Genomic DNA, 72,089 nt, shown 5'->3' with positions numbered 1-72,089 from the left:
CGTCTCCTAGGATGCACAGTCTAGCACGTGTTAAAATAAAGTCAACATAACGGTATGGTTGTCCTATTTTTCTTGCACTTTTAATATCACTAATATTACACATTTATTCATTAAACCAACCACTGTGGTAAATATTAACCAGTGGTCAGGGGCGGACTGGGGAGAAAAAGTGGCCCCGGGAGTTCCTGACAGACTGGCTCACTATATATATTAAGCCGTTCAGGAAATAATTATATACATAGAATGACTGCTAAGTCTGAATATATGGAATGAAACCTGAAAATATGGAATGAAGTCTGAATATATGGAATGAAACCTGAGAATATGGAACGAAAGTCTGAATATATTGAACAAAAGTCTGAATATAAGGAATGAAAGTCTGAATATATGGAATGAAACCTGAGAATATGGAATGAAAGTCTGAATATATGGAATTAAACCTGTATCATTCCATATATTCAGACTTTCATTCCATATATTCAGACTTTCGTTCCATATATTCAGACTTTGGTTCCATATTCTTAGGTTTATATCCCCCCCCCCCCTCCCCCGTCCACACACAAAAAAAACCAAATCTCACTCCAAGTGATTTTGAAAAGTTGGCAACCCTGAGTTTGTTTGTGAAAATTTACTCATGTTCAAAGGGCTTCCATATGGGAAGATACAGCTCTCAGAGTCCTCCTCAAACCGAATCAGTGTGCAGATCCACGCAGCGCGGACGGTTACTGTGCAATACAAATGGACCTACAGAACAGACATTCATACAGTGACATACATTCAGTAGTATTGTAATAGTGCATATATATCTATGCAATTTTTTTTTCATTCCCAGTCACTTTTCCCGTCGCAGTCACCTGAATACTAACACCTGCACCTAATGAGTTCAGGGCTGTATTTATTCCCACAGGTCACGCTGTCCAGTGCTGCGCATTCAGCCTGTACCCTCGCATCTCGTAGTGGGACACCTAGCCCTGTCTGCTGACTATCATTGCCCATTGGCTTCTCGTTGCCTTTTTCTTCTTTTGTTTTGTATATTGAGCCATTTCTGCCTTGTGGCCTGAGTATTTCTGTTAGTTTATTATCATGAATAATAAAACCGGTCATTCTCAGCCTATGCCTCCGGCTGCTTCTGTCCCGACATCCCAGATGTCACAGTTTGATCATCGTTAGCAGCTATGAAAGTATGAAATTATTGTTGTATCTTGTATTTAAAATAATGACATTTTCCCATTAATTTCACAGTAGGGCACTGTTAATTTTACAGTACATTTCTGGCAACTGTGCTGCAAGTCCTTCATTCTTTTTACAGTGATTTTTTTTTTGTGTAGTTAAAACCTAAGGCCTTTGTGTAATATAATGTAATATAACGAACATTTAAAGATTCACCCTTCTTATCAATTCATCCTGGGAATTGATTTTTCACGTTGTGTGATTATAAACCTGTCACGTTGAGGACCCCGGCCCCTCCCTTTTGGGCATGTGTAAACGTTGTCCACGTGCTCTGTCTGCGTTTTCGGAACTCTGTGGTGATAGCTTTGTTGTGTGAATAATGTGTCTCACCTGTGAATTGTCTCGTAATCACATGGGGCTAATGTGGTCTGTCTATTTAATGTGCGCTCGCGCAGTGTCCTGTGCTCGTCGTTGTCTATGTCTGCACGTTGTGCTGATTGTGTGAGTGTTTATCGTGCGCTATTGCGCAATACCCGTCTTTATTAAAGTTACGTTTGCTCTGCAACCCGAGGATTCTGTGTCTCGTCCTTGGCTGCGCCCGAACGTCACAAAACCAAAGAAAGTGTAGGCACCAGATGCCTATTTTATGCCTAGTTCGGAGTTTGCCCCATATTATGTGTATTTAATATTCATGTTTCATATTATAATGTAATATTGATAAGATTTTATACTCATTTAAATTTATGCTTAATATATTTAATACTTTTTTGGTTAAAATATACGCAAAGGTTAAATGTGGATTTAAAGTAATTTAGGAAGTGACGTAGTTAACCTTTAATGACACTAAGTGGGCCAGGGCAGTGGACATTGTGGTTAGAGGGACACGGAAGAAGGAAGGTCGGAGCCTCACGGTTTTCTGACCGTACCATGGACCGTACCGTGGACCGTACCGTGGACGTATTCACGCTGTGGAACATTGTGGAAGTTTCGTTTGTATTCGTTTTTATTACTTTTTTGCATCAATAAAAAATACAAATGTGACTTTGGTTGAATATATCGCTTTTTGGATCCTGAAACACGCGTCAGCCACAAAGCTCAGACCTACGAACAACTTTAGTTAATTCTCTACAGAAAGCGTTGTTATTTGCATAATAAGAATATGAGAATATGAGAAACCTCGCTCTGTATAGTAAGACAGGAGGATAACTCTCTCACATGTTAGACATGTGAACAGGTCCCATGTTGCAGCGGTGTTGAGATTGTGTTTTTTTTTTTACCGTTCAATGTCATTGACTACTTCACAGTCAGCCATACCTGAAATGTTCTTTTACTGATATACTGTATATTACCAAAATCAGGAGGATTGCGGCATACAAACAATTTCATGTGTTACTGTCATAGGCTGGTGGAGATAGTCATGATCACAAAACATAAAAATAATTGTTGATCTACACAACACTCTAATTCAGGGGTCGGCAACCTTTAAGACATGGAGTGCCAACTTTAACATTTCTAGTCAATGAGTGTGTGTCACAGTGAGTCGGCCCGGACGCCACCAGAGGGCACACCGAGCGACCCGCACCCGCACACGCACTGTCTCACAGCACACACCCTCACATAGCAGGACACTCCCACGCTCCCAATCACCTGTGTTCTGACACCTGTTTCGTGTTAGGCTTTCCCCTTTATATTCCCACAGGTCGCTCCTTCCAGCGCTGCTCATTCACCTGCCACAGCACCTCGCTACGTGGGAGAGTTCTGCTAGAACTTCTAAAGAGCTTTACTTCAGTGTTCGCCTTTCTGTTGCTATCGTTTTTGCCTTTGAGCCTGAGTCTTTTCGTTGTATTATTCTATGGATAATAAACCTGAGCATCCTTCACCTCTGCCTCCTGCTGCCTCTGTCCCAGCGTCACAGAATGAGCAGCCGTCGGCAGCAGGAACAGAAGCACCGTCACCCTTGGAAATTCAGGCGACGCAAGGTGAGACCGCCAACACCAGATGGAACGACGCGGCTCTTGTCAATGTGTTTGTAGCGAGTTTGCGCCCGGAGCTACGGGCAGAGCTGGCGTGTCGCCAGGAGGGGGCAAGCTTCACGCAGGTCATACGTCTCGTGGTCACGTATGATCGTCTGCTGCAGGAGAGGACACTCAGAGCTCTGCCTGGGGCTGCTGTCAACACCACCCCGACCCCGGCCAATCCCAAGGAGAACCAGAAACCCGAGCCCATGCAGATAGGAAAGACGACCACGGCCAAGAAGACCGCTCGCCCGAGCGGTGGCAGAGCTCGGGTGAGTAACTCCTCGACTGGCAATTTACTCACCATACAAGCCTGGGCGTCTTACAGGGATTGTTCTATGGGGGTTTTTGCCCTAGTGGACTCGGGAGCGTCGGGGAACATGATGGAGCAGAGCCTGGCGGAGCGACTGAAGGTTCCCTTGAAGAGGCTGGAATGACCAAGGCATGTGCAGGCGCTGGACGGACGACCTGTGGGAGGGGGTGTGATCCACTACCGCACATACTACCTCTGTCTCACCATCCATGGCCATACAGAATTCATATCGTTTTACATATTGTCACACTTACGTCACCCAGTCACATTAGGTCTTCCATGGCTCCGGTTGCACAACCCTCACATTAGATGGGCCACGGGTCGCATTCTCCGTTGGTCTACTCCTTCCAAACGACTCCGTAAGGGTCGCAGAAAGCCATGTAAGATGCTCACCACCAGCATAGAAAGCCCTAACATAGCTCCTCCCCAAGCGATCCCAAGCCAGTACCGAGACCTCGCGGAGGTGTTCAGCGCGACAAAAGCTGCGCAGTTGCCGCCACACCGCCCGTGGGATGTCACCATCACCCGGAGAGAAGGTACCACTCCCCCTAAGTGTCGTATCTACCCCCTGTCACAGGAAGAGGAGCGGGTGATGAACCAGTACGTTAGAGAGGCTTTGGCACAGGGTTATATCACTTCAGTACATCTACTGGTCATTACCAGTACCGGGTCTTACCTTACGGTTTGGCGTAGGCACCGTCGTTTTTCCAGGCATACATCAACGAGGTCTTGCGGGAGTATTTGAATAGATGTGTCGTTGCTTACATTGACGACATCCTCATCTATTCTCCGTCCCCGGACCAACACGTCAGGGATGTGCGGGCAGTCCTGAACACTCTCCTGCGCAGTAGATTATACTGCAAGCTGGAGAAGTGCGAGTTTAGAGGTGAACTTCCTCGGCTACATCATAAGGTCAGGCTCCGTGCATATGCAACCGGGAAAGGTGGAGGCGGTGAAAGGATGGAATCGTCCTCACACACGGCGCGAGCTCCAAAGATTTTTGGGCTTTGCGAATTTTTATAGGCGTTTCATCCGCTCATATAGCCAGATAGCCAAACCTCTCACGGACTTACTGCGTAAAGGAGCGAAGAGGTTGACCTGGATCGCGGAGGCTGAAAATGCATTCAAGAAAATCAAGCAGGCTTTTGCTTCCGCACCTGTGCTGCACCAGCCCGACCCTAGGCGACCGTTCATAGTGGAGGTGGACGCCTCCGATGTAGGGGTTGGGGCAGTGCTATCCCAGCGCCTAAAGAAGCACTGTTCGCTCAAACCCATCGCCTTCTTCTCTAGGAAACTCAATGCGGCTGAACAAAACTACGGAGTCGGCGATCGCGAACTGTTAGCCATGAAACTGGCTTTTGAGGAATGGAGACATTGGCTAGAGGGGGCTACACATCCGTTCACGGTGATTACAGAGCACAAAAACCTCGAATACATTAAGTCAACAAAATGTATGAATGCACGTCAGGCGCGATGGTGGCTGTTCTTTTCCAGGTTTTGTTTTCAGGTTACATACCGTCCCGGAGAGAAGAACACGCGCGCCGACGCTCTCTCTCGCTCCTTCCCCGAAAGCAGAGAATCCACGGTGAGAGAGCCCGTCCTCCCAGCGGAGTGCTTCTTAGGCGCGCTAGACTGGGAGATCGATCAAGCGATCGCGGATGCCAACCCACACCCTCGGTGCCCTCCTCACCGCAGGTATGTTCCTCCTGCTCTGAAAACCCCTCTCATCAGTTGGGCGCATACTTCACTCGGTACAGGTCACCCCGGAACAACAAGGACGTCACAGGTGCTGGGAGCCCGTTACTGGTGGCCGGGACTACACCGAGACGTCATGCGGCACGTGGCCTCCTGTCCGGATTGCGCGAGGAGCAAGGTGCCCCGTGTTCCACCCGCGGGTAAGCTACTGCCCTTGCCCATACCTGTTCAGCCCTGGACTCACATAGCCATTGATTTCGTCACAGACCTACCTGTCTCCGACGGAAACACCACCATCCTTTCCGTGGTGGACAGGTTCTCCAAAATGGTGCGCTTCATACCTCTAGCTGGGTTACCTACGGCGTGGGAGACGGCGGAGATCCTGTTCAAGGAGGTATTCCGTCAGTTCGGGTTACCAGAGGACATTGTTTCTGACCTCAATTCACGTCGAGGGTGTGGAAGGAGTTCTTGTCAAAACTAAACGTGACGGTCAGCCTCACTTCAGGGTACCATCCCCAGGCCAACAGGCAGGTGGAGCGCACTAACCAGGAGCTGGGACGGTTTTTACGCGCTTACTGTAGTGAGTACCCAGACACGTGGAACACCTTACTCACCTGGGCGGAGTATGCACAGAACTCCTTGGTTCAGTCAAGCACGGGCAAGACACCTTTTGAGTGTGTGTTAGGCAGACAACCTCCCCTCTATCCCTGGAACGCCGCCTCCTCTGACCAACCCGTAGTCGAGGAGTGGTGCCAGCGAAGCGAGAGGGTATGGGTGGATACTCATCGCAAGCTGGAGGCCACGGTACGGAGGTTCAAGGCTAAAGCTGACCGCCGACGGAGTAAGGCGCCCGCGTACAGAGATGGCGACAAGGTGTGGGTGGCTACGGGACACGGCCGCTTGGGACCTAAAGGGAAGCTGACGGACCACTACACAGGTCCGTACACCGTCTCTAGACAGGTTAACCCGGTCACCTACCAAATACACCTGCCTGAGGACCGCAGGGTCTCCAGGACGTTCCATGTGTCGGAATTGAAGCCGTTCCGGGAGGGCCGGTTGAGTACAGAGGCCACGCCGCGTCCTCCTTCGCCGCTGCAGCTGCCGGACGGTTCGGCTTATGGGGTGAGTCGTCTGCTGAGCTCCAGGCGCAGGGGCGGAGTGTTGCAGTATCTGGTCGACTGGGAGGGCTATGGACCAGAGGAGAGGTCATGGGTCCCTGCCTCCCAGGTGCTGGACCCTGCCTTGCTCGCCTCCTTTCATCGGGAGCACCCTGGTCTTCCTGCCCCGCGTGGCCCGGGACGCCTGAGGAAAGCTCGGCTGGCAGGGTCCTTGGGGAGGGGTTCTGTCACGGTGAGTCGGCCCGGACGTCACCAGAGGGCACCCCGAGCGACCCGCACATGCACCAACACGCCCACTGTCTCACAGCACACACCCTCACATAGCAGGACACTCCCACACTCCCAATCACCTGTGTTCTGACACCTGTTTCGTGTTAGGCTTTCCCCTTTATATTCCCACAGGTCGCTCCTTCCAGCGCTGCTCATTCACCTGCCACAGCGCCTCGCTACGTGGGAGAGTTCTGCTAGAACTTCTAAAGAGCTTTGTTCACCTTTCTGTTGCTATCGTTTTTGCCTTTGAGCCTGAGTCTTTTCGTTGTATTATTCTATGGATAATAAACCTGAGCATCCTTCACCTCTGCCTCCTGCTGCCTCTGTCCCAGCGTCACAGTGTGCCACTATCACAAATTGGAGCGGGGGGGTGCTGTCTGTGTCGATCGCTGATGGGGGGTTGGGGGGGTGCGAACTACTAATAAACCAGATTTATTTCAGCGAACTCAGAGCGGTCGTTTTATGCATGTTCCTAGTGCTTGATTCGTCGCTATTTAAATATTTGTTTTTAACCGTAAAAACTGTCTATAAATTTTTTTGCTGATGCTGGTCCAGCGTGCCGCATGCCCGTGATTATGCCTCGGCGTGCCATATGTTGCCAAACCCTGCTCTAATACATAATCTGAGCTTCAAAATGAGCAAAACTGTCACAGGAAAATCGTATTAAACAAGTGATTAGAAATGATATGATATGAATGAAAACAGCTTGAAACCTCTGAGGACAACTTAGCAATTTGTTCATCATAAGTCAAAAGTCAAAACAAGCAAAGTATTCCACAGGGAATGATGTCACCACAGATTAATAATAAAAACGTCTGTACTTCACACATATGCTGGTATGCTGTCGCTTCTGCAGTAAGGTACAGTAACAAGTCATTTTGTTTCCTCTCCAAGATGTCCGATATCCTTTGATTAATATTTATGTTGATTAAGTGTTAATGGAATTGTAATGCAATGATTTTATTCACATTTACATTGAAAATGGGATTTGTTTAAAATCCTGCAACAAAAACTAATGAAGGGGGAAAACATGACAATGAAATGCAAGTCATTATTTTATAGGTGTTATGAGGCCTAATGACTGCCAACATGACTTGCACTCAGTCCATGTAATCTATGAATTCACTTGTTATTGTTATAGAACTGCTGTAATAATTGCATTAACATTAACAATTCTATCCAATCCATTATTTTACAGGTGTTATGATAACAGATGACTGCTAACATGACTTCCATTCAGCCTGTGTCCTCAGCGAATGAAACATTTTTTCACCCAACATTTTACATTAGAGGACTTTACAACATTCCACATGCAACACACTACTATGTGTTTCTAAGCTTTGTGTACGCTGTGACTATTTTAGGAAATTCTTTTATAATGGGAATCATCTACCTGGAACGCAGCTTACACACTGCAAAGTATGTAGCTGTCTTCAACTTGGCCTTCTCTGATCTGTGTGGAAGCTCTGCTCTCATTCCAAAGCTTCTGGACATGTTTCTGTTTGACCATCAGTACATATCATATGGACAATGTCTGGCAAATATGTTTTTTGTTTTATTCTTTATGACTCTGCAATCTCTTACTTTGGTTGCAATGGCCTATGACAGAATGGTTGCTATATGTCTCCCTCTGAGGTATCATGCTATTGTAACCAAAACAACTATGAGTGTGATCATAGGTATTATGTGGTTTGTATCTATAACTATCAATGCTCTCCTTGTATCTCTGTTTACCAGACTGTCCTTCTGTCAATCTACTACAGTTAACAGCCTTTTCTGTGATGTTGGCCCTCTCATTATTTTAGCCTGTAATGACAATTCTATAAATTTCATAATGGCCTATGTCTGTACAGCTGCTCTGCTTTACATTCCATTGAAACTGATAACCCTCTCATATATTTGCATTGGTTTTGCATTGCGGAAGATTGCACATGTTCAGCAAACTAAAGCCATGAAAACTTGCACCTCCCATGTCATATTAGTGGCTTTGTTTTATGTACCAATTTTAAGTGTTTATACTGCAGCTTTGACAACATCTGTAGATGCAAATATCTGGATAATCAATACAGGCCTGACACAGACTATTCCATCCATGTTAAACCCAATCATATACACTCTAAAGACAGAGGAGGTAATGCAGGCTATTAAAGTACTCTACAAACGATTCAATGTGAAGCCCACAAAAAGAAATAAGCTGTGAGGACTTGAAACAACACAAATATGGTACAATAAACTGAAAGCAATATGTGTGGGACAAAATTGTTCCAGCAGTACAAGCTGAAAAAATATTGAATTATCATAACTTTTTAATGTAATGCTCAGGAAAATTACATGTTTTTTCCATGATCTAATTGTGTGCACTGCAATTTCTTTTTAGCAAGTGTGACACGGGGATAGAGGCAGCAGGAGGCAGAGGCTGTAAACTAAAAGCCTTATTGTCCATGGTGAACGAGCTACCAAATTCTCAGGCCAATTGGCAACAACGAAGAGAAGGGTGGCCTGCAGCACAGTCCAGTGAGGCAGTCCAGTACTCAGGTGACGTTGCAAGGACCAGGCTACTCGTGGTGCACGGCGAAGGCTCTTCAATGTGCAGCACTGGACTGCAAGACCTGTGGGCTTAAGTCCCGGGTGAATTAGTGGTGGCCAGGTGTCAATAGTTGGGTAATTGTGACCGGGGGAGTGGGTTGGTATGAGAAGGTGTCCTGCGGACTGAGGTGGGCATGTGTGAGGGAGTGTCAGTGTGCACGCGCACCTTCTGGTGGCTTCCAGGCCCACTCATCGTGACATCAATCAAGAGGCCATTAGCTGGAAAAAACATCACAATGTAATAAATTGTTTTGTAAAATTATGATTCGGTAAAATAAATGTGAAATTACAATTGGCATTTATGTTACATCAGAAACATTATACTACTGTAGTGGTTAATGTGTTTCAGATATTTATTTTAAAAGCTTGATGTCAGGAGATCCAGAGGAAGTCAATACAAGGGCCTTTGTGTACTATACCACAGTGTCCCATGGAATGCCACACTACAGTGAAACAACACTGGACTGAAAAGCTTTTTGAAATATTGTAAAGCATCTTCAATATTTTGGTAGCACTGCTTTATTTCTGATAGAGATTTTATGCATTTATACATTTAAATATATTATATACACATCTGTGATATACCTTGGAATAAAAATCTATTGTTGTTTTTATATGTTGTCATTCTTTTCTTTTTAATTATGTAGGGTGGTTACCCTATATATGGTCATAATTACACTAATTTGCTAATTTGCATAAAGATGGCTGTAGTTAACACTTACTTTAGGAAAAAGGAAGAGCACAGGGTAACATATAAGAGTGGGGAAGATGCACACAGATCGACTATATCCTCTGTAGGAGACAAAACCTGAAAGAGGTTAGTGATTGCAAGGTGTTACCAGGGGAGAGTGTAGCTAAACAACATAGGATGGTGATATGTAGGATGGTTTTGGAGGTGAGAGCGAACTACTAATAGACCTGATTTATTTCAGCGAACTCAGAGCGGTCGTTTTCTGCATGGTCCTAGCGCTTGATTCATCGCTATTTAAATACTTATTTTTAACCGTAAAATGCGCTTTAATGTTTGCCTGGTCAACTGCTTCATATGGGAACTTAAAATACCTAGCTGACATGCAGATGATCCCATCCAAAACAGCTGGCATGGCACGGCTCAAAGATGACTGAGAAATCCCCGACCGTTCTCTTTGAAACGAGCCAGTTGCCAGGAAGCCGAGCATTGTCGCTGGCAATGCGCAACTCCTCGTCGTTTCTCTCTCCAAAACTGGACCCAACTCAACACAAGAGGACAGTTCTTGGAAATCTAAAACTGCTTATAAGCCACTCATCATCATGGGCTAAAAAATCATAATGGTCACTAGGGCTGCACGATTAATCGTATTTTTATCGTTATCGTGAAGTTTCACGATAAACACATCGAAAGAGCCACGATAACTCCTTGAATAACAGCAAACTCAAATTGCGTTATCCTCGTCCAGCAATAGAGGGAGCTATTCGCGCTGCAGACTATGATCACGTGACGTAAGTAGGCAAGAGGCAGAGTGAGGCAGAGCTGCCAGGTTCGCGGTTTTCACGCCAAATTGGGCTTATTTGAAAATCCTGCCGCGGGTAAAAATTCTGGGGCCGCGGGGTGCGGTTTTTTGGGCTACTTTTGAGTTGGGCTACTGCGGAAGTTACAAGTCAACACTAAGAATCGATCGCGATATAATACTCAATTTGTCTCCAGTTCACACTCGCAACACCCCCCCCCCCCCCCCCCCCCCCCGCCGACAACTTACACTCGCAGATTTTGTGCGGAAAACTTTTGTAGGACCTGGCAACCCTGGAGTGGGGTGAACACGCTCATCAGACACGCGATTTGGTTTAAGCCTGGTTTACACTTGATGCGGCGTGAGGGTCCGGGAGGCGAAAAAAACGTAATCGCGGTGGCTTCGCCCGTGTGCAATTGCCTCGCGCGCTGTCGATTCACGAGGTCGTGCACCTCTCGAATTTTGTAAGTTCGCGCGCGCCGCGTCTCGGCGCAATGAGAACAGTCATGTTTGCAGGGTTCATAAGGTGGAATTCAAGCACTTGTACGTCACTTTCAAGGTCCATTTCAATAATTCCCAGCACGTTATTGAATTAAATATTTATACATATACTCTAAATGATTCGAAATAATTCGCTTTTTTATCACATTATTTAATGTTATTATTTATTTAAAGTTCGCGCGCGCCGCGTCTCGGCGCAATGAGAACAGTCATGTTTGCAGGGTTCATACACCTATACAAGGTGGAATTCAAGCACTTGTATGTCACTTTCAAGGTCCATTTCAATAATTCCCAGCACGTCATTGAATTAAATATTTATACATATACTCTAAATGATTCGAAATAATTCGCTTTTTTATCACATTATTTAATGTTATTATTTATTTAAAGTTCGCGCGCGCCGCGTCTCGGCGCAATGAGAACAGTCATGTTTGCAGGGTTCATACACCTATACAAGGTGGAATTCAAGCACTTGTGCGTCACTTTCAAGGTCCATTTCAATAATTCCCAGCACGTTATTGAATTAAATATTTATACATATACTCTAAATGATTCGAAATAATTCGCTTTTTTATCACATTATTTAATGGATATTTATTTTCAAAACGCCCAATCTTAACGTCTTCATGTTCTCTCATGTTTCGTCCTGGAATTACAAGAGGCTCGTATTTGTTAACGTAATACAAGAGAATTGTTCAGTCAGACAGATATTTGTTGTGAAACGAAGTAGTTACAATTTCAAGCCTTTTCAAATACTTTAGCCTAAATTCCAGCACTTTTCAAACCTGAAACACAAAGCAACATTAAAATTGGTCAGGTAAAAGTTCATTCCCCTGTATTTGAGGGGTGTTTTTTTATACTACTAGGCCTACATATCGTTTCGGACAACACTGCAAAGAATGTGACACGGCAAGATTAAATGCTTCCGCCGTTCGCGGAGGTTAACGAGGTGTGCGGAGTCGCTCACTCGTGAAAGTATAAACCTAGATTGAATCTATTGTTGAATAAACCTGCAAAATATTTGGAATTATTCTGGATTCATTACACAGTAAAAAACAAAACAAATTAACGTGCTGCTCTTCAGAGAGACACTACATTTCTGTATTTTAATCTTAATTTATCGTGGTTCACATCGATATCGGGATATCCAACAACGTTATCGCACATCGCAATTCTAGTCCATATCGTGCACCCCTAATGGTCACAGAAAACGCGCTCTCTGCGAATTCGGCCATTAGCAATATCTTCCAGTAATGCCAACACTGCCATCTCCCAAGAACTCCAGCGCAACATTTATTGCATGTTTATATAATCTAGGCTAAGTGGAAACACGTTGAATGATTATTTCTGTAAGGCAGTGAAATTGTCTGATTAATTTACTGTTTAATTTTCTCATTAATTTACTTTATTTTACCCAATATATATTGGGTAAAAATATATGTAACTTCAATGCATCACCTATAAGTGTTTTGACGAAAACACATTAGAAACATGCGTACGCCTGAGGTGAAGGTGTCGTGGGTGTACGCACTTTCTCACGTTCAAATCACATTTCGTACATCTGACCATTTGTGTGAAACATAGCGTATGCAATGTTTTTGTGTGTACGCACCTTTCGTACATGAGGCCCCAGGGGAATGAAAGTGAGCAGGAATAAAAAAGAGTACATGTGTGTGAATGAGAGGGCAGACGGTGGACAGGTCCAGTTACAAGGAGTTGATTTGATGAAGGTTGACGAGTTTACCTACTTAGGGTCGAGGGTACAGAGTAATGGAGTAAGTAAACTACATGTAAAAATGTTATCTAAATGTTTGAGTAGCTGTAACGATTATGCTGGGCAGAGGTGAGACAATCGCCTCTTTGAATATTTGTTAAAAATCCGAACAGAACACTAAACAACGAATCACAATGAGAACGTGCAATGGTCAACAGTAACAATGAAAACTAACAAAACATACACAAGCCAAGCAACTACACAACACGTATTAAGAACTAAACAGAGTGAATGAAACAACCGGGAACTAGAAACTGAGAATGTCGTGGAGTGTTTAAACAAGAGCAGATAATGAGAAAACCACAAACGAACTATAAACGTGTGAGCAAGACAACCTGGGCGAAACGAGAGAGAGAACACAACCGATAGAAACAAGACACAACCAGCGATAACCCACATACAGACCATGAACAGAGAACAAATGACGAACTAGCAAACTGAAACGACAACAGAGCTAGGAATACAACTGATAGAAACAAGACACAACCAGCGATAACCCACATACAGACCATGAACAGAGAACAGGGAATAAACAACGAACTAACAACCAGAATCTATAACAGAGCTAGGAGGAGAGGGATTCACGTAAGGGAGAAACCATGGGAACGGGGAAGCTAGGCGGGACCAGGGAGGAGGGAGGGGCTGGACGTGACAGTAGCTGTCGTTAATGTAGTGGCTGTATGGTAATATTATTTATTTTGAAGCTTACATGATTTTTACATTATTGTGACAAAAAGGGAGGTTTTAAAACTTTTTTTTAAAGGTTTTTATAGCTTTTATAGCTTATAAATTAGCTAGGTTATCTAGCTTTAATTATGCTGTAAACCGGGGCTATTCAATTCACACTTACCATGACTTACAAGATGCCTCACAGGCTCGTATGTGACCCATCCCTCACTTGGTTCAAGTCGTTTTTTAATTGCAGCATGTACTTTGCGCTGCAATACCCTGATCGACCTGCAGATGGTGCAAGCCCATTTAGCAGGAATTTTATCAATAAACATTAAACAATTACATACCCAGAGGTGTATATTCCAGGATCATAAAGTAAAAGTCCTCACCAGGATTTTGCTCAAGCTTGCTAGATTTTCTAATTAGTGCAATCCAGTTAAAATGAGTGGAATCAACATAATCCAGGAAGCCTGAGCAAAATCCTGGTGGGAACTTTTACTTTCTGAAACTGGAATATACACCTCTGTAAATAACGTTACATATATATACAATAAACAATGAAATGCTTTACAAGATGAAGTCAAACCATTTTGACATTTTTCATTTACATTTCATTGTAGGTTTTTGGCAGTCTTATCAAGCAGAAAAATGTGCTTGTTTGCAAATATCTGTTGACCTGTCAGGAAAGATTGTGTTTGTGTCACGGTGGGTCGGCCTGGACGCCACCAGAGGGTGCGCACATGCACCCCTTCTTTCACACGCATGCCCACAACCACACAGAGCACACCCTCTCATTCCCGGTCACTCCTCCCGTCTCAGTCACCTGAATACTAACACCTGCACCCAGGGTTGCAACTACATACTTTCTGAGATGTATGCAAACATACTATCGGCGCCCCCCGCACTCCACCCCCACCCAACTTGGCAAATAATTTTCTGGCATCGATTTGGCGCCCCCTCTAGTGCAGCGCCCCTATGCGTCGCATACGCTGCATACCCCCTTTTTGCGCCACTGGCTGCACCTAATCAGTTCAGGACTGTATTTATTCCCATAGGTCACGCTGTCCAGTGCTGCACATTTGGTCTGTCTCACCAAATCTACCCCCTCTCACAGGAGGAAGAAAAGGTTATGAACCAGTACGTCAGGGAGGCCTTAGCGCAGGACTACATCACGCCACCCACCTCGCCTGCCTCAGCCAGTGTTTTCTAAAGAAAAGGACGGTGGTCTGAGGCTGTGCGTAGATTATCGAGGGCTCAATTCCCTCTTGGTGGGCTACTCCTACCCGCTTCCTCTAGTGCCGTCGACACTGGAGCAGTTGCAGGCAGTGAGGGTGTTCACCAAGCTCGATCTGTGCAGCGCTTACAACCTCATCTGCATCTGGGAGGAGGATGAGTGGAAAACAGTGTTTAGTACGTCCACGGGACACTATCAGTACCAGGTCTTGCCTTAAGGCTTGGCTTTTTCCAGGTGTACATCAACGAGGTTCTACGGGAGTATTTGAATAAATGCATTGTTGCATATATCGACGACATCCTTGTTTATGGACCAACATGTGCATGACATGTGTGCTGTCCTGGGCAGTCCCCTGCACAATAGGCTCTATTGCAAGCTCGAGAAGTGCGAGTTTCACCTCACCGAGGTAAACTTCCTAGGTTACATCATAAGGCCAGGTTCCTTTTCCTGGGTTTCTGTGATGGCCCACTAAGGCCCACACGTGTAATTGCATATGGGTTGGGTGTGTGGGTTGGTAGTGTTGGGGAGTTTATGGGGTTTTAAATGTTTAAATGTAGCTCAATGAGCTTATAGGTATAAAGACACAACATAGACATATTAGACACAACATAGAAATGAAACCATACACTTGTAAGATATAGGTAGCTCTTTTGTAGCTCTCTGTATAATGTGTAACACTGTTCATACCTTGTGCCAATGGTTTAGCAATTTTAAAAACATGCACTTTTCTATGCTAGGAGGGCACACCAGCAAGAAGAGTCAGACCATAGGTAGGGACAGTGGTAACATTTTATTGAGCTTACTCAGATCTGTTTTCCTGCCTTCTATGTTTGTTCCCCAGGAGCCATGTCTGCAGCGTGGGTCAGTGGGGGTGCCTAAGAAGGAGTGCGGGTTTACTGAGCATGTCTTATAGACCCGCTTGGAATTCTGGGAAATGTGGGCTAGACTATCTGGAACCTTTCTAGGGGGTAAACCAGATGTATTCAGCGAGTTGTGTGAAATATATGTAACTTTCTTGTCTTTATGCTTAATAGGGAAGTAGTATGTTGGGTGTTTGGAATGGAATGTGAGATCAGAAATGGCTTTATTGAGCTATAAGTGTTGTTAGTCTTTGTTAAGGTGGAATGTATCTGGTGAATTGTATATGGTCTCACCCATGCTGTTAAAAGTGGCCATGTTGCCATGTGTCAGTGGGTCTGTTTGTTTCTTGTCTGGCCAGAATGTATGTGTCTCCATAAGGAGTAATAAACATTTAAATTGACTCTCCTTGCTGTGCTCATTTGCCTCCGGTCACACCCTGACAATTTGGTGGCAGCGGTGGGATGTGTCCAGGCTGGAGGCACAGTAGGTTGGGGGGTTGAGGCAGCATGGCCAAAAAAGCCACGTGCAGAGCAACCAGTGGAGTCCAGGATGCTTCAAGAGACTGAGGCACCCTTCGGGGATGGAGTTGTTGAACAGCGGCTGCAGGATGAGGAGGAGACAGGCGATCTCAGACAAATGATCCGCAAGTTTCTGGTTGAACAGCAAGTGAGGGATGTTCGTATGGAGCAAAAGGCAGCTCGACAAGAGACCAGGTGGAAATCCCTACAACATCAGTTTCAGTTGTTGCAGGGAGAGGTGAGCCAACGTGCGTCTATGGAGGATGTATGACTGAGGACCGGTGACGAACCTGAGTATTCACGTAGAACGTCACTAAGCTCTCGTCAGGAAGCTCACGGTCACCCTCTCAAGGAGCCGAAATTGCAGCAGCTGGCAGAGACAGACGACATAGAACATTATCTGACCACCTCTGAGCGTATAGCCACAGCATGCAGGTGGCCCCAGGATGAATGGGCTATAAGGTTGGTGCCCTTGTTGACAGGGAAGGCCCGTAGTGCCTATGTTTCCATGGATGTGGATGAGTTGGGTGAGTATGCCTTGGTAAAGGAGGCCATACTGAAGAAATACTCAATCAATGCAGAGACCTATCGTCAGAGGTTTCGCTTAGTAGAAGTGATGGCCGAAGAAACACCAAAAGAAGTGTATGTCCGATTGAGGGATTTGTATCAAAAGTGGGTGAAGCCCACAACAAAGTTTGTCCAGCAAATTGTGAAGACCATTATCTTGGAGCAATTCCTGAGAATGCTGTGCCCTGAGTTGCAAGTGTGGGTCAGAGAGCATGATCCAACCACTGCAGAAGAAGCAGCCAGGCTTGCAGATGTATTCGTTGCGACTAGGCATAACAATCAGCCCTGGAGTTACACCCAATGGAAAAAGGACAAAGACAGGCCACCACCCCGTCGTCCAGCCGTGTCCGTTGAAGGGGGTAAGCCCATTGAAGTTGGATAAAAGTGAGCCCGTCAATCTCCGGGGTACAGAGACTATTGTCTGTTATGGCTGTGGACAAGTAGGTCACAAAAAGCCTGCGTGCCCAAACGTGGTAAAGAAATCAAATAACATGTGCTATGTGCCCAGTATAGCTGGTCCTGAGTCCCTTCCAGTCTCATTACCCTGTGACGTCACTACAAACGTTGTATTAAATGGCCAACCTGTAAATGCTCTGATAGACAATGGATGTGCACAAACCCTTGTAAAAGCCAGCCTAGTCCCTGTAAGTTCCTTTGAGTATGAAGACCCAGTAGTAATTAAATGTGTTAATGGGGAAGAATGCCAATACCCAACTGCTAAAGTATATCTTGAGGTTCAAAGGTATACATACCTCATGAGGGTAGGGCTTGCATCGGATTTGCCGTACTCTGTCATTGTTGGACATGATTTTCCTGTGTTGTTGGACGTGCTGTCCTCCGTGAGCGCCTGTAATGTGGCGCTAACGCGGGCACAAGCTAAGTTGCAACAAACCCAAGACACTTCATTAGAAATGCTCCTGTTTTACAATGCCGAGTTGCCAAGTACTCCAGCACTGAAAAGAAAACCTAAAGCAGAGAAAAGACAGGCTAAGTTTCAAGGAACCAAAGTTCAGTGTTTGCCTCGGGAGGAGCCAGTTGATGTCATGAGTGTTGAGCAGTGAAAATTACATGGGGACATGCCACAGTTGCAACAAGAGGATGCTGAAATTTCTGGGTTACTTACAAAATTGTCCAAGTCAACTCTAGAGAACCAGGCTCAGTTGGAACATAAAGGGAGCTGTTTCAGTTTGCAGAATGGCATCCTGTACCGAGAAAATGGGAGAACCTTGCAAATGGTGCTTCCTCACTATGTGCGCCTTAAAGTGATGACTCTAGCACATTCCATACCGTGGGCGGGCCACCTTGGAAGACGTAAGACATATACCCGGATAAGCAAACATTTCTTTTGGTCTGGAATGTCAAAAGACATTGCGGAATTCTGTAGAACCTGTCCGGAATGTCAGAGCACTTCTGTTAGGGGTCCCCCTAAAGTCCCTCTGATACCATTGCCTGTTGTGGATGTTCCCTTTGAGCGTTTGGGCATGGATATTGTGGGTCCCCTGGAAAGAAGTCGAGGAGGTAATAAGTATATGTTGGTCATCTGTGACTATGCAACTCATTATCCAGAGGTTTTTGCCTTGAGAAACATTAAGGCTAAATCTGTAGCATTCTGTCTTGTACAGTTTTTCTCCAGAGTAGGATTCCCAAAAGAAATTCTAACTGACAGAGGCTCTAATTTCATGTCCACATTACTAAAACAAGTTTATACTTTGCTTGGCATTAAAGGCCTGAGACCAACCCCCTACCATCCTGAAACAGATGGCTTAGTTGAGCGGTTTAATCAAAGCTTAGTGCAGATGCTACGTAAATTCGTGAATGATAGTGGATCTGATTGGGACCAGTGGCTCCCTTATCTTTTATTTGCCTACAGAGAAGTTCCCCAGGCATTCACTGGGTTTTCACCATTCCAACTTATGTATGCTCATGAAGTGTGGGGACCGCTGTCATTGATGAAGAAAACCTGGGAAACGTGTCCAAAACCAGAGGAGGTTAGTACTATTGCCTATATACTGAGTATGAGAGAGAAGCTGGAATGAATGACAAAGTTGGCTGCTAACCATCGGCAAGAAGCCCAGCGTAAGCAAAAAGTCTGGTATGATAAAAAGGCACAACAACGTTCTTTTGTTCCGGGACAGCAGGTGCTGGTGATGCTTCCGACGGAAGAGAATAAGCTCTTGGGTAAGTGGCAAGGGCCATTCACAGTCACTAAAAGACTAGGACCCACCACCTATGAAATTGCCACACCTGGACAGGCACGCTCGCATAGGGTTTTGCATATCAATCTTCTGAAAGAATGGTTCCCAAGGAAGAAGCATGAAACTGTACATCTGTTCATACGAGCAGTAGATGATGAGGAAGAGGTGGAGGAGCAGTACCTACCTGCTCTACAGCATCCATCAGTTATTGACCTTAGCCATTTAACTTCTGAGCACCAAAAACAGATCCAAAGACTCTGTGACCCTACTGTTTTCAGGAATCACCCCGGATATACTTCCCTGGTACAACATGAAATCGTGCTGAAGGAGGACGCACGACCCAAATGATTGAGTTACCGGATTCCTGAACGGTTAGTGTCTGCATTTATGGAGGAAGTAGAACTGATGAAGGCCATGGGCATTGTGGAACCATCAAAAAGTGAGTGATGTAACCCTGTAGTTCTTGTGCCCAAGAAAGATGGTAGTCTGCGGTTTTGTATTGACTTCCGCTATCTTAATTCTGTTTCCAAGTTTGACTCGTATCCAATGCCCCGGATTGAGGAGTTGCTTGAGCGATTGGGAAAAGCGAGGTTTATCAGTACTTTTGATTTGTGTAAGGGTTATTGGCAGGTTCCCCTTGCAGCTGAATCTCGGGAGTTAACTGCTTTCCGTACCCCTACTAGTCTCATGCAGTTCCGGGTTTTACCCTTTGGACTACACGGATCACCCCCTACGTTCCAAAGACTGATGGATACTGTTCTGCAAGGATTGGGTAGCTTTGCAGCGGCTTACCTCGACGACATAGTGATCTTTAGTGATTCTTGGCAGGAACATCTTCAACATCTACAAGCAGTAATCCAACATATAAAAGATGCTGGCCTAACCATAAATCCTGCAAAGTGTTCCCTGGCAAAGCGTGAAACAGAGTATTTAGGCTATGTGTTGGGAAATGGTCTAATTAAGCCTCAAGTCCAGAAGATCCAAGCCATTCAGTCTTGCACTCTTCCCATGACTAAAAAGGAAGTGAGGTCATTTTTGGGCCTTGCTGGGTGGTACAGGCGTTTCATTCCTGATTTTGCCACTCGGGCTGCATTGTTGACAGATTTGACCAAGAAAACTTGTCCCAATCAGGTCTCCTGGACAGAACCAGCCAAGGGTGCTTTTTATGACCTACGAGATGCTCTAACCCATGAACCTGTTTTGTATAGTCCTGATTTTAACCAGTCTTTTGTTTTGCAGACTGATGCCTCAGATGTGGGTTTGGGAGCAGTCTTATTACAGGAACATCTGGGTGAACCACACCCGATTGTATATCTAAGTCGAAAGCTGTATCCCAGAGAAACCCGGTATTCCATTGTGGAAAAAGAGTGTTTAGCACTAAAATGGGCTTTGGATTCTCTCAGATATTATTTGCTTGGAAGAGACTTTGTTGTAGAAACGGATCATAGAGCCCTTAAATGGATGGACCAAATGAAGGACACAAATGCTCGTTTGACTCGTTGGTACTTGGCTATGCAGCCATTTCACTTTGTTATCAGACATCGACCGGGCAAGGATAATGTGATTGCTGACTTCCTGTCAAGGTTACCTTGCCAGCGTTCTGAGGTGGGGGAACCTGTGATGGCCCACTAAGGCCCACACGTGTAACTGCATATGGGTTGGGTGTGTGGGTTGGTAGTGTTGGGGAGTTTATGGGGTTTTAAATGTTTAACACTAGCAAGACTGAAATTTCAGGATCTCCAGGACATCACCCCTCCTTCTTGCCAGCAATTAGCCATCCTTTTATTATGCAAATGCGGAGCACTGAGGAAGCAGGTCAAACACTAATATGGCTAAAAGTACGAGGAGTTTCGCAGGCAAACCGCGCAGACCCCCGCTCTCCTTTCCACAGAAAACCAGCTCATCTGTATATCACAGCTTCAAGAAGCAATTCAAAAGTTACAACCCGTGAAACTATCTTTTTTTTATAGCGCGAAGGTAATTATTCCTATGATGAATAGGAATTAATCTTTAGGTTTGAATCTCGCTAAACATTCTAACTGAAATAAATCTTCGCGATAAAGAATAAACGTTGTATTTGTAGTAGGCGTACGTGCTGTGCGATTTTCACAAGGCAAACCAGACTAGCCAACTTTATATGTTTCATACGCATTGTATGCTTACTTCATCGCACTAAAGAATAAACTACAATAATGTGCTCGTTGTAGGCATACGTGTTGTGCGATTTCACAAGGCAAACCAGACACTGACTAGCTCATTTTATGTGTTTCAAACACATTTCATGCTTACTTCTTCGCACTAAAGAATAAACGTTGTATTTGTAGTAGGCATACATGTTGTGTGATTTTCACAAGGCAAACCAGACAATGACTAGCCCATTTTATATGTGTTTCATACGTATTTTACGCTTCCTTTGAAGCGCCGACCCCGCGCTGAACATTCTAACTGAAATAAAACTTCGCGCTAAAGAATAAATGTTGTACTTGTAGTAGGCGTATGTGCTAGAAGTTATTTGTTTTATACTATCCAAGTGTTATCTAAAATTAAGTAAAAATCGAAATCAATCAGTACAAATTATATATATTCTATCCGTATCTAGATATTTAGACAGAATCAAACATTGTATGCATGTTATTTCTGCAATTCGTCCGTTACGAAACAGCACTAATTTACAGGTAGAGAATATATATAATTTGCACTGCTACATAGACAGGAAATGCCACAAAATAATCTCTGAAATATCATAAAAATTATATATATTCTATCTGTATATAGATATTTAGAGAAAGTCAAATATAGGCATTGTAGCCTACATGTTATTTATGTTGTTCTGCTTTTATGAAACCGCACTACTTATATAAAAATTCTAGCCATATAAATTTTGTTTTTCCACCTAATTCCAGATAATTACAGAACAATTAAATTAAATTTTAACCCAGAGACTGACTGATTATCCATTCATCTATACATCTATTCATCCATCAGATATAAAGAAATGGAAATGCGCAAGTATCGGTTAGTGATTAGCGGGTATCGATACGCATGTCATTAGCGCCTTTGCATCAGCCGCCGTGAAGGTCCACAATTTACACTTGTTGAAGATGGGTGGGGTGTGGTCTTCTCCAAGCTGGGATAAAAACAGACACACAAACACAGGTGAGTCATTTCATATATTTTTCTTGAAAAAGAAAGAAAAAAAAAAGAAGAAAACCATAGCCCTCCACGAAAGAAGCGTTCTGTTGCTAAGGATGTCAGTAAGCCTGCAACGAACATAAACGCAAAAGATGGAACCGCTTGTGAAAAGACTGATGTTGTACGAAGTCTTGGACACGGCAGCACCACTTTTACGTTCAGTGAGACCGCAGGACCTACAGAGCATGCCAAGGTAATGTAAAAAACTCTTTTCGTAGATGTATACAAGAAAAGTACAGAGGTTAATTTTGCCAGCTATATTTCCTCTTTTGTATAGATGAAACTGTAGTGCATGTTGTAGTGTAGTGCATAGGAAAAAACATTGAATTGAATTTGGCCAACTATATTTTCTCTTTGTTATATTTTATAAATATATTTATATTATATTTCCTCTTTTTTTACATATAAGTAATGTTATCACAGATGTACATAGGAAAAAGCATTGAACTGAATTTGGCCAGCTATATTTCCTCTTTGTTATATTTTATAAATATATTTATATTATATTTCCTCTTCTTTTTTTACATATAAGTAATGTTATCACGGATGGCCAACTATATTTCCTCTTTTGTAGATGTAAAGATGAAAAAAAAAAATTATTTTATATTTCCTATTTTTTTACATACAAGTGATATGATTTTTATTTTACTTCTACAGCGCAGAATCACAAGCAGGTTGCAGAGCTTTCTGTGTTTGATCGACATAGAGATGCTGAGGACAATCACACACTGCACGGTCCATGAAGCCCACAGAGCGGATCAGAGCTGGAACCTGTCTGTCAGCGAGTTGATGGCTTTCATCGCAGTGCTTTTTCTGCGGGCAATACTCTGCCCGGTTGGAGCGGTGGCCGATTGTTGGTCTAAGAAATACGCTGTGCCTGCAATCAAGGACACGATGTCGCGTGCCCGCTACAAAGAAATCATGCGGTACTTGCGCTTCGGTGACAAGGACACCCGTGCGGAACGTGTAAAGAGCGACAGATTTGCTGCAATCTCGGACATCTGGCAATGTTTTGTACGTAACTGCACTCTGTGTTACACGCCAGGACAACACATCACCGTTGATGAGCAGCTCTTTCCAACCAAGGTCCGCTGTCCTTTCCTGCAATACATCGCTACAAAACCTGACAAGTTTGGCATAAAGTTTTGGATTGCTGCTGATTTGAAGACCAAGTATATGTGTAATGCTCTTCCATATTTGGGAAAGTCGTCCCAAGGGAGAAAGACTGTCAGAGAATGTCGTCATGAAACTCATGGAACCATATCTGGACAAGGGCAGAACCATCACCACTGAGAACTACTTCACATCCCTGTCTCTGGCCAACAGACTGCTTGCATGCAACACAGGTCTGCTTGGGACAATCAACAAGATCAGAAGAGAAATTCCTCCTCCAGCAAAAAACACCAAGGGACGTGAGGAATTCTCCACACATGTGTACACATCAGGAAGTGCCATACTGACAGCGTATGCTCCAAAAAAAAACAAGGCAGTCTGCATTCTCAGCACAATGCACAAACAAGTCACGATCTCCGAAGGCCGCAAAAGGAAACCAAACACGATCACGGACTACAACAGCATGAAGGTATGCGTATATGATGATAAATAATGTCACATTATTGAATTTTTATGTCATATATGTCAGACAAAATGATTATAATGTTTATAATGTAACATAACCTTTTTATGTTTCTTCTTTGCAGTGCGGTGTGGATATCATGGACCAGAAGGTGCGTGGGTATACGGTCCGCGCAGGAACACGTAGGTGGCCTGTTGCAGTGTTCTACAACATGCTGGACTTGGCAGTGATGAATGTTTTGTATACGACATGCACGAGGTCCACGGAAAGCAGAAGAGACTTTTTACATGCTCTTGCTGAGGAACTTCGGCGTCGATTCTTACAGGAAAAGACAATGGCGAAAAAGCAACGACCTCCACCTGCTCCTGGAAAGACGACGCAGTGCCAGGTACAGATACACTGCAACAGGAATCACAGCTCGGAGCGGTGTGCTGTGTGCGCCAAGTACACCTGTCGAAAATGTAGAAAGGATGGGCCATGGATATGTAGCAACTGTTAGCTTGCAGGATGCTCAAAGCGCACTTGGCTGTATTTCAAATGAGATTTCTATTTTTCTAATAAAAATAATGTTGTTCTGCATCACACATTTGTTTTACCCTGTCATTGCTAAGGCAAGAATATCTTTATTGTTGTTATTACTGGGTGGTGTGTGTGTGTGTGTGTGTGTGTGTGTGTGTGTGTGTATAAAACTTTTACAACAACGGTTCTATTACCGGCATTATTTCTGTAAATCGCGTATATACTCAAACTCTAACACAATGTACAAGTATGTTACATTACAAAAAATATAGGTACACAGATCGACTGGTATCTTACAAGTTTGTAGTGGATTCAAAATGTATATTTGTTTACTCTGCAGCACGATTCTGTGAATTTGCCATCGCACTACACGTACCGCCAACGCATTGTTTATTCTTTAGTGTAAGCATAAAAAACGTATGAAACACATACAAAATCACATAACACGTATGCTTACTACAAATGGATTGTTTAATCTTCTTGAAGCTGTGATATGCAGATGAACTGGCCAGGCTGAATTTCCTTGGAAATGGAGCGGTGGTCGGCGCTTGAAACTCATAAAATAGGCTAGTCAGTGTCTGGTTTGCCTTGTGAAAATCAACACGTATGCCTACTACATGCACATTATTGTAGTTTATTCTTTAGTGCGATGGAGTAAGCATAAAATGCGAATGAAACATAAAACTGGCTAGTCTGTGTCTGGTTTGCCTTGAGAAAATCGCACAGCACGTACGCCTAATACAAAAACAATGCGAGGATTTATTTCACTTAGAATGTTTAGCGCGATTCAAACCAAAGAATTCATTCCTATTCAGCATATGAATAATTATCTTCGCGCTATAAAGAAAGATAGATTGTAACTTTTGAATTGCTTCTTGGAGCTGTGATATACAGATGCACTGGCCGGGCTGAATTTCCTTGGAAAGGAGAGCGGGGGTCGGCGCTTCAAACACGCACCATGTCTTTAGCAAGACAAAGGGCACTAATCTCTTCACAGCAGGGAAGTGGGCTACTCGGCGGCTGATTTTCCTCACGACTTTTTTCGTAGCGTTGGCCTTCCCAGTGGTAAATGTAGCTCAATGAGCCTATAGCAGGCGTACTCAACTAAATTTGTCCGCGGTCCAATTTTGGCAGATACCTGTGCCCTGAGGTCCGGTGCGGCGGGGGTGTCGAACGTAAGTTGTTGAGCGGGGGGGAGCGGGCGGTGCGCGAACGGTGGAGGCGTTTATACTTTCGCGAGCGTCACTGCAGTGTTCTGAAACGATAGGCGTTTTGTCCGAAACGATATGTGGTAGAAACACCCCTCAAAACAGGGGAATGAACATTTACCTGACCAATTTTAATGTTGCTATATGTTTCAGGTTTGAAAAGTGCTGGAATTTAGGTTAAAGTACTTTAAAATGCTTGAAATTGTAACTACTTGGTTTCACAACAAATAGCTGTCTGACTGAATATTCTCTTGTATTAGGTTAACAAATACGAGCCTCTTGTAATTCCAGGACGAAACATGAGAGAACGTGAAGACGTGAAGATTGGGCGTTTTTTAAATAAACAACCATTAAATATTATGATAAAAAGCGAATTATTTCGAGTATATGTATAAATATTTATCTTAATTATGTTTAACATGCTGGGAAATATTGAAATGGACCTTGAAAGTGACGTACAAGAGCTTTAATTCCACCTTATAAAGGTGTATGAACCCTGAAAACGTGACTTTGTTCATTGCGCTGAAGCGCGGCGCAAAGTTACAAAATTCGAGAGATGCACGACCTCTCGAACCGACAGCGCGCGAGACACTCGCGCACACGCGGAGCGGAGCCACAGCGATTACGTCATTTTCGCCGGGCGGACCCTCGCGCCGCTCGCGAAGCGTCAACCAGGCAGGCTTGTTGTTGAGCGGGGTGGCGAACGTAAGTTGTTGAGCGGGGGTGGCAAACGTAACACTCGTGACGGAGTGTTTTTTCAATAGCCCTGAAATAAATGCTACGGTTTTGTTTTGGTCCGTATCCAGTTAATCAGGAATGAGATTGGGTCCGGACAGGACTGCGTTCGGGTCCGGATCCGGACCGCGGTCCGCCAGTTGAGTACCCCTGGCCTATAGGTATAAAGACACAACATAGACACAAGTGAAATGAAACCATACACTTGTAAGATATAGGTAGCTCTTTTGTAGCTCTCTGTATAATGTGTAACACTGTTCATACCTTGTGCCAATGGTTTAGCAATTTTAAAAACATGCACTTTTCTATGCTAGGAGGGCACACCAGCAAGAAGAGTGAGACCATAGGTAGGGACAGTGGTAACATTTTATTGAGCTTACTCAGATCTGTTTTCCTGCCTTCTATGTTTGTTCCCCAGGAGCAATGTCTGCAGCGTGGGTCAGTGGGGGTGCCTAAGAAGGACTGCGGGTTTACTGAGCATGTCTTATAGACCCGCTTGGAATTCTGGGAAATGTGGGCTAGACTATCTGGAACCTTTCTAGGGGGTAAACCAGATGTATTCAGCGAGTTGTGTGAAATATATGTAACTTTCTTGTCTTTATGCTTAATAGGGAAGTAGTATGTTGGGTGTTTGGAATGGAATGTGAGATCGGAAATGGCTTTATTGAGCTATAAGTGTTTAGTCTTGGTTAAGGTGGAATGTATCTGGTGAATTGTATATGGTCTCACCCATGCTGTTAAAAGTGGCCATGTTGCCATGTGTCAGTGGGTTTGTTTGTTTCTTGTCTGGCCAGAATGTATGTGTCTCCGTAAGGAGTAATAAACATTTAAATTGACTCTCCTTGCTGTGCTCCTTTGCCTCCTGTCACACCCTGACAGTTTCATTCAGTCTTAAAGCCATATTGCAAGGCCTCCTACTGATTTACTGCATTGGGGGGCGGTGTGGAACACCGCGGTAGAGAAGGCTTTCGGGGAGCTAAAGCGAGCGTTTGCTTCTGGTCCTGTTTTACACCAGCCCGATTCAAGCAAGCCCTTCATTGTGGAGGTGGATGCATTGGATGTGGGGGTGGGCGCTGTGCTGTCACAGCGCTATAAAAAGCACAGCTCTTCGAAGCCGATCGCCGCCTTCTCCTCAAAACTCAGCTCCGCTGAAAGAAACTATGGGGTAGGTGACCGTGAGTTTCTGGCCATGAAGTTGGCATTTGAGGAGTGCAGGCACTGGCTTGAGGGAGCCAAACACCCATTTAGCGTCATCACGGATCACAAAAACATAGAGTACCTGAAAACAACTAAGAGAATGAACGCGTGTCAGGCCCACTGGTCTTTATTCTTCTCAAGGTTTAGTTTTCAGGTTACATACCACCCCGGTGAAAAGAACACACGAGCTGATGCCCTCTCTCGGTCCTTCCCCGAGAGTAGGGATTCCACGGAGGAAGAACCGATACTCCCGGCGGACTTTTTCCTCAGTGCTGTGGAATGGGAGATCGACAGGCGATCTCTGCGGCCAATCCGCATCCCAGATTTCCTCCTCACCGCAGGTATGTTCCCCCGGCACAGCGCACTCCTCATCAGTTGAGCACAGACATCTCTCGGCACAGAACATCCTGGGTCCACGAGAACATCACAAGTGCTGGGAGCCCGCTACTGGTGGCCAGGCATGCACTGAGACATCATGTGCCACGTCGCCTCAGGCGCAGAGTGTGAGCAGAGCAAAGTACCGTGCACCGCTCCGGCCAGTAAGCTCCTGCCTCTTCCAATCCCCAAGCAGCCCTGGACGCACATAGCTGTGGACTTTGTCACCGACCAACCTGTGTCTGAAGGAAACACCACCATCCTGACTGCTTCCAAGGTTGACAACAGCGTGGGAGACTGCTGAGGCGTTGTTTCTGCGAGGTGTTTCGCCAGTTCGGGCTGCCCGAGGACATCTTATCCGATCGAGGGCCGCAGTTCACCTCTTGGGTATGGAGGGAGTTCCTCACTAAGCTGAACATAACTGTCAGTCTATCATCTGGTTACCATCCGCAGGCTAACGGGCAGGTGGAGCGCGCAAACCAGGAGCTTGGGCGATTCCTGCGCGCTTATTGTAGCAAATATCTGGACACCTGGAGTTCGCTACTCACCTGGGCGGAGTACACGCAGAACTCCCTGGTCCACACCAGTACTAGACTAACACCGTTTGAGTGCCTTGTATCCTTGGAACCCAGCTGCATCAGACCAACCAGTGGTGGAGGACTGATATAAAAGGAGTGAACGCGTATGGGTGGAAACTCACCGAAAACTGCAGGTGGCGGTGAGACGTTTCAAGGCCAAAACGGACCGGCAGAGGAGTGAAGCCCCTGTCTACAGAGTCAGGGACAAAATATAGGTTACAACCAGCAATGGACACACAGACGGGCATAAAGTTACGAGCAGCGACGGACGACTTGGTCCAAGGGGTGTCCTGGCAGGCTGCTACGCGAGACCATACATTATCGCTAGGCGCATTAACCCTGTTACATATCAGATATTCCTGCCACAGGACAAAAGAGTGTCTAGAGCCTTCCACGTCTCCACCCCGAATCCCATCCAGGAGGGACTGCCTTCGCCGTTGCAGCTGTCAGACAGGCCTGCTTATCACGTGCGGAGATTGCTGAACTCCAGATGCAGGGGCAGAGCGCTACAATATCTGGTTGACTGGGAGGCTTATGGTCCTGAAGAACGATCATGGGTCCCGGCTTCCCAGGTGCTGGACCCCTCCATGCTCGACCCTTCCATCGTGAGCATCCCAGTCTTCCTGCTTCCCGTCGTCCGGGAATGTCTGGCTGGAGGGATCCTTGGGGGGGGGTTTGTCATGGTGGGTCGGCCTGGACGCCACCAGAGGGCGTGCACACGCACCCCTTCTCTCAAAAGCACGCCCACAACCACACAGAGCACACCCTCTCATTCCTGGTCACTCCTCCTGTCTCAGTCACCTGAATACTAACACCTGCATCTAATCAGTTCAGGGCTGTATTTATTCCCACAGGTCACGCTGTCCAGTGCTGCACATTCAGCCTGTACCCTCGCCTCTCGTCATGGGACACCTAGTCCTGTCTGCTGACTATCATTGACCATTGGCTTCTCATTGCTTTTTTCTTCTTTTGTTTTGTATATTGAGTCATTTCTGCCTTGTGGCCTGAGTATTTCTGGATAATAAAACCGGTCATTCTCAGCCCATGCCTCCGGCTGCTTCTGTCCCAACATCCCAGACGTCACAGTTTCTTAATCGTTAGCAGCTATGAAAGTATGAAATTATAGTTTTATCTTGTATTTAAAATAATGACATTTCCCCATTAATTTTACAGTAGGGCACTGTTAAGTCCTTTATTATTTTTACAGTGATTTTTTTACAGTGTAGTTAGAACCTAAGGCTTTAGGTTTTATAACAAGTGTAATATAACGAACATTTAAAGATTCACCCTTATCAATTTATCCTGGGAATTTCATTTTTCACGTTGTGTAATTATAAACCAAAGAAAGCGTTATGTTATTTGCATAATAATGAGATACCTCGCTCTGTATAGTAAGACAGAGGGATAACTCTCTCACATGTTAGACATGTGAACAGAGATTCCATGTTGCAGTGGTGTTGAGATTGTGTTGTTTTTTTACCATGCAATGTCATTGGCTACTCCACAGTCAGCCATGCCTGAAATGTTCTTTTACTGATATTACCAAAATCAGGAGGATTGCGGCATACAAACAATTTCATGTGTTAGTCATAGGCTGGTTGAGATAGTCATGATCACAAAAAATATCAATAATTGTTGATCTACACAACACTCTAATACATAATCAGAGCTTCAAAATGAGCAAAACTGTCACAGGGAAATCGTATTAAACAAGTGATTCGAGATATGAATGAAAACAGCTTGAAATCTCTGAGGACAACTTAGCAATTTGTTCATCATAAGTCAAAAGTCAAAACAAGCAAAGTATACCACAGGGAATGATGTCACCACAGATTAATGATAAATACATCTGTACTTCACACATATGTTGGTATGCTGTCTCTTCTGCAGTAAGGTACAGTATCAAGTCACTTTGTTTCCTCTCCAAGATGTCTGATATCCTTTGATTAATATTTATGTTGATTTAGTGTTACTAGAATTGTAATGCAATGATTTTATTCACATTTACATTGACAAAGGGATGTGTTTAAAATCCTGCAACAAATACTAATTAAGTGGGAAAACATGACAATTAAATGCAAGTCATTATTTTATAGGTGTTATGAGGCCTGATGACTGCCAACATGAGTTGCACTCAGTCCATGTAATCTATGTATTCATTTGTTATTGTTATTGAACTATTGTAATAATTGCATTAACATTAACAATTCCATCCAATCCATTGTTTTACAGGTGTTATGATGACAGATGACTGCTAACATGACTTCCATTCAGCCTGTATCCTCAGCGAATGAAACATTTTTTCACCCAACATTTTACATTAGAGGACTTTACAACATTCCACATGCAACGCACTACTATGTGTTTCTAAGCTTTGTGTACGCTGTGACTATTTTAGGAAATTCTTTTATAATGGGAATCATCTACCTGGAACGCAGCTTACACACTGCAAAGTATGTAGCTGTCTTCAACTTGGCCTTCTCTGATCTGTGTGGAAGCTCTGCTCTCATTCCAAAGCTTCTGGACATGTTTCTGTTTGACCATCAGTACATATCATATGGAGAATGTCTGGCAAATATGTTTTTTGTTTATTATTTTATGACTCTGCAGTCTCTTACTTTGGTTGCAATGGCCTATGACAGAATGGTTGCTATATGTCTCCCTCTGAGGTATCAGGCTATTATAACCAAAACAACTATGAGTGTGATCATAGGTATTTTGTGGTTTGTATCTGTAACTATCAATGCTCTCCTTGTATCTCTGTTTACCAGACTGTCCTTCTGTCGATCTACTACAGTTAACAGCATTTTCTGTGATGTTGGCCCTCTCATTATTTTAGCCTGTAATGACAAATCTATAAATTTCATAATGGCCTATGTCTGTACAGCTGCTCTGCTTTACATTCCATTGATACTGATAACCCTCTCATATATTTCCATTGGTTTTGCATTGCAGAAGATTGCACATGTTCAGCAAACCAAAGCCATGAAAACTTGCACCTCCCATGTCATATTAGTGGCTTTGTTTTATGTACCAATTTTAAGTGTTTATACTGCAACTTTTACCACATCTGTAGATGCAAATATCTGGATAATCAATACAGGCCTGGCACAGACTATTCCATCTATGTTAAACCCAATCATATACACTCTAAAGACAGAGGAGGTAATGCAGGCTATTAAAGTACTCTACAAACGATTCAATGTGAAGCCCACAAAAAGAAATAAGCTGTGAGGACTTGAAACAACACAAATATGGTACAATAAACTAAAAGCAATATGTGTGGGACAAAATTGTTCCAGCAGTACAGACTGTAAAATCATTGATTTATTATCACTTTGTAATGTAATGCTCAGGAAAATTACTTGTTTTTTTCCATTATCTAATTGTGTGCTGCAATTTCATTTTAGCAATTGTGATGGCGGGGATAGAGGCAGCAGGAGGCAGAGGCTGTAGACTAAGCATTATTGTCCATGAAGAACGAGCTACCAAATTCTCAGGCCAAATGGCAATAATGAATAGAAACGTGGCACGCAGCACAGTCCAGTGAGGCAGTCCAGTACTCAGGCAACGTTGCAAGGCCTCATGTACGAACAGTGCATACGCACAAAAACATTACGTACGCTATGTTTCACGCAAACGGTCAGATGTACGAAATGTGATTTGAACGTGAGAAAGTGCTTACACCCACGACACCTTCACCTCAGGCATACGCATGTTTCTAATGTGTTTTCATCAATTAGCGACACTTAGATGTGATGCACTGAAATTACAACTATTAAGATATCCTTCACGCACAAATTGTAGTAAGCCCTTATTGGGTAAAATAAAGCAAATTAATCAGAAAATTAAACAGTAGATTAATCAGACAATTTCACTGCCTTACTGAAATAATGATTCAATGTGTTTCCACTTAGCCTAGATTATATATAAACATGCATTAAATGTTGCGCTGGAATTCTTGGGAGATGGCAGCATTGGCATTACTGGAAGATACTGCTAATGGTCGAATTCGCTAAAAGCGCGTTTTCCGTGACCATTGTGATTTTTGGCCCATGATGATGAGTGGCTTATAAGCCGTTTCAGATTTCCAAGAACCGTCCTTTTGTGCTGATTTGGGTCCAGTTTTGGAGAAACGCTCGGCTTCCTGGCAACTGGCTCGTTTCAAAGAGAACTAGCAGACCAGTCTGGGATATCCCAGTCATCTTTGAGCCGGGCCATGCCAGCTGTTTTGGATGGGATCATCTGCATGTCAGCTAGGTATATAAAGTTCCCATATGAAGTGGTTGACCAGGCAAACAAGCACAATTTGCAGCGATAGCCGGTTTCCCTAATATAATCGGAGCGATCGACTGCACACACATTTCCATAAAGGCACCACCTGAAGAGAAATTTGCTTATGTGAATAGAAAGCACTTTAATTTCATAAACGTGTAAATAATCTGTGATGCAAAAATGTGCCTTACTAATGTAGTGGCACGTTGGCCTGAATCAACCCAATGATTCGTACATCCTTACAAACTGCATGGTTGGGATAAGATCACAAGCTAGCAGAGTACGTGGCTTCTTGGTAAGGAACAAATTTTAAGCATTTAAATAAAAGCATTTGACATTTCCAGCTTAGAATAATTAATTTAAAACATGGGTAATTGTTAAATTACTTAGGAAACAGCGGCTACACGCTCAAGACGTGGCTGATGACCCTTTGTAATCCATGGACTGACCGGGAGTGGAGACACAATTCTCTCCATTCTTGCACCCGGTCAGTCGTGGAGAGGGCGATTGGGCAGCTGAAAAGTCAGTGGCGCTGGCTGGACAGGACTGGGGGATGCTCGTGTATCGGCCAGAGAAGGTGTCTCGTATTGTGAGGGCATGTTGGGTCCTGCACAATGTTGCGCACAGGTATGCCGTGCCATTATTAGAGGTGGTGGAGCAACCAGTGGACCCAGAGCCAGGACAAATTAATGCGCAGCCTAACCCAGGTGCCATACAAGCAAGAAAACAAATCATAGCTAAAATATAAAAAGGTAAGAGACAGCGCTCACATTTTAACCAATTCTTTTATTGAGTCCCTGATGCTAGTGAGCGCATCACAGATATTTTTAGGTGCATTATATTATTCTGCCAGTGTGCATTGTTCTGACCCCACAACCTCACTGATTCCAGGATTACACCTTCTTTTCGGCAGTACACCACTCACATTCTCGTTTAGACAACTTCTTAGTTAGCAATTCTATTATGACAGATGTCACAGACACCCATATTTATCCTATCACTATCAGTGATCATGCACCGGTCTCTCTCTCTTTGACACAGAAAAGATCCACACCAGCAACTAGGAACTGGAGATTAAATACATCAATACTTAAAGAACAAGATTTCATTAATATAACGATCTACCAGGAACCTCACCGTGTGTTCTTTGGGAAGCAGGGAAGGCAGTAATGCGGGGGAAATTAATATCCTACTGCAGACATAAGAAAAAGACAGGTATTTGTTTAGGTTTGATAACTGGCACTTACACTTAACTCTGTGAGTAGGAGCAAATCTAAGAATGTTTCAGCACTTAATTTCCAAAATTCCACTCTAAGAAGTTTGATAAATACGGGCCCAGGTTATCAAAACTCTCAAGTATAAGAATCACTCTTACTCTCCCAAAAAGTTAAGACTGCTCCAGAGGACTCGTAAGTTGTTAAGAGTTGCCACTAGGGGGCTGAGATGGCACTGAGAGACGCGTGCGAACCTTCATTTTAGGTACACATTTCATATGTAAATTTCATATGTGTATATGTGCATAAATATGCACAATAATTAGGCATTAAGATAAGCATGGGTTAAAATTTTTTTGTTCTTCTTTTCATTTTTTTCGTGCAAGAGTGTAATATTCTTGCTGCAATTTTAATACTTTAATTTTAAGCTTTGACGTCTGGCTTGTCATTTATTGTATGTCATTTGGGAGTGAGTCCTCTGCCAGACGTCCTTCAGACGCCCACTTTTCCTCCGGTCATTCATGACTGGTGGTGTTTGGAAGCGCTGTCAGAGAGGGAGGGGCAGATGGAGAATCTGCGCTCAAGCCAGCAGGGTCGGGAGCACAAGCAACTTCTTTATTACTGACAGATGCAATAATTTTGAAGTCAGTGTTTGTGTGCAAACCTAAATAAATGATAAAAAACCTTGTCTTTGAGATATGTTTTAGAATTTCATTAATGCAGGATCCTAACCCCCCTCCACTCCACAGATCACCGCACTATCCTTGCACCTTTGCATCCAAGGGCTGAACCTTGCCATGGCTGACTGGTCTTCCCAGGTAGACCACCTCACCTTTTCCGCATTCACATTTTTCCAAGTTCAAAACAAGGGAAGCATCTTGTAACTTTCTGAACACAGCTTCTAAAGTCTGCAGGTGTTGTTCCCATGTATGGGTATAGACAACCACATCATCTAAGTAGGCCTCATAATTAGGTACATCACCTAACACAACTGTCATAAGCCTCTGAAATGTTGAAGGGGCATTTTTAAGACCAAAAGGCATTACTTTATATTGGAGGAATCTATCTGGGGTTGCGAAAGCAGAAATCTTGGAGGCACGAGTAGTGATTGGCACTTGCCAATATCCCGTGTGTTCCTGTGTTCCTTGCCTGTTTATCCCGCCCTGCTCGTTGTCTCTGTGATTCCCTGTTAATTGTCTGCCACGCCCCTGTCGTCATTGTCATCACCTGGTCCTAGTTTAGTTCAGTGTATATATAGTCCTTGTATTGCCCATGTCTGTATCGGTTGTTTTGTTTCAATACCTCGGTTAGTTCCTCGTACCTTTGAGATTTCCGTTGCGTGTTCTAGTTGTGAGTACTGTTCCCTTTGCGTGTATTCTGCCTGTTCAGTGTTCCCTGTCTTCATCATGCCTGTCTATGCCTGTTATTCTGACTGCCCACCTGTTATGACCCTGGACTGCTTCTCGGATTCTGATGATGGTATGCCCTGTAATAAAACTCGCTCTTCTCAGCGTTAGTGTCTGTCCCCTCGCGCCGCAGCGCGAGCTGCGTTACAAAATCTCAAATAATAAACCATGAGGAAAGCCAAAGTCACATCAGAAGGTCTAGCGGAAATGTAACAAAATTACAAATGTAACAACCGAACAAACAGTCCCACCAGGATTTCGCGGACCTTTTTTGTGATTGTTGCGGGCTAAAATGTTTGATGTTGCGGGTGTTTTTCAAAAAAATTGCGATGGAAGTTGCGGTGTGTTTTTGCTTTTTTGTGAGTACATTACAATAGGGAGTAAATGTTGTATGGTTTCGTAAGTTGTAAGTTGAACGTAAGTTGTTACCGGGCGGCCTGTAAAATGGACACAAATTAAGTATTATATCGAGATCGATCGTCAGTGGTTGGTGCCAGAGTGAACTAGTAACTCATAGATATGGATCAGAGATAAATAAACTTTATCTCTGACTTTAAACTTTATCTCAGTTCAAAGTTTAAACTTATAAACTTTATCTCAGACCCTCGCCGCTTGCGTGCGCTGCAGTGACTTCGCGGGCTACCGTTGCATTGTGGGGAATGTAGTGTTTGTGCGTGCAAAACACCATTGGGCAGCTGTGGCTTGCGGGCCGGTTCTAATAGTAATTAAATATCATCCAGGGGGCCATAGATAATCAATTCGCGGGTCGGATCTGGACAGTTTATCCCCGCTTTCATGTAGTGTACCAGGATACTGCTTTTCCCGATCTTTTTGCCGTTATTTTCGTCGCTCATGCTGCTTTCAGTCTGCTCCTCTTGAACGTATATACGGAGGTAAGGCGGGAGTTTGTCGACGTCACATCAAGACGACATCAGTGATTGGTCAAATTTGCGGGAAAGTTGCGGTGATTGGCTAAAGTTGCAACACCGCCCTGAATTCGCGGGGTTTGCTTGAAGTTGCGTTGAAGTTGCAAATCGCAACATCGCGACTTTCTTGAGGGTCTGAACAAAGCCCCGTTCCCAGCTGCGTTCTCCTCCTCTTCCTTTTTATTTTGATTTGTGAGTTGTTACATACAATCCCATACATAAGAATAGTAACACACTCTGAAATTCTACTTTGTGTTATGTACAGTGGAGAAGATGGTGATGAGGAGCACTGCAGTGATAGACATGTGAATAGGGATCCCATGTTGCCGTGGTGTCGAAATTGTGTTTTTTGACCGTGTAATGTAATTCGCTCCTCCACAGTCAGCCATTCCTGAAATGTTCTTATACTGACACATACTACTGTAATCAGGATTGGGGTATACAAACAATTTTATGTTATTGTTACAGGCTTGTTGAGATAGTCAAGATCACAAAAATATTAATAATTGTCGATCTACACAACACTGTAATACAGTGGTTCCCAAAGTGGGGGGCGCGCCCCCTAGGTGGGGCGCGGAGCTATTGCAGGGGGGGCGCGGAGCTTGGAAGTAAAACGTGCACATGTGTCAATATTAGGGATGCACCGATTCCGATATTAATATCTGAAACAATTCTAGATCGGGTATCGGTGACAATGTGACCGATCCATAAAAACAGATCTATTCAGTCTAATTCTATGCTTGTATTTGTAACGTATTGAACAGGCAGAGAGGGATCCAAATGCGGAAGAACACCGCTTTTATTTAAATGAGACGCTGGTACAAACACAGACAGGTGAATCACGAGTACTAGGATCAGTAGTAACAGCGTTTTCTTGGCGTGGTCAGGACGGTCCAGGGTCATACCGGGGGAGCAGAAGTCAGGAGGTACAGAGGGATTAGGCAGGAGACAAGGTCGGGGACGTAAGCGAGGGTCAGGACACAGGAGAGCAGACAGGATATAGAAAGGCTTGGTACGCGGCATGAGTCGGCAATACTTCGCAACTGAGATGTGCTGGTGAAGTGCTTAAGTAAGGCTGAAGGGGACGTGGTAATGAGGGGCAGGTGAGGCTGGTTAGGGAAGATCAGGTGGCATTCCTGACAGTATTGCTTGCTTTTCTGAGTTAGTTCAACCTTAAATATCCACTCTGTCCCGGATAGAAGTGAACCTGGACAGTTAACAGGCGAGTGAAACACGAAGCACACAGAGGAGAGGTCAATCACTGACTTGTACTCGCGCTGGTGCTATTCCACTTAGTCCGTTTATTTGCTGGTTGACCAAATTAAACTTGGGGCTCCAGCACTACTTGACTGTTCATACATGAACTGGTGAGTTGTCCAAAGCTCATTGAATGCGTTACTTACAGAAATGAAATAAAGATAAAATAAAGAGCAGTGGTCTGAGTCAACAATATTCCATATGTGCACTCAACTCGCTCCCTTAAAGAGACAGTACACATATTTCTGGCCGTTACATGCTTTGTGCTCTGCGTGATGTCTGCGCTTGCAAACTAGCCGCATATGAATTTTCTCTTATTTCATCTCCTTATTTATTTTAAATTATATTTAGAATTCTTGAACCATTTAAAAGGTTTCTTGCAGTTTATTTTTTTCATGTTTGACCAAAGTTGTGAACCTATTGTTTTTGTAAGTTTCAGGTTCTTTGGTATTATTTATTTTACATTCAATGTTATATTCATAATTGCACTGACTGAACAAATGCAAGTTGTGTTGTTTTTACATGTTTTTGTGTGTGTTTAAGTGTGCTATACTGGTGCAGAGTTTTCAATAAACTTGTAATTCAGTATGTCTGTGTTTAAAAAAAATGTGTTAAGTCGATTCAGCAGTTTTACTCGGCCGATACTAAACCTCAGATATCTGAATCGCTATTGGAAGTGAAAAACGTGAATCGGTGCATCCCTAGTCAATATGGGGGTGGGGGGGCAAAAATATTCTCATCTACTAAAGGGGGGCACAGCAGAAAAAGTTTGGGAACCACTGCTCTAATACATAATTAGAGCTTCAAAATGCTCAAAACAGTCAAAGAGAAAACCTGTATTACACCAGTGATTAGAGATATGAATGTCAGCAGCTTGATACCTCTGAGGACAACTTAGCACTTTGTCCATAATAGGTCAAAATTCAAAACAAGCCAAGTACCACAGGGAATGATGTCACCACAGATTCATCATAAATATGTCCGTACTTCACACATATGCTGGTATGCTATCTCTTCTGCAGTAAGGTACAGTATCAAGTCACTTAGTTGTCTGATATGCTTTGATTAATGCTCCAAGATGTCTGATATGCTCCAAGATGTCTGATATGCTTTGATTAATATTAATGTTGATTTGGTGTTACTGGAATTGTACTGCAATGATTTTATTCATATGTACATTGAAAGTGGGATTTGTTTAGAATACTTTCTGTTTAGAAAAACAAAAACTAATGAAGGGGGAAATCATGACAATTAAATGTTAGCCATTTTTATAGGTTTTATTAGGCCTAATGACTGCCAACATTACTTACACTCAGTCCATATAATCTATGTCTTCATTTATTTTTGAATAATTACATTGTAACAAATAATTAATTTAGAACACCAACAGAACTTCAATTCCATCCAATCAATTCCATCCATTGTTTTACAGGTGGAATGATGACAGATGACTTCTAACATGACTTCCATTCAGCCTGAGTCATCAGCGAATGAAACATTTTTTCGGCCCACATTTTACATTAGAGGACTTTACAACATTCCACATGCAAAGTACTACTTTGTATTTCTAAGCTTTGTGTACGCTGTGACTGTTTTAGGGAATTCTTTTATAATGGGATCCATCTACCTGGCACGCAGCTTACACACTGCAAAGTATGTAATTGTTTTCAACTTGGCCTTCTCTGATCTGTGTGGAAGCTCTGCTCTCATTCCAAAGATCATTGACACATTTCTGTTTGACAATCAGTACATGTCATATGAAGCCTGTTTGGCAAATATGTTTTTTGTGAATTGTTTTATGACTCTGCAGTCTCTTACTCTGCTTGCTTTAGCTTATGACAGACTGGTTGCTATATGTTTCCCTCTGAGGTATCACGCTCTTGTAACAAAAACAGCTATGAGTGTGATTGTAGGCATTTTGTGGGTTGTCTCTGGAACTGTGTGTATGCTCCTTGTTTCTTTGGTAACCAGATTATCCTTCTGCAGATCTACTACAGTTAACAGCTATTTCTGTGATTATGGCCCTGTGTTTAGATTAGCCTGCAATGATAAAACTATAAATACCATAATGAGCTATGTCTGTGCAGCTGTCGTGCTGTATATTCCACTACTACTAATCACAGTTTCATATGTTTGTATTGGTTTTGCATTGCAGAAAATTGTACATGGTAACGATAAAATCAAAGCCATGAAAACCTGCACCTCCCATGTCATATTAGTTGCTTTATTTTATGTACCAATTGTTAGCATTTACACTGCAGCTAGTATAACAACTATAGATACAAATATCAGAATAATCAACATTGCCCTGACACAGACTATTCCACCCATGTTAAACCCAATCATATACACTCTAAAGACAGAGGAGGTCATGCAGGCCATTAAAAAACTCTACAAACGATCCAAAGTTAAGTCGGCACTGAAAGGAGCTATGAGGAATTAAAACAATACATGCTACAAGAAACTGAAATAAGTGTGGGAAATAAGTGTGGGCTATTCAGCTTCTATTTTTTTTATTTTTAAATAAATGCTCAGAGCCATTTTAAAATATTTGTCATGATTTTTGTGAATGTCAGTTCATTATTATCTAAAATGTTGAGCTAAGACATTGTACTGGAAGGACATGGAAAAAAGATAAAGAAAAAATCAATAAACAACGTGGCAGAAGCAGGGTTCAAGCTGATGTAGCTGGGACACAGCCTAGTTGAACTACATGGTGTAATGCAAAGGGAGTCAAGAGTCAAAAATGTGGATACAAATGGTGAGTCCAAAATCAGGGTCGTACAAGCAGACTTAGATCAAAGCCATTAAAGTGTCCTTATTATTAATAAAACCAACAAGCCACGACATACTAGAACACAAAGAACAAACAACCACAAACTGTAAAACACTGAAGTGCAAACACAAAAGTACACGGGCTGTAAGTGAAACAATGATCAGCAAATCAATAGACAAAACACGAGCTATACATACACCATACTAAACATGAAACACCTGAATACGCTAATGAGGGGGACAGGTTACAAAACACGGAGGACTATTACATGTGGCTACTACATGGCTACATAAACAAAACATACATGACTGACAGTAGGGGGAAGGGCTAACTGTGACAGTACCCTCCCCTCCCCCAGCGCACCACACCGAGGTACACAAAGTGGGGAAAAAAAAGAATGAAAGACAAAATAGGCTTTGTCCGCAGGCACTTCCTTGCCTCGGGTGGTGAAATACCTCCCAAAGCTCAGCAATAAAAGTGTCGTATTTGGACAATAGAGGCGACTTGCTTTTTTAACCCAGCGCCTTGCTGGGTAGGCGGGAGATCACATATGCAACCCTCGCTTGATCACTTTTTGTGCAACTTTGAGTGATACGAAAAGTACAGTCTGCACTGAACTAGGAAACCCTCGCATTTCTCCGGATCTCCTCCATACGCTTCGGGTGGAGCAATGTGTACTTTCTCCTCCTCTGTCTCAGGCATGGAAGAGGTATTCGCCTGGGTAAAAAGGCTCTGCAAACAACTGGACATTAAATGGATCAGATTCTTCACCTCATGGATTTCCTGTTGCTGTTTTCCTATGGTTCTACCTTGGGTCGCCAAGATCTCCAAAGGCGACAGCTCCTCAGCTCCAGCTGCCACAGGCTGCGCAATCTGTGATGCCGGGACAGAGGCAGCAGAAGGCAGAGGCTGTGAACGAAAGGCTTTATAAATAACACAAATGCTCAGGCCACTTGGCAGGTCAAACACAAAGGAATACTTAAACGAATGAAAAACAGCAGAAAGTCCACAGATAAGCAGAAGTCCAAAGTGCCGAGCAGGCTATTCTATGGAGCGAGGTGAGGATGCAGGCTGAATGCGCAGCACTGGACAGCGCGACTTGTGGGTATTTATGTAGCCTGAAACAGATTAGTGGCAGGTGTCAATACTCAGGTGATTGAGATGATGGGAGTGTCCAGGTATGAGAGGGTTTGTACTGTGATGAGGTGAGTGAGTGTGCGCGCCCTCTGGTGGCTTCTGGGCTGACCCTCCATGACAAGTATAAATACTAGGGGTGGGACTTTAACACGTTAATATTGATTAATAATGTTTTTTTTTATGTGCCATATTTTGTCAATTGTGATTTTTCACCGCAATCAAAATTTGTCCACCACTTTTTACCCATCTGTGCAGTTAGAACACACACACACTAGTGATTACTAGGGGGCTGTGGATCACACGTGACAAGACCAGTTCCTTACCACCAGGCCATGACTGCCCCATGATTAGTTAATTACAGGGAAAATAACGAACTAAAAAAATGTACGCATTTTAACGCATGAGACACTTTTGCACAATGGAATGTTTCTCAGTGCATGAGTTCCAGGCATACAGATTATATGGACGCACAATAAGATGAGCATGTTGGAGATGACTGAAGAGGCTACGCTGGTGGATGGGGAATTTAAATATAAGAAACTTCCAGATGGAAGTACAAACAAAATATTGTTGTTTGCACTTTATGCAGGAAGGAGTTTGCTTATCACAGGAGCACTTCCACCCTTCGTTACCACGTCAACGCAAAATATGTTGGGGCTAACGCACAGGTCAGTAATGATAACTTAGCTGCTAAATGTATTCCTAGTACGAGCAAACAGTGTCACCAGTCAACACCCGACCACATGTCGGGGTTCAAATTAAGAAACAAAATGTCAAAGTCCACGTCAGACAAATTGACCAGTTCACTGGCGAGATGGATTGCTGTGGACTGTAGACCACTCTCTGTGGTCGAAGATAAAGGCTTACAAGAAGCACTGCAAATTGCATCAGCTGATGCAAGTTACAAACTGCAATTCAGAAAGACAACCTCGAAGAAAATCAGCAGCTGTATGATTAGGAACGGGAAGTAAAACAGGTTATTGTGAAGAGCGCCACAAATGTGGCACAAATGTGGCTCTGATTGGGGATCTCACTGGACCTCTGTTAGCAACAAGAATTATCTTGGTGTTACAGCTCATATTATAGATGATGAATGGAAGATCCAGTCATTTGCTTTGATCATGCTGAAGAGCACTTATAGGCACTATGGAGATGCCTGTGCAGAGGACTTTATGGCTGTGGCAGAGGCCTGGGAAATTAAAGAAAAAGTCTACCATCTAAAATGGTATCAAAAAACAGCTTCTGGTTTACTTCAGTTCTTCTTATTCTTCCAATATCCTGTGCAAAACTACCAAAATTAAGCAACAATTTTTGTCAGAATTTCCAGTGTTCTGAAAACTGTTTGCTCTGTTTTCTGCAATCATCTATTGGTCTGTAGACTGGTGGAAAAATAAACAAGATGTTCTCATGTTAAATATTGAAATGCGAATAATTTCGATTAATTAATTACAAAGCTTCTAATTAATTTGATTAATTTTAAAAATCGAGTCCCACCCCTAATAAATACACAACTAAACAAGGAACTAAACTCGGCAGAAACCGGAATGGGTACAGAAACAAAGGAAGACAATGAACAAAGACTGGGACAGAGACCGGAACAGAAACAGACACCACAACACGAGCAAACACAAACAAAGAGTAAGGCAAAAACAACGGAGACCGAGAAAACTCAGAAGATTCACAGAAGCAAACAGAAGCAAAAGGGCAACCCGAAGAAAACAGAAGAGGGCGGGGCGGGGGAGAATCTGGAGAACTAAACAGTGAAATCTCTGTGGGGCAAAGCCCCAGAAACAGGCTGGTAGGGGTGTCAAGTAACGAAGTACAAATACTTCATTACCTTACTTAAGTAGAAATTTTGGTTATTTATACTTTACTAGAGTAATTATTTTTCAGCTGACTTTTTACTTCTACTGCTTACATTTTCACACCATTATCTGTCCTTTCTACTCCTTACATTAAAAAAATACCCTCATACTGCTATTTCATTTCGACTTGTTTTCATTCCGGCATGTTATCGTTTAAAAAACCCTATCCTGACTATTTGCGCCATCCGGATAGAGTGAATTTGATTGTGGTTGAATGAGAAGTATAAAATACAATATTCTGACACCCTATTGGTTTGTACATGATCCATCGCACCTGCATACGTCACATCACACTCCAGCGAGGACATAGCAGACATATGTAGCTTAGTATAAAGATGTCCATGACAGAGACTCAAGAGAATTCGAGGGAAGTGTCCCAACTAAGCACCAGCGAGGAGGTTGGTAGCCAGGAAGACCAACCAACCCTTGTACCAAAGTACATTCATTTTTAATGGGCATATGTGCCCATTTTTCAACATTAACATTTTAATATAACATTAGCCTATAGTCATTATGGCTTTTAGAAGAATGGGGTTTTTGGGGAGGTGGGCTAGTGCACTCAAGACCCCTGCTTGAGTTGAGACTTCAACTTCTACAGAAGTATTTTTAAACCCTAGTATCTATACTTCTACCTGAGTAATGAATGTGAATACTTTGTGGAGCAAGCTAGGCAGTCTCTAGAATAAATAGGTTGGGCAGCCTCAGGAGCAGGCCAGGAAGTCTGGAGTAGACTGGGCAGCCTGTGAAGCAAGCCTGGTGGCTTCTGGAGGTCCCCGATGGGCCTTGGAGACAGGTCAGACAATATCAGGGTTTGTGCCGAATGTCATCAGGCCTCTTGAACTAGAACAGGTCTCTCTCAGGCCTCTGGGGTTTCCGGGTGTGTGGTGGTGACCTCTTGTGTCCAGGCCTGGGTTTTGCGTGGGTGCGGCAGTGACTTCCAGCAGTGGTGGGTTGTGGGGTGTGGTGGCAAGGAGAGCAGGGGAGGGAGATCCAGGTATGCAGCCTCTCCCATACTGGTGTAGGTACCATGCCTCCACAGACAAAGGAAGGGGGGTGCTCCCCCTAGGTGCATGGCCCACGTCAGGACGGATGTGGAACTACGTCATCAGACGAATCCCCTTTAAAAGGGGTGATCCCCCTTTGTTCGGTCTCTCTACCTGGCTGCATCAAAGTAGCTACCTAGAGACGAAGAGTGCGCACACCTTCGAGAACAAAGCGGTACTGGTTCTGCACTCGGGCCCGTGCAGCACGCGAGCGACGCAAGAAGTAACTAGTTCGCTACTTTTATTTCTTTTGCGGAGTTCGCTAAAACCCAATCGCTTCAGCTAGCCAACGATTAAGAACTGTTTGAACATACGCGCGACGGCCGGACCTCCACGAGTTCATCTTAACGTTGACAGCGATAACTTCCCCGGGACACCACGCAACGGACCACCAAGGGACCGCTGATCGAACGGCCACCGCATCTTCCCCTGGACGGAGCAACGCGATCCAGCGGAACTTTCTCCTCAAAAGCGCACGAAGGAGTCCTCCTCAAGAGGCTACCTGGCCTACTGCGCGGGCTGCGGACTGAACAACTCAAAGTAAGACTGTGCATCTGGGCAGACTTAGAACAATATTTTGTTGTACTCTTTTCTGTGTGCTTAGACCGATATTTTGTGAAGGCTTGTTTGCAGTGGTGTTTATAATCACGTTCATGTTAAACCGTACTCTGTTTAAGGCTTAAAGAGATATTCTGTTCAAAGCTTAAATAGGTATTCTGTTTAAACTTGTTCGGTTATTCACACTGATTCCTTTATTTCATAGTTAATATCCAGTTCCTCGTGTACTTGTTAAACGCGTGTCCCACGATACGCTCATTGGAGCTGTATAGTGACTGACGAAACCGTGCCTTAGTTAGTTAGAGTAAATTTGCGTTGTGTTCGTGACTGTAGTGGGAGCTCGGTTTGGTTTTCGCGCCATCGAGTTTCTCTTTGTCTAAAGGATCTCCTCCCCCATACGCACGTCCACACGCACGTACCCACGCACGCACTCGAATACACATCCACGCACGCACGCATACACACACACACACACACACTAGCCTACCCTGTTGCCCCCTTTGTTGGTGATGTTTTTAACTATTATGCTTTGTGATTAATAAATGTTTTATGTTTAAATGCTGTCGTTTGAGTCGTTGTTTCTCTGTTACAACCTGAAGCCAGAACTATTATTTGAACTGTAACCTTCAGATTTATAGTTTGTTAATCAAACAATTTGGGCTACGGGAGTTGACCACAATTAGTGGCGACCTTAGTTAAATGAGTTTATATAAAATTTGGGTAAATTTAACACGGTCTGAACACCCACCATTTCGTAGGTAATTTTATGAGACTGATTACTAAATAAATTTGGCCAGCACCTACACTGGAAAAAAGAACGGAAGGCATGGTCCATCACTTTACAGAGACTGGTGAAAACTGTGTGGCTGGTGGGATGACTACCTTGACAGGAGACCTGAAGACCCTGGAGGAACATTATCTGTACATTCGTTCCCTCTTGCCATGTCTTGTGCCACAGGTCACTCCTCCCTGTAGCATTGGTCAAGACAGCATTGTTCGAGACTCTTGGCACTTAGCTGTGGTCTCACAAAGTAGCTAAAACCGATAGTATATGCAGCTGACAATACTCACTTGTACCTGCAGTGCGAGGGGATTTGCTGTCTCTGGTTTTGCAGTGCTGGAACACGGGAAAATCTGGTGGAGCCACCAGAGTTCTGTCCCAGCGGAAAAACGAACCAGAGTTTGGCTCACCAAATACTCCTAGAAACCATAAACCAGATAACACTTGGGCACTTGAAATCACAATAGGGTTGACCAGTGACTAGTGACAGAAAACACAGGGTATAAAACAATTAACAAAACTGAACACATGAAACCAATAACGAAGCGCGTGGTTACAGATTGACAGGCAGGAACAACTGAAATGACAAGAGGACATGGGAAAAAAATAGAAACACGAACATGAAAATCAGGAAAAATATTGACAGGTGGGGTGGGGCTAGACGTGACACAATCATGAAAGGTCAGATATCTCCAATAGTTTCAGTGTACACAGATAATCAAAAACATGTGTAACCCCTCCCTAAAGGCGCCCAATATAAATTTAGGGGGCGTACATCTCAAAATACAATGGATTGAAGTTTTAAATATCCTTTAGCTAAATAAGTTAACGTTTCACAGATGACACAAGGGTGCCTCCATAACCATTTCAATACTACATAAACCCTACGGTGTAAATGCCGACATTCATAAGAAATAGCCCACACAAAGGGGTTTGTAGAAAATAAAAGATGGAGCGATTTCCTGTCTTTTTATTTTCTGATATATGAATAAAACAAAAGAATAAATTCAAATCCAAAATCAAGTTTTAAATAAAACACTCCCACTTCAATATATATATATATATATTTATTTAAAACTTGATTTTGGATTTGAATTTATTCTTTTGTTTATATATATATATATATATATATATATATATATATATATATATATATATATATATATATATATATATATACGTGTGTTCCCCAAACGTGGGTTAATGACAAAATAAAATGCACAAATAGAACCACCGTTGATTTAAACCGTACGTATTAAACCCTTAGCTTAGTAAACAGGAAAACGAATGAGAGATAAAAGAGAACACCCATAACACAGTTCAAGCGCTTTTCGTTGGGGCCCAGTACGTTGGTGCGCTTATTACTCCACTTCGAACAGCAGAAATGAAAGTGAATTGAATGGGTCAACCCAGTCAGTTGGCTCTGGCCGAACCGTCTCTTCAAAGTTTTCGAGTAAAACTAAACTAAAACGCTGCAGTTTGTACCACTATATAGTGCAACAGCACCGTAACGTTGTTATAGAGCGAATGGAAAGTAAATAAAAACGCTCCGGAAAGTCTGAACACACTTCTCTCTTCAGTTTCTCTCTCTCCTAGTTTTCTTTCCTTCTCTAACCTCTCCAATCCGCCCCAGAACCCCGGGAGAAAGAAAATGCCGCGAAAACAGAAAAGGCTTCTGGGAAAAGCAGTTCTTTTATACTTACAATAAAAACAAAGAAGATAATACAAATACACAGGACATTTTTAAGGGTCCTACACATGGAATGTGGAATTACAATTAAGGTCTCAGATCAATGCCCTTTTCTTCCTATTTCCTATCCTCTTTACTTCTTTTCCTATTCCTCTCTCAGAATTACGTCTCCCCCACACACTGGTAACACATGGCTGAATGATTTAGTTTCCTCAATACAGTGTTCTCATCATTAATTAATATATACAATAGCATCCGCAGAGTGTAGAAATGTTCAGTCATGAATGAAGGTGGTTAGAATAGACGAATAACTAATATACAACATATAATGTCTGATGCTTTAGTGTATTCCAATTCATTCTCACTCTGAATGTGGGGTCCATCAAAGGTGTGATTATTACTTCTTTCTGTTAATGTGTATGAATTGCCATTGTGTATTATGCAAATACGTGTCTTTTGCCACAACACCAGCCAACAGGTGCTGGTATCTTAGTAACAGCCAATGGGGACTAGTATCACAGACATACTGATAAAGTCATCATTGCTACCTTTCTGTGATGTAACCACATAGTTGCCTTTAAAAATGAGACAACTAAAGACGCCAAAAGATTTCCTGAGCTCATGAAGCAATTGCGACTAAAGAAAATATTATTTTTGTCTCGTGGTAAAACATTTTTTTTTATGCAAATTGTAGGCTTGGTGCGACTGATATTGACCTGCAACAGCTTAATTCTTATTTACATTGTAAATGCAATTAAATTGGAATGATAACAGCAATGAAATAAATAGAAAACATTATTTTATTCTGTGATGTGATGCCATATGACCGCCAACATGACTTCTAATGAATCGGCGCCATCAATGAATGAAACATTTTTTCACCCAACATTTTACATTAGAGGACTGTACAACATTCCACATGCAAAGTACTACTATGTATTTCTAAGCTTTGTGTATGCTGTGACTGTTTTAGGGAATTCTTTTATAATGGGAACAATCTACCTGGAACGCAGTTTACACACTGCAAAGTATGTAATTGTTTTCAACTTGGCCTTCTCTGATCTGTGTGGAAGCTCTGCTCTCATTCCAAAGATTATTGACACATTTCTGTTTGACAATCAGTACATATCATATGAAGACTGTTTGACAAACATGTTTTTTGTGTTTTGCTTAATGGTTCTACAGTCTCTTAATCTGCTTGCTTTAGCTTATGATAGACTGGTTGCTATATGTTTTCCTCTGAGGTATCATGCTATTGTAACCAAAAAATCTATGAGTGTGATCGTAGGTATTATATGGATATTGTCTGTGACTGTCCATGCTTTCCTTGTATCTCTGGTAACCAGACTGTCCTTCTGCAGATCTACTACAGTTAACAGCTATTTCTGTGACTATGGCCCTGTGTATAAATTAGCCTGCAATGATAAAACTATAAATACCATAATGAGCTATGTCTGTACAGCTGCCCTGCTTTACATTCCACTACTACTTATTGCTGTTTCATATGTTTGTATTGGTTTTGCATTGCGGAAAATTGCACATGGTAATGAGAAAATCAAAGCGATGAAAACCTGCACCTCCCATGTCATATTAGTTGCTTTGTTTTATGTACCAATTGTTAGCATTTACACTGCGGCTGGTATAACATCTATAGATACAAATATCAGAATAATCAACATTGCTCTGACACAGGTTATTCCACCCATGTTAAACCCAATCATATACACTCTAAAGACAGAGGAGGTCATGCAGGCCATTAAAAAACTCTACAAACGATTCAAAGCAATGAAAGGAGCTGTGAGAAATTAAAAGAACAATGCATGCTACAAGAAACTGTTTCTATTACAAAAAAAATCATGATTTTTTAATTAAATGCTCACACCAATTCTAAAACATTTGTTATGATTTTGTGAATACCAGTTTATTATTATTATTCAAAATATTAAGCTAATATGTTGTAATAAATGTAATGACTGTGTAAAAATATAAAGCTGTAATAAAAACTACTGTGAAGGAACAATTAAAATGTGACTGCATCATCAGAACAAGATCAAGGAAAGTAAATTTTATGAACAAAGTTGGCATCCCAAAGCCCCTTGTAACAGCATAAAACTATTACTATGTAAATAGACAGACAGTTAGTATAGCTGTCATTATGAAGGGCAGATATATACAATTTGTAACACAAATAGAAAATGTATTTAAATTAAGATGAATTAAACTTAAATGACAAGTTATCTTAATCTAAATGATTCTGAATGGGAGCCTAAAGGCATGAAAGGAGGAGTCAGAACTGTTTCAGACGGTCCTGGGTCGCTAAGCACAAGTTTGGCAAAGGGCCCTCCTACCTGAACTCTATGACCATTTTGACAGTTGCACCTGATTCACCTGAATAAATTATAATAATTACTTCTTTTGTGACGTGGGGATTGAGGTGGCCGAAGGCGAAGGTTGCATGTTATGGTCTTATTTGTCCATTCTCAAAAACAAGTGTAAGCCCCGCTACCAACTGGGCCACATAACACCTTCCTAGAAAGCTAGAAATTAAAGTTACCGTTAGCCCAGATCACCCTCCTGCAGCGGCCAACCACTAGCCAATCCCACCAGTTCCCACCCAGGCCTGATATATGATTACCAGAGGTGAATGGAGATAATGACTTTCACAATATATTTATTAAAGAGTGCAATCATATAAAAACATTTCACAGCGGATGATTACCAGGACACAATATCATCACAACCAGCCAGTGTCACGGTGGGGAGGCAGGGTCGCCGCCAGAGGGCGCATGTCACAGCTCGCACTACCTCACAAGGCATGCCCCCAAGCACCAAACAACTCCCTCGGTCCCAGTCACCGCATTATTAGCACCTGTCCTTAATTATGTTGTGCACCTTTTTAAACCCAGCAGGGGGATTTATATGTTTTCGCACTGCACCTGTTACACTATTCATACAAGGTCGTCAGGAGCAGATCAGTTTTTACATCCCACTCACGTTAGGTCTCCCCTGGTTAAGATTGCACAACCCGGTGATACACTGGAATAAGGGACGCCTATTAAAATGGGTTGCGCCTCTGTGTGGCGCTTGGTCCTCCCCCCGTGTGCTTACGCAATCCACCAGCATCGAGAGTCTGAACATCAAGGCCAACCAGGTTATCCCTGCTCCGTATCGCGTCCTGGCAGAGGTTTTCAGTTCCACCAAGGCTGCTCAGCTTCCTCCTCACCGCCCTTGGGACTGTCACATCACGCTCAAGCCCGGTTCCACTCCTCCGCGCGGTCACGTCTACCCGCTTTCACAAGAGGAGGAGAAGGTAATGGATCAGTATATTACGGAGGCACTCGCGCAGGGCTATATCACTCCCTCCACTTCGCCCGCCTCAGCCAGCATTTTTTTTGTTAAGAAGGACGGGGGGTTGAGGCTATGCGTGGATTACCAAGGGCTCAATTCCCTTTTAGTAAATTTCTCCTACCCACTGCCTCTAGTGCTTTCGGCACTGGAGCAGTTGCGGTCAGCGAGGATTTTTACTAAACTCGATCTACGCAGCGCCTACAATCTCGCAAGGGGGATGAGTGGAAGACGGCATTTAGTACCGCGACCGGGCACTATGATTACCGCGTCTTGCCCTGCGGTTTGGCGTCGGCTCCGTCGTTCTTCCAGGCGTTTAATAACGAGGTCCTGAGGGAATATCTGAATAGATGTGTTGTCGCCTATATTGACGACATTTTGATTTATTCACAAACCCCGGACCAACATGTGCATGATGTACGGGCTGTCCTGGGCACGCTCCTGCGCAATAATCTATATTGCAAGCTGGAGAAGTGCGAGTTTCACCTCAGTGAGGTGAATTTCCTGGGTTACACCATCAGGCCAGGCTCCGTTTACATACAGCCAGGAAAGGTGGATGCGGAAGTGAAATGGACTCAGCCTCACACACGGTGCGAGCTCCAGAGGTTTCTGGTGGGGAGGCCGGGTCGCCGCCAGAGGGCGCATGTCACAGCTCGCACTACCTCACAAGCGCACGCCCCTGAGCACCAAACCACTCCCTCGGTCCCAGTCACCGCATTATTAGCACCTGTCCTTAATTATGTTGTGCACCTTTTTAAACCCCGTAGGTCGTTCGGTCCAGTGCTGCACATTGCCCCATTGGAGCTCTATCCTGGACCATCCCTCGTCTTAGCGGTCATCTGGACTTTGCTGTGCCTACAGTTATTTCTGTTTGCATATTTCTGTTAATTTAAGAATGGAAAATAAAAGACCATTCTGTAACGATCTGCGTAGTGCAGAACAGGAAGGCGCTGAGGAGAGCGAGATTTATTAAAGGAAATTCCAAAGGCAGAGTCAAAGGCGAGGGTTGCACTGAATATGTCACGTAGGGCAACGCCCCCTCTCCTAGCTGTCACTCTGGGTTCCCTTGTGTCTGCGTTTACTTGCCTGTTCATCAAAGTCACGGGCATGGGTCATAAAGGGCAGGCAGTCCAGACATGAAATACGAACAGACATGGCAACGGGCACGGAAAACAACAAGGCAGTCTAACTAAGGGAGAACAGGCAAAACACACGGAAGACAGAATACACGAAGGCGCAAACTTACGAACAGGTATGACAAGGCACGGGTATAAACAAAAAGACAGATACGGACATGGGAGACACAGGGACTTTTATACACAGAACTAGACAAGGATCAGGTGCAAACAATGCCGACAGGGGCGTGGCAGGTAATGGGAAATCACAGAGACAACGAGCAGGGCGGGATGAACAGGTAAGTAAACGCAGACACAAGGGAACCCAGAGTGACAGCTAGGAGAGGGGGCGTTGCCCTACGTGACATATTCAGTGCAACCCTCGCCTTCGGCTGCCTCTGTTCCCGCGCCACAGACAGTAAATTGGGTATAAGGGTATCGTCTCACCACGAAGCATACCCAGTGAAGTACCCAAGCGTAAAAGGGCCCAACAAAAGTAAATAAACACACACAAAAAATAAATCAGTGAACACTACAACCTCCACTACAAAACAAGCAAATCAAACACACATAAACCGTACCATCAAAAAGAAGGGCCCCAAAGCTGGTCACTTACTTTACTAGGCACTTCCCCATGGGTTGAGAACTAAAACAAATAATCTTAATATATATATCTTAATATATCTTTTAGTGCTGAATTTAGTGTGTCTGTCATAGGAGTTCTGCCCTTTGGGCATTAACGTAGCCTCCGCCCCAAACGACAGGTACTGCTGCTATATATATAGTGCAGTATTTGCCTACTGTTTAGTTTATAGGAATGTACTTATTTGTGGTTTTAGTGTGCAGCAGTTCGGATGGTAGTTCCAGCGAGGCTCTGAGTGTATTATGCAAAGTGGATGGGTACGTGGCATTGAACTTGGTATGCATCGGTGAGACCCGAATTATATATTAGTGGTGGGACGCGATTAAAAAAATGAATTGAATTAATTAGAAGCTTTGTAATTAATTAATCGAAATTAATCGCATTTTAATCGCATTTCAGTATTTAACATGAGAAATATTAATTTAAGTTTGAATGATGAATGAATTAATGAACATAAACATAAACTTAAACATCTTGTTTATTTTTCCACCAGTCTACTACACAGACCAATAGATGAGTGCAGAAAACAGAACAAACTGTTTTCAGAACACTGGAAATTCTGACCAAAAATTTTGTTTAATTTTGGGAGTTTTGCTCAGGATATTGGAAGAATAAGAACTAAATCAGAAGTACTTGGGACTTGATTAAAAAATGTTATCTAGTTAATTAATTAATTACAAAAATTATTTTGCTACTAAAATTTTGAATGAATACACGCATATTCTTAACAAACATGTTTATTGCTTTTTGAAATGTTTTTTTAATTGTTATTAAATTAACAGATGTGTTGGTGCTATTATAGTTATTTATTATACTTATTTGAAAAATAAAAAAATAAATGTAAACAACACATAAGACAATAATCAGAGCACCATTTATTGTACAGAACTGTAAAAATTAAAAATAAATAAAACAACTACAATATTGCAACTCCTGAGAGTTTAACATCTGGTGTAAACAAAAATTAAAATGCCATTTCTAAAGTAACAACAGAATTATAGAAAAGCTACATATTGCATTTAAGAGCATAGAATTTAACACAACATTCAACCTGCAATATTTTTCTACAACTAAAACATACAACACTGAGGCTACTTTTTCTCCTTGAGCCAGTTACTGAGACAAACGAGCCTATTCACATTTTCAGAGCTTAAGGCTGATCTTTACTTCTGAATGATGTTCCCAGCAAGTGAGAACACCCTTTCACATGGGACAGAAGTGGCAGGGCTTGCTAGGTACTTTCTAACCAGAGTGGAGAGCTGTGGATGTGCCCCTGCATGTTCTGACCACCACTGTATTGGGCAGTCTGTCTCACTGATTTTCTGTTCTGCTTTATAGAGGCTCAAGGCATTAGACCCTACATTATCACAATCAGAGTCAGAGTCAGAAGAAAAACACAAGAGGCCTTTCTTTTTTGGTGGCTCATCTGTGGGCTCAGAGGTAGCTTTTAGAGATCCATCTTGAAGGAGTTCTTCAAGCTTTTTCCACACGGCTTCTCGCTCTTCTCTTGGAAGACACTAAAGCGAGGGTCAAGCATTGTAGCCATTTTGAGCCAATCATAATTAAGTGCAGCTTTCCGCTCTGACAAGTCCTTCATGAAGGCAGTCTTAAATTTCACAATGTAGGTAGAATCCTCATCAGAGACCTTCATAGTGTGGTCCAGGAATCGTAGGATGGGCAAGACCACAGAACATGAAACGTAAGTCTCTCCACCATGATGATCAGTCACACGTCTGCAGTGAGAAAGAAATAAAAATAAATTAGTTTATCACTTACAGTGATCAGTTTAGGTAGTAATTATTTAGAACATATTTACATTGTTCTATTTACCTGCATGGTTCAAGGATGGCTGCCAACTTCTCTAGTTTTGTCCACTCTGCTGCTGATAATAAGACCAGTTTGTGCCTCTGTTTGTCCAGAGTAGCCTTTACTGCCTCTTTGTTTTTGAGAAGATGACAGATCATAAACAGTGTGGAGTTCCATCTTGTGGAAACATCCTGGATTAGGGGTTCATTTTCCTGGTCAAGTGCACTTTGCTCTTTATACAGTTCCATTGTGTTGGCTGGACTGTGTCTGAAATGACCCACAATCTTGCGGCACTTTGCTAATACATCATTGAATCCACGACTGTCCAGGCACACAGTGATGGATCTCTGCAAAATATGTGCAACACATGGCATGTGCTGAAATGGGAGCTGTCTTGCTGCTGCCATCATATTTCTGGCACAATCGGTGCCAATTGTTGTAACATTTTGGTCAATTTTCCAGGACTCAACAACAGAAAAAAATGGTCTGCACAGTTTACTGCATAATGTCTGTCGTTGACTTTTTCTACAGTGAGGACAAAAGATGCTAATTGCCATAGTTTGTTAACAACGCATACTGTGTGCGTGGTCACGCCAAGGTAGTTAGAATTGCTGACGGAAGTCCAATGGTCCCCTGTCAATGCAACACAATCAACTGCATTCAATATGTCTTGTTTTGACTGCTTTTCGTCATCATAAAGCTGACTAATCTTACTCGCCATGGTTTTCCTACACAGGAGTTCGTAAGCAGGGTCCGATGTCGCTATCTGTAACACAGACTGTAGCCCCCTATCCTCTACCACCGAAAGCGGTCTACAGTCTGTTGCGATCCATTTATCCAGGGAGTTGCTTAATTTTTCAGACGTAGACGTACTTATTTTGGCCCTGAAACCTGTCATCTGGTCCAATGTGGGCTGGCTGGAGCGTTTATTTGTACTGCTGCTGGGGACGCTGAAATTAGCTGTGGGGACAGCTGTGCTTGTCGCAACATGTTTTGCATTTAGATAATATTTTAGGCTTGAGTAGCTTCGGTGATAGGCAAACTCCTTTTTGCACAACTTGCATACAACAATAGCCTTGTCAAAAGTCCCATCAGGATGTTTTTTAAAGCTAAAGTTGTTCCTCAGTGGACCAAGAAAAGTGGCTTCGTCGTCCATTCTTGTTTGTGGATGTCGCTTGTGCATCTGGGCCCGTATTTATCAAACTTCTTAGAATTACTCTTAAGAATGCTGCTAAGAATTTACTTATGTCTAAAATAATTCTTAGTTAAAAGCTGAGACTAAAAGTTAGTTATCAAGCCTCTCAGTCTCACTTTAAGCGAAGCGTAGGAGTAATTCTTAAGTGTCAGTCTCAGAGTTGATTTACGACACCTGGCTGTGCCGCAAAGCTGATCCTGGATGACGTCGTTTCAAAACTCCCTGCAAGAACCAATCACTGGATAAAAATTCAGATAAAAGATAAAATTCAGGAAGTATTGAAATACCTTCATATTTAACTTAATATTGTTGCAGTCATAATTTTTGTGAAATAACACAGCGTATTTACATAGTTAATAAATAATCCATTAAAAAAATATTTGATGTCTACCTTTAAGTATGTGACACGCACTGGTATGTATAATTTTCCCTTCTTTCTTTTGTTATTCATATATTTTCTCAGATTTATTTAGAGGACCACCGGGCAAGCCTCTTAGCGCAGTTTGTGAGGTGGAGCAGCGTATCATGGGGGAAGACACTGGTGATCTGTGGAGTGGAGGGGGGTCAGGATCCTGCATTAATGAAATTCTAAAACATATCTCAAAGACAAGGTTTTTTATCATTTATTTAAATTTGCACACAAACACTGTGATGCTAATTGTCACTTCAAAATTAGTGCATCCGTCACTAATAAAGAAGCTGCTCGTGCTCCCGACCCTGCTGGCTTGAGCGCAGATTCTCCATCTGCCCCTCCCTCTCTGACAGCGCTTCCAAACACCTCCAGTCATGAATGGCCGGAGGTAAAGTGAGCGTCTGAAGGAAGTCTGGCAGAGGACTCACCCCCAAATGACATACAATAACTGACAAGGCAGAAGTCAAAGCTTTGATTTGAAGTATTGCTTCCCCACATATCTTTGGAAGCATACTGAGCGTTTATTATTCTTATTGTTATTCATGGTTCGCACCATTTTGTCTTATTCTCTTCTCTTTTGGGTTTCCCCTTTTGTGTGTCTGCCTGGCCTGACCTGGACTGTTTTTGATATTGACGTTGGATTATGTCTACCTGGTTTTGCCCACTGGTCTGTTTGACAACGCTATATTTAATAAACTCCATTGTGTTTAAGTCTGCCTGTAGCCTGTACCCAGTATCACAGAATACTTTGCCTCCTAGGCAGACGGAGAGTGTGTGGAGAAATTAGTTTTTTTTGCATAATTTACAATCAACCTCCCAGCTGGACCAGGGAAAGATAACTTTCACATCTGACCAAGCATATACCTAAATACCTCCAGGATACCTCCAGGAACTTATTTCCTACTATGAACCCCCACATCAACTAAGATCACAGGGTGCTGTTAGTTCCACAAATTAATAAGGTAACAGCAGGGGGAAGAGCCTTTTCTTATAAGGCCCCCCAGCTTTGGAACAACCTTCCAAAATGCGTACGGGACTCTGACATAGTCACAATCTTTAAGTCTAGGTTGAAAACCCACCTATTTTCGTTTGTTTTCATTTAGCGTTTGATCATTAACATCCCCCCTTAGATAAAGGTACAGATCCAGGGGTTCATAGACGAAGGGTTTTATGGTGGACTGGGGCGCTGGTGCTGTCGTCCTGTCACTGCTTGTGGTCACTCAAGTTTGTTGACAGTGCAGTGAATGGATGCCATTGTCTCAGAATGCCCCCAAGCCTATGTTTCCTTCTGGTTCTGCCTTTTTAGCTAGGCTGTAATAGTTTAACTTAATGCCGGAGTTGCTGCCACACTCCAGTAATGTGTTTAATTCCATCTGTCCTGTATATGTCCTCATACAGAGCTAATTTTCTGTTTTATTTTTTCCACATGGCTGCCCGCCTGCTCGAGAAAAAATGAGATGAGGAGGGACAAGCGATTCATCCAGTGCCAGCCACCTACTGCCTGACCGGATAAGTCTACACCATGATGGACATTACATCTCTTCCTTTTCTTTATTTCTTTCTGTCTAAATTGTTGTTGTTGTTGTCATGGTGACCGGTGTCGGCCAGAGGAGGATGGGTTCCCCCCCTGAGTCTTGGTTCCTCTCAAGGTTTCTTCCTCATGCAAAAAAACTAGGGAGTTTTTCCTTGCCACTGTCGCCCTTGGCTTGCTCACTGGGGGCTAGGACTCGGCACTTGTAAAGCTGCTTTGTGACAACAACTGTTGTAAAAATCGCTATATAAATAAAATTTGATTGATTGATTGATTGAAGCAGGCATTAGGCCACATCATTTTGGGAGAACAGCCAGCACAAAACTTTGAACAGTTTCTAGCCCAAATTTGTGCTGTTTTCAACCATCCACAAAGTGGCAGAACCAGCGGGGAATTATTTCCCAAACTGAAGAAAGCTAATCTGTCTGCAGCGGAGTATGCCAGACAATTCCGCACCATTGCAGCAGGGAGCATTTGGAATGAGGCAGCGCTCCTGGTTACCTTTTGCAATGGCTTGAGGATGGAATTGGTGCAGGAGATTGCTTGTAAGGACAAGGCGTTGACGCTTGATGAGCTGATTTTTCTTACTTTACGGGTGGACAATCTCCTCCAAGAACACAAACAGGAATGCAAATGTTAGTTTAAAAACAACTCCACCCTCTGATGTTTCTAGAACAGGGGTGCCCACAGTTTTCAGCTTGCGAGCTACTTATAAGATGACCAAGTCAGAAAGATCTACCGGGGTGGCGGCGAACGTAATTTGTTGAGCGGGGGGGGGGTAGCGAACGTAATTTGTTGCGTGGATTGCAGATTGGCTACCGTGAATGTCAATCAAAATACAACCGTCAGTGCAGGTGTGCGATTCATCTACTACTATTTTATGTGACGCGATCTACGCACATTCCTTCGCGATCGACCGACACTTCCTTCGCGATCGACCGGTCGATCGCGATCGACGTAATGAGCACCCCTGTTCTAGAAGTTTTGAGAGGAGGTCTAAAGAAGAAGTGTAAGAAGTGCAGTGTGATTCCGCCCGAATGACCCGAGGAGCGCCGTTGGTGCTTTGAGAATAATTCTGTCTGTATTGTGGGATGGCAGGACACATAGTTAGAGAGTGTCTTCAGGTCCTTCAAAATGGGGCAGGCAGGACTTCGCAGTACTATCTAAGGTCTTCTTTGGTGAGTTTCAGAACATTAGCACTCGCAAGTTATTTACACCTGTGATTGTCTCTTAAGGTTCCTGCTCAGTTGTTTTCTCATTGCTGATCGACTCAGGAGCCAAGAGTAGCTTAATCAGTGCACGGTTGGCTAGAGACATGGACATCTCATTAGTTTCATTCACTCATGTTTATCAAATAACCTTGGATGGCGCCCCTGTAGGGAGGGGTTCAGTATCCCTGAGCAGATTAAATCACAAGCCAGTGCACTGCATTCTGCACTCATGTAGTTTTTTTTTTTTTTTTAATCAAATCATCATATTTTCCAGTAGTCTCAGAAACTTTGCGTCCGCGGAGGAGATCCTCTCAGGCCATGGACCTCAGTTCACTTCACAAGTCTGGGAAGTGCCTCCAGTGTAACGGGCAGTGTGAGCGAGTCAAGAGCAAGAGCTAGGGAAGTTCCTATGGGCCTTTTGTATGAATAACCCCCATGACTGGTCTTCATATCTTCCTTAGGCTGAGATGGCCCAGAACTCCCTAACCTGCTCCAAGCCAGGTGTCACGCCTTTTGAATGATGTCTGGGTTATCAGCTCGGCATGGCGCCACGGACCACAACCAGGTCTGATGTGCCTGCAGTCGACAACTGGAATAAGAGAGAGCTGATCGGCGTTGGGGACCTGTGATAAAGCGTGACCTGGAACTCCTGAAGTGTACAGACATAGGGAGTCACACTCTATGGGTAGTGTAGGGTGAGGGGCCTTGTGGCCTGGAATAAGTATACACAAGAGTTTGAAGCTTGATTTCTTTTTGCACCTTTAATTATGAGACACACAGCTATTTTACTATCATGCACGCACTGGACAACAAATTAAACAGAGTAGTGGGGAACCGTCAGGGCCGTCTATGCCCTCTCAGAGGCCCTAAAATATTCTTAAAACATAAATATATATAATTTATCCAATTTTTAAAAATCTACTTACAGTTTGACAATAGACATCTAAACAATTACAGAAATATAAGCAAATAAATTATTCAACCGTGTCTATTCAATCTGTGTTGGAAAGTGAGGGGTTAAGTGGAAGCCTGTGAGCCTGTGTCTCCCCCTATCAGGACTGTGATGCCTCTGCAGAATGTTGGTGGTTGGTGGGCCTGTTGTTCGTTTACAGAGGGCCAGGCAGTTATAATTCAGCGCAATACCAGTTTCAAATGACAGTAAAATTGACCAATCATATCTTCCCTCTTAGTGGGCGGGCTTAACTGTATCATAATTTCCTCCCGCTGTGGCGACGCTAGCTGGCGTTAGCGTACCACCGCTAGCTAGTTTCGATTCATTCCATTGATGCCCTCGTGCGCGTTGTTTACATATTCCGTGTCCGAGGAACACGGAGCTGTGAACCTTATTTTGCTTAAGAAGTTATCTAGTACAGCTATTATTGTTTATTGCGTTTCTAAAGCTGTACTGTCGTCTCAGTTTTTAAAATTTTTTATTTATTGCAGTTACTTAGGAAAGGAAACAATTTTTTTTCGGGGGGGATGGGAGCGGGCCCAGGTTTAATGGTCACAGTTCGCTACTGAAACAGAGTATTGTGATCAGTGACTGCAAAGTCACATTGATCCCACATAGATTTACTCTCCTAGCCTGCTCTCCCGGGCTAGTCTCCTTTTTGGGCTAGTTACATCCTGTTATATTCAGTCAGCCCTTCCTCAAGAATATTCCATTTGCATTATGGGTAACACAGGGACAAAGAATATTCCAATTCCAAAGACATTCCAATTGTAGTTAATGCATATTTAAATGAACATCTTTGATCACATCATCGCATGTCATGACTTTACTCTCTTGACATCATTTTCATTTCACATGTGCACATACATGCATAATCTGTTTTGTACAATTTATGAACATCCCTCCTATTCTGCAGAGGTTACACCTGCCCAGGTAAGTAAAAGCCTGAGTCCTGAACTCTTACTCTTTTGGTCCAACAGATGCAGACCGGTCACAGGTAAGTATAATCATAATATATTCTTATATTATATCTCTTATTGTTGATGTGTATATCTACATCATCACAGGACCCAACCAAACCTATAAGGTAGAGGATAGGGTGTGATTGTCCACTCGAAACTTCAGGCGGGCAGGGGTTTGTCTGAAGCTCAAACCCTGATACATAGGACCCTTGTGTTGAAGTGCATCAATGATGTCACCATCAAACCTTCAACTCCTTTAATGTATCTCTCCTCAAGCCTGCCATTACAGGTCCCCTTGATGAGGGATTGCCAGATACCATACCTCCCCCTGTGAAAGACTATGACTATACCGTTTGGGACATCTGGGACTCTAGAAGGAGAAGGACTAGTATGTTTTACCTGTTGGACAGGGAGGGCTATGGCCCCGAGGAACAATTCTAGTTGCCTGCCTGGGACGTCCTGGATAAATGTCTTCTTGCAGTGTCCCATAGGTGATTCCCCCACTAACCTTACCCCCGCCCCAGGGGAAAACCTTGTAGTTCGGGGACTCCCCCAGAGATGGCTCGTAGGGGGCGTCATGGCTGTCCTAGTCTATCAGCCGGTCCAGCCACCTCAAGGGGATTACTGTCATGCAGCTCAACCCAAGAGACTGCTACTCCCAGAATTCTCTGCAAAGTCTGGCCCTGTCCCCCTCCCCTCAGTATCAGCTCTCACCTGTTTCATCTTCATTCTAGAACTTTCCCCAGACTTTTTGCAAAGTATTGTCCACATATCTTTGGAAGCATACAGAGCGATTATTCTGATTGTTATTAATGGTTTGACCTGGTTTATCTTCTCTTTTGAATTTCCCCTTTTGTGTCTCTGCCTGGTTTATGCAGTTGCTGGATTAACCCAACTTGGAGTGTTTTTGACATTGCTGTTGGATTACATCTTTTCCCCCCCTGTACTTGGTTTTGACCACTGCTTTATTTGACATTATACTTAATAAACTCCATTGTGTTACAAGTCTGCGGGTGTCTGCGATGTAGCATGTACCCAGCATCACAAAGGTTATATGCAAATAAACTTCCCTCCAGTTAATACCAGCCAAGGGGTCCTGGTCTCCTAGTAACAGCCAGTGGGCACTAGTAACACAGACATACTGATGAAGTCATTATTGCTACCTTTCTATGACGTAACTGTAAATTTGCCTTTAAAAAGGAGACAATGAAAGACTTCAAAAGATTTTCAGAGCTAATGAAGCAATTGTGACAAAAAAAAATTCTCGTGGTAAAATTGTTGGTTTTTTTCTTGTTTTTGCCACTACAATTATGTTTTATGTTGCTAGCTTGGTGGCATTTTTTTCTTAATTCTTATTTACATTGTAAGTGGAATTAAATTTGAATGCTACAATAGCAATTAAATAAATAGAAAACATAAATAAATAGAAACTTTATTTTATTCTGTTTTGATGACAGATGATTGCCAACATGACTTCCAATGAATCAGCACCATCAATGAATGAAACATTTTTTCACCCAACATTTTACATTAGAGGACTTTACAACATTCCACATGCAAAGTACTACTATGTATTTCTAAGCTTTGTGTATGCTGTGACTGTTTTGGGGAATTCTTTTATAATGGGAACCATCTACCTGGCACGCAGCTTACACACTGCAAAGTATGTAGCTGTCTTCAACTTGGCCTTCTCTGATCTGTGTGGAAGCTCTGCTCTCATTCCAAAGATTATTGACACATTTTTGTTTGACAATCAGTACATATCATATGAAGTCTGTTTGACAAACATGTTTTTTGTGTTTTGCTTTATGCTTCTACAGTCTCTTACTCTGCTTGCTTTAGCTTATGACAGATTGGTTGCTATATGTTTCCCTCTGAGGTATCACATTCTTGTAACGAAAACAGCTATGAGTGTGATTGTAGGCATTTTGTGGGTTGTCTCTGGAACTGTGTGTGTGCTCCTTGTTTCTTTGGTAAGCAGATTGTCCTTCTGCAGATCTACTACAGTTAACAGCTATTTCTGTGACTATGGCCCTGTGTTTAAATTAGCCTGCAATGATAAAACTATAAGTGCCATAATGGGTTATGTCTGTACAGCTGTCCTGCTGTACATTCCATTACTACTAATTGCTGTTTCATATGTTTGTATTGGTTTTGCATTGCGGAAAATTGTACATGGAAATGAGAAAACCAAAGCAATGAAAACCTGCACCTCTCATGTCATGCTGGTCGCTTTGTTTTATGTACCAATTATTAGTGTTTACACTGCAGCTTTTTTAACATCTTTAGACACAAATGTCAGGACAATCAATAGTGCCCTGACACAGACTATTCCACCCATGTTAAACCCAATCATATACACTCTAAAGACAGAGGAGGTCATGCAGGCCATTAAAAAACTCTACAAACGATCCAAGGGGAAGTCAGCAATGATAGAAGCTGCGAGGAATAAAAAAATGTGACAAAATTCGAAATAAATCAGTATAGTGCCTGAGATAAATTAATTCAGCATTCTGAAAAGTTTTGGAATTCCAAATTCATTTTAAATCTAGCTAATACATAGCACAGCTCTATAAACTTTCCCATGTGCTATATTTATATATAATACAAAGCAATAATACAAAGCAATTGATTGAGAAATTATTTTCTCAATCAATGCTATAAGCCAGAAATTCGAATCACAATGTACCAAATGTCTATGCATAAGTATAACTCTGTAATGTAAAATCAATATTAAGTCAAATTAAAATTCCTATTACATGAGTAGCAAAGTCATGTTTCATTGTATAAAATGTTTAGAAAACAACATAGTTCATATTTACTAAGATAAACACTTGACATTAGGGATGAAATATTGTGAAACATGAATAAAATAAATATTTTAGAATCAAAATGTTCTAAACAACACTGCACGTGGACATGGCAGAAACAGACATACTTCTAGATCAGGTCACCAGTACTTCTCAAGAATTACTGAGATACAAAATTTGAATTCAAGAAACACCAAAGTAAAGCTTATTGGAAAAATTCCACAGGTAAAAAATTGGCTAGCTTGTAAGGGTGTAGCAATGCATTGTGCATTTTTGGAACACCAGAGTCACGCTAGACCTATGGCAAAGTTGTAACTACAGCGCATTTTGATATTTGGAAAACAATGTTGCTTGGATTTCTTTGTATTTTCTTTTAATTGCAGGAAAATAAAAATGTAGCATGTTCCTGCACTTAAGAGACAACTTAACCTTTTTATTTTTTTGTTTCAAATATCGTGAAGAACTCCTGAAACCAGTATTTTTAATTGTATCAAATTGTGGGAAGAGTGCATCGTTACATGACTACTAGTGAGCCATGTGTCAAGTTGCCAAAATGGAATGCATTATGTTTTTACGCCATATATCTATCAACATTGCAATGATCTTGAGGTTGTTCAGTCCATTAAAGTCTTCTGCAAAAGTTTTAGTTTCACAATACAATTTGTAAAAACAAAGTTTGTAAAAGATTTCTGCACCTCACAATTTGGTTAACCAGCTAATTCTAGCAGTGCTTTTGGTTTAAGAAAACTATATACTACTTGGAATAGAGGTATGCAAATGTGCTAACATTTGTAAAAGCTATACCTTGTGAAAAAAAAAATATATAAAATATTATGTGGCATATGTTTTAGTAAAACAATTTTCAGGCATCTATCAACATCTATCAATGTTATAGTGTTGACAGAATCTCTTTTTATTTTTTTGTTTTTGTATGAAGCACATCCTGGCCAAGTGCTTATATATATATATATATATATATATATATATATATATATATATATATATATATATATATAATTATTATTTATTTATTTATTTTCATCAGAATATCACTAGATCGTGAAAAAAAGCAGATCCCAGTCTGGACGATTACTCAAGAAACACATAACACAACCACGACTGTTCTTCATAATGTAAAAAATTTTAATCTCCAGGCCTTCAACCATGCAATTTGTACTACTGGGATTGGGATATTTTTTTTTAATAGTCCATCCATCCATCCATCCATCCATCAACATCCTAAGCAAGGAGGCCCAGGTTTCCCTCTCCCCGGCCACTTCTTCCAGCTCTTCTGAGGGAATTCCGAGGCGTTCATGACAGGAGATATAAACTCTCCTGTGTGTCATTGGTCTTCCCTGAAGTCTTCTGCCAGTTGGACCAGTCCATGTCCACCAGGGAGACACCCAGGGGCCATCCGGATCAGATGCCCGAACTACCTCAACTGGATACTCTCTATATGGAGGAGCAGTGGCTCTAATTAAAGTCTCTCCTGAATAACCGAACTTATCACCCTATCTCTAAGGGAGAGCCCAGACACCCTGTGGATGAAACTAATTTCAGCCACTTGTATTCTCATTCTTTCTGTCACTACCCAAAGCTCGTGACCATATGTTAGTAGTATTGCAATCCAATAACCAATTGCACACCATCTGCCCATGTTTTGTTTAGTTGATGTTTGCAAAAGTTTTGAGGGAGGGCGCAAACAAACTGAAAAATCTAAACACACACAAGTAATCAAAACAAGTCTTAAAAAAGGCAACACATAGCCCAGCCTTATCCTAGCTCTCAATTTTTTAAGACAGGACATGCCAATTTTTTGTCACTTCTTCATTGTGCCTTTTAATACCCAGGGCCAGCCCAAGCCTTTATGGGTCCCTAAGCAGAGTTTGAATTTGGGAACCCTCCATACCACCACCTCAGTAGCAAACAGGGGCGGACTTGGGAGAAAAAGTGGCCCGGGAGTTCCTGGGAGACTGGCCCACTATATTATATATATATACAGTGATGTCAGTAATGCTTTACTCTAATCTTACCACTTTTTTCAGTAATGAGTAATATAACGCGCTACTATTTCCAGTCCAGTAATCAGATTAAAGTTACTTATCCATGTAACTGCGTTACTATTTTATTTTTTCCTAGTAAAAATATATATTTTTGCTTTCTTCTTGGCTCAGTTCTACTTTTGCGTCTGACCGTAGCGCTCGACTCTGCACGCTGCGCACGACCCTGTGAAAGCGCGAGCACGTTTTACAAGTAGTGTTGCCACCTGTCCCGGTTTTCCCGGGACTGTCCCGATTTTACCGGGCTGTCCCGGTTTGTCCCGGTTTTTCTTCTTTTTAATATTCGGTCCCGGCAAAAAAACTAGGTTAGTTCAAACCACGATTCAGACTGTTTCTGCACACTTTAAATCTGTTTTTTTTCTCGCTGTGTCCATTTTAAACCCCTCCGGTAACATTTTACGCTCGCCCCCCCCTGCTCAACAACTTGTTCGCCGCCACCCCATCCCCCCCCCGCTCAACAAATAACACTCGCCACCCTGTGTCAGTAAGAGAGTGTCCTTGTTTTTTGTCAGACCTAGGTGGCAACCCTATTTACAAGTCATTTTTTGCAGTGTCCTCCCATAACGATATGTGGTAGTATAAAGAAACACCCCTCAAAAACAGGGGAAGGAACATATACCTGAAGAATTTTAATGTTGCATTGTGTTACACGTTTGAAAAGTGCTGGAATTTTGACTAACGTAGCCTACTTTATTTAAAATGCTTGAAATTGTAATGGTATTTCGTTTCACAACAAATAGCTGTCTGACTGAACAGTTTGCTTGTATTACATTTACAAATAAGTTTACAAATAATACTGCACAGCTACACAAACGTAAATTCAGGAGATACTGTAGCGTCTACTACTCCTCACGGCGAATTCCCTAACGGACAGGCACTTGGCCACTCAAGGTGTCTTAGCCCTTTAAGTGACACTGGGGGGGGCGGCACCTGCGTGCGCTAGGGTTGCGTTATCAATAAAGTTTCCCTCCTCGGGATTTTTGGATTAAGCAGTTTCTGCCTCGGTTACCGAAACTGCTTCAATACCGTATTTTCCGTACCGGAAAAATTTATTTTGCTGCTGAATGTAACTACTAAAGTAACTTGTAATCTAACGCAGTTACTTTTAAAATCAAGTAATCAGTAACGTAACTAAGTTACTTTTTAAAGGAGTAATCAGTAATCGGATTACTTTTTCAAGGTAACTAAGCCATCACTGTATATATACAGTTTTTATTTTTTATTTATTGCAGTTAATTAGGAAAGGAAACAATTTTTTTTCGGGGGAGCGGGGGATACAATATATATATTGTATATGAATCTATACATGGCACGTAGTGTATATGACAGCTTTTATTTTTTATTAATTCCAGCAATAATATGATTACAAAGCCACAAAACAACAAAATAACTAACAAACTTAACTTGACCCTGACAAAATACAGGGGAAAAACAACTGGAAAGCTACTGCAACCTACATTGTTCACTCAGTGAGTAACCTCTGCAGCTTTTCTTTTTTTCTCTCTCTCTTTTCAGCACCACCCTTACATTTCGTAGTTTGTTTAGACCCTGGCTTAGAAGGCTCCATCTTTACGGCAATGCGGACTTATTTTTTCACGTTTCAGTAGTGTCAACAGTGTCGCGGAGGGATCACATGATGAGTTAGACCCTCAGCAGTGTCAGTGTGCAACTGGCGTCTCTCTCTTGACTTGTCACTCGTGGGATACAAACAGGGAGATGTTTGTAATGTGGCATTAGTATGGACAAGGCTTTTCCAGTTCGTGACTACTTGTATTAATAAGTGACACAACAGCTGTATGTTAGCCCGCACCAGCTGGCCCAGTCCGCGGCTGTGGTCCAACTTGTTCATGTGTTTACAAGCTCAGTCCGTGGCCGCGCTCTGAGCAGGTTTGCCTGACTGGAGCGGGGGAGAGGTAATAGGCACCGTTAAACAGCAGCGTGACTCATCATGATCTCCTGGTACTCTTGAGGGCCCCCTGGTGGATCATGGAACCTAAGCAGCAGCTTAGAATGCCTGGGTGTAAACCAGGGGTCAGCAACCTTTGAGACATGGAGTGCCAACTTCAACATTTCTAGTTGATGAGTGTGCCACTATCAACAAATAAAATTGGAATGGGGGGGACGAAAGTACAAACGCCTCCGCCCTTTGCACAGGTTCGCGCTAGGTGTGGGGAGTATAATCCATAATAAATAATCCAACCTTGACGCGGCTCAGGGATTACGTCACACGCAGCGCCGTGCGGCCATAGTGCCTGTAAATTAAAATTTTAATGGTCCAATTAAATTTAAACATGGGTCTGTGGCGGGAGCTGAGTGCAGAGCGCTGAGGAGCGATTTCAATTGGAGGATTGTGCTGTCTGAGATTTTTTTAATTATTATTTTTTGCTGATGCTGGTGCAGCGTGGCGCGTGCCAGTGATTATGCCTCGGCGTGCCAGCAGTGGCACGCGTGCCATAGGTTGCCGACCCCTGGTGTAAACTCATCCTCGATCACTAGCCTGCTGCTGAATTTGTAAATTGCAGGGTTTATACACCTTTTTCAAGGTCCATACTACTTACAGCTGTAGTAAATTACATATTTATATGTAACCCTCCTCAGGGTATGTACACGTCGCTCTAGGTTCGTAGGAGCTAAGAAGTGAAGCAATAACTCACACACACACACAATTATGATTAACGCTATGATTTACTGTCACAAGCAGTAAGACAAAACATCATACAAAATTAAATCTAGGGCCCAATAACTAAGAAAATAAAGTGTCCTTTGATGTTGATTGTTCAATCCGGTAGGTATTTGAATTTGGGGTAATGAGAATGTCTAGTCAAGGAAAAGTCAGGTAAATAGTCAAAGTCAAGGGAGTTAAGTGGGGTGCACTTTGCTCGCTTTGATTGGTAGATCCACGGTGGTGTCAGTGGAAAACCAACACAGTCCTACCACAGATGGATGGAGTTTCCTGTATGCAGGTGTGGAGATTCGCATTCAAACTGGGAGGCTCGCCATCAAACAATCAAGGGACAGCCAGATCAGGAATGATGGCTGAATCTTCAATTGTCTCCAATATCCAGGGGAAAGAAAAAGACCTGACCAAGAATTAGCGTTGTTCGTCGTAATTAGCTCACTCAGCACTCGGTTAAACTCGTCTTCATCAGACCGTGCGCGGGAGAAAAGAGAAAGCGGCTCCGTGCCGGCCTGCTATATTGAGCGAATATTTTTCCCTCCGTATCCACCTCCCGGTCTTTCAAAATAAAAGTTCCCGGTTTCATAATAAAACCCATAGTGTATAAATGCAAAAAAATAATAACAATAATAATAAAATTATCTGTTAATCCATACAAGGTGGGTTACACACTCCCCTTCTGAATTAACATGAGTCCCTTCATGTTCTGCTATCAAGGGAGGAGGCTCCTTCAAAGGTTTCAACTAATGCTTGGTTAAAACTGTCAAGGATCGTCTGTGCAAATAAAATTAATGGTTTACCAAGCTGTGGGTAGGTAAACTTAGCAGGTGGTCGTCTCAGACGCTCAGACTTGCGTGTGTGATCAACCGTCCCTGAACTAGGGTCATCTGTCTCAGACAAGTTGTTTTTTTCCGAAGATGGGTCTAATTCGATTGCGTGCTCCGGTCCTATGTTAGGTGTTGTTGGTTCAATATTTTCCTGGCTCTCGTCTGGAGAGGAGGGATCTGGTGTATTAGATTCAATTTCAGCAATGCTCTGCTCCTTGTCCTTTCGATTCACACTATTCAGCTCGCTCTGTGTCTCGTCTGGTAGGTCTCCTGTCCAGTTTTCCTTGTCCACAGACTGATCTGAGAAAGTTTCCAATTCTGCTGATTTCTTTAACTCAGTGTGAGAGTCACTGTCAGTCTGAGTGATAACTGCTTGGAGGTAGCCTGGGAGGCTGTACAATTCTAGTGATAGTCTCAAATTCTGTAGGGTACAGACAAGGGGTGTAATCGTCCTCATCAGAATCAAGAGGGTTATCCTCTGGAGTTGAGGAAGTTTGCCTTGTTTTAACTTTTGTGGGTGGCTTGGGCTTTACCATATCCTTATCCTCCTCAGACAGAAATCCGCACGGTAGCAGCATGTCTCGATGCAGGGTGCGTAAGGTTCCATCTTTGCCTTCAGCACATACTGTGTACACAGGCATGTCTCCTGCTTTCTTCCGAACAGTGTATATGGTAGATTCCCATCGGTCAGTAAGCTTATGTTTCCCTCGACAGCGGAAATTTCGCACGAGCACCCGGTCACCGATGTCAAGAGCTGATTCTCTTACTCGCATATCAAACCTTCGCTTGTTCTTATCTGCAACCTTCTTGGCATTAGCCATTGCTAGTTGATAGCTTTCTTTAAGATAAGTCTTAAGATTCCTCACATACTGCGAGTGAGTGGTCGCCGACCCTTCGGTAATCGGAAGGTCAAAAGCTATGTCAACAGGCAACCTAGGCTGCCGCCCAAACATCAACTCATAGGGCGAATACCCTGTAACCTCATTTCTTGTGCAATTGTATGCGTGAGTGAGGGGTCGGATATAATCTCGCCACCTAGACTTTTCATTGTCTTTTAAGGTGCCTAACATGCTTAGTAGTGTATGGTTATACCGTTCTACAGGATTGCCTCGGGGATGATAGGGACTGGTTCGCACCTTTTTTGTGCCAACCAAGGTGCAAAGTTCCTTGATAACCTGTGACTCAAAGTCACGACCTTGGTCACTGTGAAGGCGCTCGGGGAATCCGTAATGGATAAGAAACTGCTCCCAGAGAGTTTTAGCTACTGTTAGGGCTTTTTGGTCTCGGGTTGGAATGGCCACCGCATACTTAGTAAAATGGTCAGTAATGACCAAAATGTCCTTAGTATGGTGGCTGTCTGGTTCTATGGACAAAAAGTCCATACAGACAAGTTCCATGGGACGAGTCGTCTGTATGTTGACCATGGGTGCGGCCCTCTCAGGGTGACTTTTTAGTTTTACACACCTTGGGCAAGTTTTTATTTTTGATTCGACATCAAAGGCCATTTTAGGCCAGTAGAAGCGAGATCTGGTTAAGTCAAGAGTTCTTTCACATCCTAAGTGACCCATTTCATCATGTAAGCTGTGTAATACTGTCGTCCTTAAGGTTTGGGGCAGGACAAGCTGGTAGAGAACTTTGTTGTCACAATGCCTTTTCCTGAACAACAGACTGCCTTTCATTACAAAGCGATTCATCTCTTTGAGCATGAGGAGGAGCTCTGGTGTTTTTGCATCAGGGGAAACAGGTTCTCCTGACTCATACAATTTTAAAACAACTCCAATTGCAGGATCTGCTCGCTGCATCCTGGCTATCTCTTCTTAGCTATACTTAGGAATTGTAGAAAGACCCTTGAAACTGTCACTGTCATCTACAAACTCTGGGGGAATGGCATCAGGATATACTGCAAGCGACTCAACATAACATGGGGGCAAATATGATTCTTTTCGGAAGTTTACAGTGTGATATTGGCAGGCAGCTTGGACAACATCCACAGGTGCTAAATGGTGGGAGGTGAACTCATGAATTTGTTGACTCTCCTCTTGAGATGCGCCATCAACTGTAAGTTCGCCATGAGGTCTTCTCGACAAACCATCAGCATCCTGGTTCTGTTTCCCTGCACAATACTTGATGTCAAAAGTGAAGGTAGACAAGGCTGCTAACCAACGATAACTAGTAGCATCTAGTTTGGCTTTGGTGAGAATGTAACGAAGGGGATTGTTGTCAGTCACAACCGTGAAAGTATTACCGTACAGGTAATCATGGAATTTCTCCGTTACAGCCCATTTAAGGGCTAAAAATTCCAGCTTATGTGCTGGGTAGCGGGATTCGCACTGAGAGAGACCCCTACTGGCATACGCAATGACACGTTTCCCCCCGTCTTGTTCCTGGTACAATGCTGCACCTAGACCGGTCGTGCTGGCATCTGTATGAAGCACATAGGGTAGATTGGAGTCCGCCAACCCTAAAATAGGAGGCGATGTCAATTTTCCAATAATCTCATGGAAAGCGGACTCACATTCCTGTGTCCACCGATCTCCGAATGGTTCCTTCGGGTTATGGTACTTGACGGCTCGGTTGGTCACCTTTGCCCCTTTGCAAACAGGGGGATAGCCGGCTGTGAGGCTTGTTAGGGGCTTCACTATCTTTGAGTACCCTTCCACAAACCTTCTATAGTACCCGGAGAACCCAAGAAAAGATCTGAGATCTTTTAAGGTCTGAGGCCTTGGCCAGGTCTTAAGGGCTTCTGTCTTCTGAGGATCAGTCTCAACTCCTTTTCGCGAGACAACATGTCCCAGATAGCGGACTGATGTTTGAAAGAAACGGCACTTTTCAGGTGACACTTTGAGACCGTTCTCCCGTAACCTGCTCAGAACATTAGTAAGACGGGTTTCGTGTTCCTCTAGAGTCTTTGAAAAGACAATTATATCGTCTAGAAATACAAGTACTTCACGTAAATTGATGTCTCCCATGCATTTTTCCATTAAGCGCTGAAAAGTGCTAGGCGCATTTGTGATGCCCTGCGGCATGCGATTCCACTCCCAAAATCCAAGGGGACACACAAACGCCGTTTTTGCTTTGTCGCACTCAGCCATCTCAATTTGGTAATATCTACTTTTTAAGTCCATAACTGAAAACCACTGTGACCCGCTGAGAGCGGAGAATGACTCCTCGAGGTTAGGTAATGCATATGCATCTTTTATTGTCTGTGTGTTTAATTTCCAATAGTCCACACACAATCGGATATCACCACTTTTCTTTT

At 43.0% G+C, this 72,089-nt stretch overlaps 5 protein-coding genes across 5 annotated transcripts; all 5 read left to right on the top strand.

Annotated features, from left to right (window-relative positions):
* Positions 1-7,794: 7,794 nt before the first annotated feature.
* Positions 7,795-9,537, top strand: LOC143526190 (olfactory receptor 1496-like). Its single transcript, XM_077020837.1, has 2 exons — positions 7,795-8,751; positions 9,481-9,537. The coding sequence occupies exons 1-2, from the start codon at positions 7,795-7,797 to the stop codon at positions 9,535-9,537; spliced, it is 1,014 nt and encodes a 337-aa protein (XP_076876952.1).
* Positions 9,538-30,603: 21,066 nt separating this feature from the next.
* On the top strand, positions 30,604-31,590 carry LOC143526189 (olfactory receptor 1496-like). The gene has a single exon (XM_077020836.1). It carries the CDS (start codon positions 30,604-30,606, stop codon positions 31,588-31,590), a length of 987 nt encoding a protein of 328 aa, XP_076876951.1.
* A 7,291-nt stretch (positions 31,591-38,881) lies between these two features.
* LOC143526188 (olfactory receptor 1E16-like) lies at positions 38,882-39,877 on the top strand. Its single transcript, XM_077020835.1, has one exon. The coding sequence runs from the start codon at positions 38,882-38,884 to the stop codon at positions 39,875-39,877; it is 996 nt and encodes a 331-aa protein (XP_076876950.1).
* An 8,229-nt stretch (positions 39,878-48,106) lies between these two features.
* Positions 48,107-61,346, top strand: LOC143526187 (olfactory receptor 1496-like). The gene is made up of 4 exons (XM_077020834.1): positions 48,107-49,081; positions 50,007-50,128; positions 50,405-50,594; positions 61,335-61,346. Exons 1-4 carry the CDS (start codon positions 48,107-48,109, stop codon positions 61,344-61,346), a joined length of 1,299 nt encoding a protein of 432 aa, XP_076876949.1.
* Positions 61,347-61,913: 567 nt separating this feature from the next.
* On the top strand, positions 61,914-62,918 carry LOC143526186 (olfactory receptor 1500-like). The gene has a single exon (XM_077020833.1). The coding sequence runs from the start codon at positions 61,914-61,916 to the stop codon at positions 62,916-62,918; it is 1,005 nt and encodes a 334-aa protein (XP_076876948.1).
* Positions 62,919-72,089: the final 9,171 nt, after the last annotated feature.

The sequence above is a fragment of the Brachyhypopomus gauderio genome, chromosome 10 (genome assembly GCF_052324685.1).
Source record: "Brachyhypopomus gauderio isolate BG-103 chromosome 10, BGAUD_0.2, whole genome shotgun sequence".
In the NCBI taxonomy this organism is placed as follows: domain Eukaryota; kingdom Metazoa; phylum Chordata; class Actinopteri; order Gymnotiformes; family Hypopomidae; genus Brachyhypopomus; species Brachyhypopomus gauderio.
Note: the sequence above shows the minus strand (reverse complement) of the source record. Positions and strands in the feature narration are given on the sequence as shown.

Bases quoted from the DNA above. Each gene is read 5' to 3' on its own strand.
- LOC143526190 (XM_077020837.1), top strand. From the start codon at position 7,795: ATGACTGCTAACATGACTTCCATTCAGCCTGTGTCCTCAGCGAATGAA. The intron at 8,752-9,480 runs GTGAAGCCCACA...ATGTTACATCAG, and splicing joins TACTCTACAAACGATTCAAT to AAACATTATACTACTGTAGT.
- LOC143526189 (XM_077020836.1), top strand. From the start codon at position 30,604: ATGACTGCTAACATGACTTCCATTCAGCCTGTATCCTCAGCGAATGAA.
- LOC143526188 (XM_077020835.1), top strand. From the start codon at position 38,882: ATGACTTCTAACATGACTTCCATTCAGCCTGAGTCATCAGCGAATGAA.
- LOC143526187 (XM_077020834.1), top strand. From the start codon at position 48,107: ATGACCGCCAACATGACTTCTAATGAATCGGCGCCATCAATGAATGAA. The intron at 49,082-50,006 runs GTGAGAAATTAA...GATGATTACCAG, and splicing joins TCAAAGCAATGAAAGGAGCT to GACACAATATCATCACAACC. The intron at 50,129-50,404 runs GTCCCAGTCACC...GCAATCCACCAG, and splicing joins AGCACCAAACAACTCCCTCG to CATCGAGAGTCTGAACATCA.
- LOC143526186 (XM_077020833.1), top strand. From the start codon at position 61,914: ATGATTGCCAACATGACTTCCAATGAATCAGCACCATCAATGAATGAA.